Consider the following 72,089-nt stretch of genomic DNA (forward strand, 5'->3'; position numbering starts at 1 on the left):
GATGTATTGTAGTCTACGCAATACAAGCAACTTGCCTGAGAAGTTGAAGACTTATCAGCCTTTGACATGGTTTCACTGGACTTATTTGACTCTGAGAGGCTACTTGCAAAGCTTACTTTAGGAGAAGATTGCTTCTGTTTCAAGGTAAGTTTCTTTCCAACTGTTACTTTCTGGTCAAGTGTCTTGAGGGCATCTTTTCCATAGGTTGGATCACATGCTTTCTTGGCCTCCATCTTCACAAAATACACGAAGTCACTAAACTGCACAGTTCCAGATGCTTCCTTGATATGCAAAACACGATTTCGCCATTTATCATGATAATTGTAGGGCAGCTTACTTACTAACCTCTTCATGTTTTCAGCATACTGAAGTACTTTTACAGCTTCTAAGCTTGTTAGGGCGTAGTCGCATTCACTCAGGAATATGGAAAATTCATCAAGGGCAGTTGGGTTGTCTTGCTTGATCGCTGGCCAATCCAATGCTTTCTTCACAAAGGCTTCAGCAAGAACATCATCTTGCCCATAGCGTTGATGCAGCTCCTTGAGTGCTGCAGGATAACCAACCTTTGCATCCAGGTAAGAAAAACCATTGACAATCTCATGTGGTTTCTTCTCTGTGAACTGAAGGAGATAATTAAGTCTCTCATCATCATCTTCTGTATTCTGTTCAATTGTAGACCTGAATTGACGAATGAACTTACAGTACTCTATCGGATTACCATCAAACTTTTTCATATCAACCAATGGCTTCCTCAAATGACGCACCACATCAGTTATGAGATCTCTTCCGGTAGAAATGTCTGCTGTCATAGATGGTCTACAATCATATGGAGTGCTAACAGGTATTCTGGAAGGAAGAGATACATGTTGATTATCAACACTAACACCTGTGTTACCATGTTGTTCATCATATGACCTGAACAAACAATAGCCATAACCAACACAATCATCATGACAGTAAACATTGCCATTATGCACAGACTTAGGCACAAACTCATTTGATGATGCGCTAAGTCTGAAGTCATTATCTCTAGCAATGTGAGAGACATTAGGATACAAACTGACTAAGTTACTATCAGTCTGTACACATTTCACCTCAGTCTGTACATCATCAGATTTACCAGTGTCATTAGAGGGTTGTCTGTCTGGAATTGAGTCTCTCTGTACACACTTGGTCCCTGTATTTACATTACCATGATCACCATGATGCTTGTCATCACCGCGAGACATTCTTGAATCGCTTCTATGTTCAAAGTCATCAAGCACCCTTGATCTGGCATCCACAACATCCATTTCAGTCTTTAATTCAAGTTCCTCTTGCTCAAGTTTCAGCTGGGCCTGGGCAAGTTCAAGTTTCTTCTTCTGTTGAAACGCGTGCATCCTGGCATCCAACTCTGCTTTCTTCTGTTCCGCTTTCAGTCTTGCAGATGACAATGAAGATGACCGTGACACAGCCGCACTAGACATACTGTGATGCCGTGAGACCTGACTGTTACTATGTCTAGAGGAGACAGTTGAGGTGATCCATCCTTCCATCTTCTCCTTGTACATCTTCATTAAACCATATGCATCTTCAAACATATTTTCGCATGAACTATCATGAGCTAGGTCACAGAAGGAGGTATAGGTTTGAAGATAATCTTCATATACAGTTAGCCATGCTTTGTGGTCTTCTACGAGCTCACGACTATCACAAACATCTGTAACTAACTGCTCTATGTGAGTGTACTTAGTCCTTAGCTTCTTAATCAAAGTTTTTCATCTCTTTGACTTCAATTCAATTTCAAATAATCTACCCTTTTCAGTCCTAGGTCTCTCGCGTCTAATCGGTGAGTCTTCACCTGTCTCACTGACAGTTACTAGGTCATCTACAGGTTCATCTGTCACAGGTTCATCTGTCACATGATCTTCTATATCTATCTCTCTATTCATAATGGTCAACTAGTCAATGCATGTGGACTTCAAATCGCACTGATACTTTTCAAGTGAAAACAATTCAATCTTTGGATTTCTGTTTATTTTATTCTGTTTCATGAGTGTTGCATGAGTATTTCATGTCAATTCATGTCATTTCATCTCATTTCATGTCATTTCACTTCATGTCAATTCATTTCTATTCATGTCATGTCATGTCATTTCATTTCACTTCATTTCAATTCATGTCATGTCATGTCATTTCATTTCACTTCATTACAATTCACTTCATTTCAATTCATGTCATGTCATTTCATGATTGACTGCAAATAAAGCAAAAATACCATTACTCTAGATTGTAAATACAAATAAACTATACTCAAAAACATTTCTTTGCAAAAGAACATTGATTTTAGGACACATTAGGAAATTTATGGTAATTACAAAATGTTATTTACTAGAAGCAATGTAATTAATTCAGATACATAATATCACAATTATACATCTAAAACTAAAGATATTAGTAAAACTGCTGTTGTATTTACCTAGTTGTTGACCACTTTTATCAACTCATGTGGCTACCTAGCCAGCTGCCATGTGGTTCTGTGCATGCCTTACATGCCTTGATTAAATGCATCTATAAATAGACTAGTGTACAGCGCACCCTATTGGGCTTAAGAAAATGAAAATGGTCTACCTTGATACCCAACTGAAGCATCATAAAATGAAAACATCTTTTAAGTGTATGACCATTACAATACTTTCAATATACCTGGTACGTAAAGCGGCCACTCCTGATTCATGAGACCCGTGAAGATCCGGGGTAGAATGAACTTCAGCAACCCATGCTTGCCGTGAAAGGCGACTATGCTTGTCGTAAAAGGCGACTAACGGGATCGGGTGGTCAGGCTCGCTGACTTGGTTGATGCATGTCATCGATCCCAATTGCATGGATCGATGCTCATGATATTAATCACTGGATTGTCTGGTCCAGACTCGATTATTTACAGACCGCCGTCATAAAGCTGGAATATTGGTGAGTGCGGCGTTAAACAACAAACAAACCAAACAACCTGATTCATGAACAACACACACTGGTGAGTTTACGTTTATTATCCAAAAAATTAAAGCAATGTTCATATTTCATATTTCCAGAATGTTCAGAGAGGAAGGATAACATCTGCAGTAATAACACGCATTACCATATACCTATCACTGATATGAAGCATCTCGCACGTGCGATAAAATCAACATAGAGGCGGTCATATAACGGGGTGTCATAACCAGACCCTTAAAACAACACCCTGCAGAGCTGATATGGCTTGTCAATGCATTTTAAATGGGCGATAGCATTCGTCACCACTCGCTCCTTTCCGTAACCTGCAAGAAGACTCGTCCCCTTATCTATACGTTATGTGCCAAAATACGAATCAGACCGTGTGAGTATAAAACTGGTGTTGCGTTTCTTTATTATGCGTGTGTGAATGCTGATAGAGACAACTTGGAGTAAGGGTCGTTAGACCAATCACTCCTTGACGGAGCCGAGCCGCGGCGGACAAGGCGAGTGACAATGTCAGGGCGTAATTGACCACAAAGACCAGGAACGGCAATAATTTAGTAACTGTATTAGGGGCGCACTGGACGCCCGAAAGCAGTTACGACAATATGAACAAGTGAGTGGACAGCTGATATACATCACACAATGGCCTCTATATTCAAACCAGACTATATACAACAGACGGTGCTCAGGGGATTATTCCACATTGAGTAAATGGGATAACCCCAATTTCAACAGTATATCTTGCGATTTATGCCCCCGTCACACATATTCGGAATCAAGCAGAACCAGCCGGAATGAAGCATTTCAAAATTCGTGCCACATTCGGGAGGGAATTTCAAATAGACCAAGTTTTGTAAGAACGCCGTTCGAAGACATAGAATGCGTTTCGAACCCGCCTCAAATGATTCTTGCACATTCCGGGTGTATTGGCTCTCGAATGCAGTTGGAACACAGTAGGAATATTAGAATGATGTTAGAATGCAGTCAGAATATTAGGAATGTGCTTCGTATGCCATACGATTGCTGCCCGAATACCGCCCGATGTCTGGTTGAAAGGTGCCTCGAATGCTGTACGATTTCACCTCGAATACAGTCAGAACGCTCCCGGGGTGGCCGCCGAATATGTTTCGAACCTCCAAGAATTCAAACAGAATGCAGTTCGAATACTTAGAATGTATTTCGAATGTATTTCGAATAAACTCATAATTTCGGCTGTTTTGCCAAAACACATTGTCTTGAATGTGTTTCTAAGGTTAAAAGTGAGTGAGTGAGTATGGTTTTACGCCGCTTTAAGCAATATTCCAGCAATATCACGGCGGGGGACACCAGAAATGGGCTTCACACATTGTACCCATGTCGGGAATCGAACCCGGGTCTTCGGTGTGACGAGCGAACGCTTTAACCACTAGGCTACCCGACCGCCCCTCTAAGGTTAAGAAATATAAGACGTCTTTGTTACTTGTTTCAAGAATAATTTCACCTCCTATATTAAACTGGATGGCCAATGAAAGGAATAATATAAAACGCAAGAGAATAACCGGTCAAAATTATTCGACAAAACAAATTCCATTGGACGTGAAAGGCAACTTCCGGTAATAATTATATGAATGGATCACTGAAAATCATTGATGACACCAGTCGTTCGTGGAAAGGGAAGGCGTGCCTGCCCAACCGGTAACTAACGTTATAAATATACAGTAAACTACGGTTATAACGAACTCAAAGGGACCACTAATTTTGGTTCGTTATAACCGTAGTTCGTTATCAGCATATATACAGCATATATACAACAAATGGCCGGGACAAAAGAATAAGTTCGTTATATCGGCCAGTTCGTTATAAACGTGTTCGTTATAACCGTAGTTTACTGTATTTCACAGGTTATGAGTGATCTCTTTCAGAACACCATGGTGAGGCTTTCAGGGCAGAGTTTATTATTGGAAGCCCACGAAATATTTCAGTTTAAAAGATAAATACAATGTGCAGAGAGAAAACGTGTATAAACCTTGCCAATCGTCCTACTAGTCATTAGTATATACAGTAAACAACGGTTATAACGAACTCAAAGGGACTGCTAACTTTAGTTCGTTATGACCATTGTTCGTTATAAGCATATATGCAACGTGTACACAGCAACTGGCCGGGGCCAAAAAGGCCAGTTTGTTGTATCCGTCAGTTCGTTATAAGCGTGTTCGTTATAAACGAAGTTTACTTTATTTATGGTGTTGTAGATACAACGTCAGCTAACATCGAAATCTACTAAGGTTCCTAGAGTTTATATTGCTGTGCATTATTGTATTTTTAACATATAGTAAACTACGGTTATAACGAACTCAAAGGAACCACAAAATTTGGTTCGTTATAACCGTAGTTCGTTATAAGCATATATACACCATATATACAACAAATGGCCGGGACTAAAAAATAAGTTCGTTATATCGGTCAGTTCGTTATAAACGTGTTCCTTATAACCGTAGTTTACTGTATCACTGTGCAGTGATGGAGAGAGGACAATCAGTTCAGCAGAGAGATCCAGTAGATCTGATAGCGGTTTAGGATTTACCCTGGTAGGGTGGAGGGTAGGAGCTGTATCCCGGGGGTGGGGCCGCAGCCCCTGGAGGATAGTAGACGGGGGGAGAGAGGGTTGGGTCGTACCCAGGGGCTCCTACTGGAGGGGGGTAGACAGACGAGCTACTCTGAACTTGTCCCATGTTGTCTGAAAAAAGAACATAGGTGTTATAGTGATCATATTTTATTTGAAGTTTTGAACAGTGATTGTTTGTAATATTTTTATTATTTATTTATATATTATTATCCCAAAACATATACCTTATGAAATATAAAAGTATGATGATTTAAGAATTGACACATTGATTAAAATGGAAACCGTATGCAAGTAAACATTTCCAAAAATGTTTTTCCCAAGGTACGTCATAGAACCATTTCAATAAATTAAGCGACAAAACTCGTTCCATATCCGATAGAAATCTCTGCATAAAGCAGAGTCGATTGTACAATACCGACTATATCGTGAGCATGTGTTTGTGTATAAATATCAAATAGTAATGATACCAGGTGTTCGCGAAAAGGTGAGCGTATCCTGCCCCCCTCCCGATGACACCCATCACAAACACATGCAAAGGCAAATTCGTGATCAAAACCGAGCTTAAAGTTTCAATACTACTTTTAAAAAGAGTTTACACATCTGTCATTGGATAATGGTAATGATACCAGGTGTTCGCAAAAAACTGAGTGTATCCTGTCCCCCTCCCGATGGCACCCGTCACAAACACATGCAAAGGCAAAACCGTGATCAAAACCGGGCCTTAAGTTTAAATACTGCTTTTAAAAAGCGTTTACACATCTGTCATAAGATAATGGTAATGATACCAGGTGTTCGCGAAAAGGTGAGCGTATCCTGCCCCCCTCCCGATGACACCCATCACAAACACATGCAAAGGCAAATACGTGATCAAAACCGAGCTTAAAGTTTCAATACTAATTTAAAAAGAGTTTACACATCTGTCATTGGATAATGGTAATGATACCAGGTGTTCGCGAAAAGCTGAGCGTATCCTGCCCCACCGATGACACCCGTCACAAACACATGCAAAGGCAAAACCGTGATAAAAACCGGGCTTAATGTTTCAATACTGCTTTTTATTAGCGTTTACACATCTGTCATTGTCAGTCATTATAGCTGGTTAGACTCAGACTTACTTGTTGTCGTGACGCTAGAGTGGGCTACGACACTGGGGCCTGGTTGATGTGCGGTGATCACCCGACCGGGTCGGGTCTTCCTCTTCAACAAGTATATGATGACGGCGATGGCCCCGATGGTGGTAACTATGGCAACCGTCACGCCGACGCCCACATACACATTATAGCTGCAAAAAAACAAGTGGGCAAGTATCCAGATGAAGTGTGGATACAGCGTTTGTATATCGCTTGTGATCAACTTATGGCGTTATATGCATCCCTGGTTCCCTAAAAGCTATAGCTATATTCCACCTAACTAACATATATACACACAGGGGGCGGTCGGGTAGTTTAGTGGTTAAAGCGTTCGCTCGTCACGCCAAAGACCCGGGTTCGATTCCCGACATGGGTACAATGTGTGAAGCCCATTTCTGGTGTCCCCCGCCGTGATATTGCTGGAATTTTGCTAAAAGCGGCGTAAAATCATACTCATTCACTCACACATCACACGGACACACACACACGCTGTATATTGCCCAAGATCCAAGGATACATCGCCACATTACCAATCTCCTGGTCCTGCAACGTGACTGTGGAATATATTTATTTTATGAAAACAAACCAATCTAGATATATAGAAAAGCAAATCTAGCCAGCTCTTGTCAGCTCTAAATGAAATCAGCATCAGGCATGTTATTTGTTTTAATTTTAGAGGAGAGTGAGTGAGTGTGAGTTGGATTTAACGCCGCTTTTAACAATATTCCAGTTACATCACGGCGTGTCAGCTTAATGTGGGAGGAAAGCCCGAAGTGGTGCAGGTCACAGACGTTAACCACTTCGGTGAAACCCAAGAGAACGGGTATGGTGCTGACAAACCTAGAAACATAATCGGGGCGACCCGGAATTCGAACCCACAATCATAGATTTCTGGCGTGCCCAAGGGACGCAACTCTGCACAGCGAATCGCGTCGCCTCAGATGACTGGGCCGCCCGTGCCACCTTCTGGAAGACAGACTAAGAAGCTTTTTTTAAGGAGTTTGTAATATATATCTTGCCAGGATTCAATGTCTGGTGACGTTGATTATAACCGCATGTTACTCGACAGGGGCGGTGGTGTAGCCATGTGGTTGAAGCGTTTTCTCGTTAGGCCGAATGCCCGGGTTCGATTCCATATTTGCGTACAATGTGTTAAGACAATTTCTTTGATGTTGCCGGAATATCGCTCAAAGCGGCGTGAATCCTAATCACAAACTTCACCACCACCCACCAACAACAGCAGCAGCAGCAACAACGACAACAACAAAATCAACGACAGTAATAAGGGCAGAAATAGAATGTCCCCTGTTAACTCACTATTGCCACATGAATGTAACTAATTCATCAGCTAGGAACAGGAAATACTAACTACAAGTAATGTAGCTTAGAACAACGCTCCTGTCGCCACCTCATAATGTAGAGAATATATGAATTTGCGTAAAAACCTTTAAGCAAATATTTAATAACCTAAATGAAAATATCTCTGGCTATTACCATATTTGATATTATTATACATCGTTTAACCAGAAAGATGAACTTTTTTTCTGAATACTCACTTAAAACTGATGTATCGAGAACAGCATTGGGTGCCATGGTCGCAGCATCCATATTTACAATTGTAGTAGAACCCACACATTTCGCAGGTACCTACAATATGTTATTAAACCCACATTAATAAAACTCACTAACAGTTCACACATGTCATATGCATGACAGAGAGGCAAAAGTAACGATGATTATGTTCCAAATCATCACGGGGTCACGAGTGGCCCAGTCGTCTAAGGCGCCGCGATTCGCTGTGCAGAGTTGCGTCCCTTGGGCAACAATGATTGTGGGTTCGAATCCCGGTTCACCCCGATTATGTTTCTAGGTTTTGATATAAGTCCAATGAATTCAATTTCTATGTAATGATGTAAGTCCAATGAATTCAAAATTTGAAATGAAAAAAGAGAAGAAAAGAGTTAAGTTCTCATTCATATGAATACATCTTTCATAACAATTTCTGTAATTATGCGGGGCGGTGAGGTAGCTTAGTGGTTAAAGTGTTCGTTCGTCACGCCGAAGACGCGGGTTGGATTCCCCACATATGAGTACAATATGTGAAGGACAATTGGGGACCATTTCTGGTGTCCCCCTCCGTGATATTGCTGGAATATTGCTAAAAAAAGAGGCGTAAAATCATACGCATTATATTTTGCAGATCCAAAGGCCTCATCCTACTTAATTGCTGGGGCGGTCGGGTAGCCTAGTGGTAAAAGCGTTAACTCGTCACGCCGAAGACCCGGGTTCGATTCCCGACATGGGTACAATGTGTGAAGCCCATTTCTGGTGTCCCCGCCGCGATATTGCTGGAATATAGCTAAAAGCGGCGTAAAACCGAACTCACTCACTTAATTGCCTGATTGTTGAAACAAATACATTTAAACATAGACGTTTCTCTTGCACAACAAGCCGGACTTACATACACACAACGTTAACTGATACAGTACAAGATATAAACCTACCATAGCCGAATGTAGTCCCCAGGACGATAGCACAGAGAAGGGCCTTCATTTCTCCGAAATTGTAGATCTGTTCTGATCTGGTCAGTTGTTGTTACTTCTGTTGTGAAGGACGCTAGCGGTATCTAGGAAGTGACATAAGCATGACTAGACAGTGGGTGGATACTGTATTGTAATATGAGAGTCTGTTTATGTGGAATCGGAGTGCGTGTAATGTCCTTACAGATCTACCAAGACAAAACACCCAGCCGACAGCCCATCCTTTCAGTATAATCATCACACAGAAGCCATAGACACCGTATGCATACAGTATAACGTGCGGTCTTACCGCGTTTGGCCAAAAGCTACGTTCCGCTCTATGCGACCCTTTGTGTAAAAGCAAAAAAACATTCCCAACTGTTTTAATGGGTCTCACTGAAAAGACTTCGCAAATATCAGGTTTTTACAGCTGTTGGTTGTTACTGTTTAAGCTCTCTCTCTCTCTCTCTCTCTCTCTCTCTCTCTCTCTCTCTCTCTCTCTCTCTCTCTCTCTCTCTCTCTCTCTCTCTCTCTCTCTCTCTCTCTCTCTCTGTGTGTGTGTGTGTGTGTTTCTCTCTCTGTAAAGATTCTTTTACATGTAAAGGACGCAAGTATTCACATAGAATTGGCCACTGGCCAAACATATACCCCACACAAAGCTTTAATGATCAAATGGACTTACATCTTACACGCAGATGTTGATGGGTTCACGTCACATGGACAGTGACGTTTTGTTAATAAAACGTAAATAGCAATTTCGTGTGCACGTAAAACCTTGTCCTGTACATCGCCTTTACTTGTACGCTCGACAGCAAAACAGGTTCAAATATGACTCATACTTATTCGAAGTCTTGACAATGTGAAATATATATACCGTTATTCAAAATGACACTATTTCAATCTTTGTTGTCTAATTCGATCAGTTGTAAAGTGAGTTAGTCTACAAGGTGATTGGGGATCGTTAACACGAGCTGTGTTTTAAACTTAATCGTTACACACGCAAGTGGATGCCACTGACTCGTTACACATACAGGTGGATGCAACTGAATCGTTACACACACAAGTGGATGCCACTGAATCGTTACACACACAAGTGGATGCCACTGAATCGTTACACACACAATAGGATGCAACTGAATCGTTACACACACAAATGGATTCCACTGAATCGTTACAGACACAAGTGGATGCCACTGAATCGTTACACACACAAGTGGATGCCACTGAATCGTTACACACACAAGTGGATGCAACTGAATCGTTACACACACAAATGGATGCAACTGAATCGTAACAGACACAGATGGATGCCACTGAATCGTTACACACGCAAGTGGATGCCACTTAATCGTTACACACACAAGTGGATGCCACTGACTCGTTACACACGCAAGTGGATGCCACTGAATCGTTACTCACGCAAGTGGATGCCACTGAATCGTTACACATACAAGTGAATGCTACTGATTCGTTACACACACAAGTGGATGCCACTGAATCGTTACACACACAAGTGGATGCCACTGATTCGTTACACACACAAGTGGATGCCACTGAATCGTTACACACACAAGCGGATTCCACTGAATCGTTACACACGCAAGCGGATGCCACTGATTCGTTACACACGCAAGTGGATGCCACTGAATCGTTACACACACAAGTGGATGCCACTGAATCGTTACACACACAAGCGGATTCCACTGAATCGTTACACACGCAAGCGGATGCCACTGAATCGTTACACACGCAAGTGGATGCCACTGAATCGTTACACACACAAGTGGATGCCACTGAATCGTTTCACACACAAGCGGATTCCACTGAATCGTTACACACACAAGCGGATGCCACTGATTCGTTACACACGCAAGTGGATGCCACTGAATCGTTACACACACAAGTGGATGCCACTGAATCGTTACACACACAAGCGGATTCCACTGATTCGTTACACACGCAAGCGGATGCCACTGAATCGTTACACACGCAAGTGGATGCCACTGAATCGTTAAACACACAAGTGGATGCCACTGAATCGTTACATACACAAGCGGATTCCACTGAATCGTTACACACGCAAGCGGATGCCACTGATTCGTTACACACACAAGTGGATGCCACTGATTCGTTACACACACAAGTGGATGCCACTGAATCGTTACACACACAAGTGGATGCCACTGAATCGTTACACACACAAGTGGCTGCCACTGAATCGTTACACACACAAGCGGATTCCACTGAATCGTTACACACGCAAGCGGATGCCACTGATTCGTTACACACACAAGTGGATGCCACTGATTAGTTACACACACAAGTGGATGCCACTGAATCGTTACACACGCAAGTGGATGCCACTGAATCGTTACACACACAAGTGGATGCCACTGAATCGTTACTCACGCAAGTGGATGCCACTGATTCGTTACACACACAAGTGGATGCCACTGAATCGTTACATACACAAGCGAAATTCCACTGAATCGTTACACACGCAAGCGGATGCCACTGATTCGTTACACACGCAAGTGGATGCCACTGAATCGTTACACACACAAGTGGATGCCACTGAATCGTTACACACACAAGCGGATTCCACTGAATCGTTACACACGCAAGTAGATGCCACTGAATCGTTACACACGCAAGTGGATGCAACTGAATCGTTAAACACGCAAGTGGATGCCACTGATTCGTTACATACACAAGTGGATGCCACTGAATCGTTACACACACAAGCGGATTCCACTGAATCGTTACACACGCAAGCGGATGCCACTGATTCGTTACACACACAAGTGGATGCCACTGATTCGTTACACACACAAGTGGATGCCACTGATTCGTTACACACGCAAGTGGATGCCACTGAATCGTTACACACACAAGTGGATGCCACTGAATCGTTACACACGCAAGTGGATGCCACTGAATCGTTAAACACACAAGTGGATGCCACTGAATCGTTACATACACAAGCGGATTCCACTGAATCGTTACACACGCAAGCGGATGCCACTGATTCGTTACACACACAAGTGGATGCCACTGATTCGTTACACACACAAGTGGATGCCACTGAATCGTTACAAACACAAGTGGATGCCACTGAATCGTTACACACACAAGTGGATGCCACTGAATCATTACACACACAAGCGGATTCCACTGAATCGTTACACACGCAAGCGGATGCCACTGATTCGTTACACACACAAGTGGATGCCACTGATTCGTTACACACACAAGTGGATGCCACTGAATCGTTACACACGCAAGTGGATGCCACTGAATCGTTACACACACAAGTGGATGCCACTGAATCGTTACTCACGCAAGTGGATGCCACTGATTCGTTACACACACAAGTGGATGCCACTGAATCGTTACATACACAAGCGAAATTCCACTGAATCGTTACACACGCAAGCGGATGCCACTGATTCGTTACACACACAAGTGGATGCCACTGAATCGTTACACACACAAGTGGATGCCACTGAATCGTTACACACACAAGCGGATTCCACTGAATCGTTACACACGCAAGTGGATGCCACTGAATCGTTACGCACGCAAGTGGATGCAACTGAATCGTTAAACACACAAGTGGATGCCACTGATTCGTTACATACACAAGTGGATGCAACTGAATCGTTACACACACAAGCGGATTCCACTGAATCGTTACACACGCAAGCGGATGCCACTGATTCGTTACACACACAAGTGGATGCCACTGAATCGTTACACACACAAGTGGATGCCACTGAATCGTTACACACACAAGTGGATGCAACTGAATCGTTACACACACAAGCGGACTCCACTGAATCGTTACACACGCAAGCGGATGCCACTGATTCGTAACACACGCAAGTGGATGCCACTGAATCGTTACACACACAAGTGGATGCCACTGAATCGTTACACACACAAGCGGATTCCACTGAATCGTTACACACGCAAGCGGATGCCACTGATTCGTTACACATACAAGTGGATTCTACTGAATCGTTACACACGCAAGTGGATGCCACTGAATCGTTACACACACAAGTGGATGCCACTGAATCGTTACACACACAATAGGATGCAACTGAATCGTTACACACACAAATGGATTCCACTGAATCGTTACAGACACAAGTGGATGCCACTGAATCGTTACACACACAAGTGGATGCCACTGAATCGTTACACACACAAGTGGATGCAACTGAATCGTTACACACACAAATGGATGCAACTGAATCGTTACAGACACAGATGGATGCCACTGAATCGTTACACACGCAAGTGGATGCCACTGAATCGTTACACACACAAGTGGATGCCACTGAATCGTAACACACACAAGTGGATGCCACTGAATCGTTACACACACAAGCGGATTCCACTGAATCGTTACACACGCAAGCGGATGCCACTGATTCGTTACACACACAAGTGGATGCCACTGATTCGTTACACACACAAGTGGATGCCACTGAATCGTTACACACGCAAGTGGATGCCACTGAATCATTACACACACAAGCGGATGCCACTGAATCATTACACACACAAGTGGATGCCACTAAATCGTTACACACACAAGTGGATGTCATTGAATCTTACTGTGGGTCTGCGACACTCCTTCAGACTTTATGGTTGAATGGGATTTCTATTTTAGATTCTTGATACGGGATACTGTAATTATTTCAGACCCCTGAGGATTCCGGGGTAGATTAGGCCCAAGCAACACATGCCTGTCCAATGAGGCGAGGTGACATTGTTGATGTGTGTTCTAGTACCGTGAGGGCATGGGACGTTTGGCATAGTATAAATAATTGGTTTGTCGATGGTTTAGAGGGCGCCGTTATATACAGTAAACTGCGGTTATAACGAACTCAAAAGGGCCATTAACTTTAGTTTGTAATAACCGTATTTCGTTATAAGCATATATACAGGATATACACAGCAAATGCCCGGGACCATAAAATAATACGTTTTATCCGTCAGTTCGTTATGAGCGTGTTCGTTATAAAAATAGTTTACTGTAGTTGGAATATTGCTAATTGTGGCGTTAAACAAGACAAGGATAATTTCAGATAAGGGAGGTGAAATGGGGTTTAACGTCGCGTTCAAGATTATTGCACTTATGTAGGGACCTCTGTGTGTGTGTGTGTGTGTGTGTGTGTGTGTGTGTGTGTGTGTGTGCGTGCGCGCGTGCGTGTGTGTGTGTGCGTGTGTGTGTGTGTGCGTTTGTTCTAGCCCACTGAGGTACCATGCCGCAGTATAACACTCCGAGCTGACCAGTCCTTGTTTTTATCCCTGAATGTCGAGCGCCGTGTAGGCTAACAAGTACATGTAGCTTCATTTTGGTATTACGCGGCCTGGCATCGAATCACCGACCTTCTTCTCTCCAGCAAAACCGCGGAGTCGTCTATATTTCAGATTAACCACACGGTGAATCACTGCCTGAGTCAGCTGGAGGATGAGTGGTTTTGTAAGTGTGATCGGTAACTTGAGTTTTAAAAGAAAGACTTAATTGTTTGTTTTATGGCAGTGCGTGTGTGCATGAGTGCATGTTATGCTCTTTGTTAAATCGCTTAAGAGTGAGTTAGTTTGGTTAAACGCCGCTTTCAACAGTATTCCAGTTATATCACGGCGGGTCATCTTAATGTGGGAGGAAGGCCCGAAGTGATGCAGGTTTCAGACGTTTACCACTTCGGTGAAACCCACGAGCACGGGTATGGTGCTGACAAATTTAGAAACATAATTTGGGTGAACCGGGATTCGAACCCATGATCATAGTATATTTCTGGCGTGCCCAAGGGACGTAACTCTGCACAGCGAAGCGCACCCGTGACCCCGAAAGCTCATAAGAAAATGTAAGAAAATTTAAACTGTTACTTAATCAGTCAAACAAGTAATGGATATACCAACAGCATACAACGATACAAATACACTGTTAACATTGAACTAAGAGAGAGTATGTTTTACCATAAAACATAATTGCTTCTTAAACTCACCACCAACACGACAGGGGCGGTCGGGTAGCCTTGTGGTTAAAGCGTTCGCTCGTCACGCCTAAGACCCGGGTTCGATTCCCGACATGGGTACAATGTGTGAAGCCAAATTCTGGTGTCCCCCGCCGTGATATTGCTGGAATATTGCTAAAGGCGGCGTAAAACCATACTCACTCACTCACCGACACGGCATATGTGGTGATTATACGGCCACTTCATAGTCTATTGTAAACATAACACGTGTCTTACTTAGAGCATAGGGGCGCCAACACAGTACACGCGGCTGTCAGCGGCTTCAACGAGTTGGCTGTGACGTGAGAGCCACCACAAAACAACAGGACCGAACGGTAGAACTCACAGTTTAATGTTTAACATTTAAAGGGCATATGGAGAGTGTTCAACTACAAAGCAAAGTTTTGAACCGAGACAAATCTGTTCCGTTGTCACGCTATTGTGCCTTTTACGCCTAATGGAATCTGGTCAGATAATCAAGACTGGTTATTCCCTGGCGTTGACGTTTTGTTTTCAGCAATGGAACAATAGGTGACCAGTGGTCAGTGGTTTTTCTTTAACATGAATGAAATGTTGCCATTGTGAAGGTAGCAGTGAAGCGCTGAAATACACAGAGTGAGTCATGATTATAAACATTGTGGTTTGGTTTGGTTTGTTGTTTAACGCCGCACTCAGCAATGTTCCAGCCATATGACGGCGGTCTGTAAATAATTGAGTCTGGGCCAGATAATCCAGTGATTGATATCATGAGCATCGATCCACGCAATTGGGATCGATGACATGCATCAACCAAGTCAGCGAGCTTGACCACCCGATCCCGTTAGTCGCCTCTTACGACAAGCATAGTCGCCTTTTACGGCAAGCATGGGTTGCTGAAGGCCTATTCTACCCCGGATCTTCACGGGCCTATAAACATTGTGAACCAGGAACACACTAGAATCCCCATGCAAGTCGTTTGTGTGGTTACAATGTGAGACTTGACTGATTGTGTGTCGTGGATCGCGTCTCATTATCATCATCTCATCTTGTGTGCGGGGGCACGGGGGCTGTGCAGAGTTGCGTCCCTTGGGCACTCCAGAAACCTATGATTGTGGGTTCGAATCCCGGTTCGCCCCGATTATGTTTCTAGGTCTGTCAGCACCATACCCATGCTCGTGGGTTTCACCGAAGCGGTAAACGTCTGAGACCTGCATCACTTCGGGCTTTCCTCCCACATTAAGCTGACACGCCGTGATATAGCTGGAATACTGTTAAAAGCGGCGTTAAACCCAACTCACTCACTCTTCTGGTGTGCCTTTTCGAGAGTCGATTACTTACAGACCGCCTTCACATTACTTGAATATTGCTGAGTGCGGTTTTTACAACATTCACTAGTCACTAACTCTACACACAGCCTTCCACTGTTTGTGGATTATTTGTAACATTTGGAAACAAATCAATGACATTATTTATCTTCGCTCACAGTTGTTCCTGCCCTGGTATTTGAAATAAATCACACAATGCACTCATGATGTCAAATCAAGATTATAATATGTGAATGGCAAAACTAAAGTTATATTGCAAACGGTATCACAATCACTGGATTGTATGGTCCAGACTCGACTATTTACAGACCGCCGTCATATAGCTGAAATATTGCTGAGTGCGGCGTTAAACAACAAACCAACCAACCAACCAACAAATACAAACGGATAACAGTATATATACGGCACAACGCTTACTTGTTTGTTTTTTCGTTGTGGGGTTGTGCCTTGTGAGCATGTAGCATGTTAAGATCATATTTAAATCCTATGCTTTGTACAAGCGTGGATGTGTATTGTTGATGCTATAAATAAAACCAAAAACATAATGTACACTTTTTCACATTTATTGCATTATTCGATCATAGAGGCATTTAAATAGGCATTTTGTGGATAGGATGTGTTCCTGGATATCAGTGTTCATTAAGAACAGTGTTCTCGAGATTAGCATTCCTTGATCTCAGTGTTCCTGGACATCACGATACGTGTTCCTGGAGCTCAAGGGGTGGTCGGGTAGCCTAGATTTAAAGCGTTCGCTCGTCACGAAGACCCGGGTTCGATTCCCGACATGGGTACAATTTGTGAAGCACATTTCTGGTGTCCCCCCTGCCGTGATATTGCTGGAATATTGCTAAAAGCAGCGTAAAGCCATACTCACTCACTCATTCACTGGATTTCGATGTTCCTGGATGTCGAGTTTCCTGGGTATCAGTGCACCTGGATATCAGTGTTCTCGAGCAAGGATTTTATGGAAGCCAATGTTCTCGATCAAGGATTTTATGGATGCCAATGTTCTCGATCATGGATTTTATGGAAGCCAATGTTTTCGATCAAGAATTTTATGGATGCCAATGTTCTCGATCAAGGATATTATGGATGCCAATGTTCTCGATCATGGATTTTATGGATGCCAATGTTCTCGATCAAGGATTTTATGGATGCCAATGTTCTCGATCATGGATTTCATGGAAGCCAATGTTCTCGATCAAGAATTTTATGGATGCCAACGTTCTCGATCAAGGATATTATGGATGCCAATGTTCTCGATCATGGATTTTATGGATGCCAATGTTCTCGATCAAGGATTTTATGGATGCCAATGTTTTCGATCATGGATTTTATGGAAGCCAATGTTCTCGATCAAGAATTTTATGGATGCCAATGTTCTCGATCATGGATTTCATGGAAGCCAATGTTCTCGATCAAGAATTTTATGGATGCCAACGTTCTCGATCAAGGATTTTATGGATGCCAATGTTCTCGATCATGGATTTCATGGAAGCCAATGTTCTCGATCAAGAATTTTATGGATGCCAACGTTCTCGATCAAGCATATTATGGATGCCAAAGTTCTCGATCAAGGAACTCTTGATATCAATGTTCTTGGACGTCACTATTCTTGGATATCAGTGTTCGTGATAAAGGATTTCTGGCTGTCAGTGTTCATGGATGTGTGTTTTCATGGATGTCAGTGTTTCGTCGATACCACGGTCCCTGACCGCAGTGTTCATTCAACGAAACAGGCAATGCTTCCTTTCGTGGAGTCTGTATGTACACGAATATTCTAATTAATGTTTGTATGCTAGGTCACCCATGGAGAAGTGCCGCTGGATAACCGATAACCGCCGAAAGGGCCATCTTTCATACTGCAAAAGAACACGTTGTTTAGTCTAGAAGCAAAAGTAACAGCTCAACTTACAATTACTGTGGATGGTACACATTCACATACATTTCGTCAAAAGGCATAATTAATAATGCCGACATGAAGACACCATTAGTCACTCGAGTGTGCTTAGAATCGAAAGAAAACTTGACCCTTAATCTGGTGATAGTGTAAATAATGCACACACTCACTCACTCACTCACTCACTCACTCACTCACTCACTCACTCACTCACTCACTCACTCACTCACTCACTCACTCACTCACCTGCTTCTGTTTGAGTCATGACGGGGACGCCTTCGGGTTCGACCCTTGACCTGTCTTTGGATTTACTGACATTCCAGATTATAGCGACAACAATGGCAATCCCCACTCCGCCACCGAGTAGACTCAACACAATTGTCAGCGTCTGACTGCAAGAAAGGAAGAAAACATACATTCTACCTGTAGAGTGTCATATATATTCACATCAGTCAGTGAATGAGTTGTGTTTATCGCCGCTTTGAACAGTATTCGAGTTATATCACGGCGTGTCAGCTTAATGTGGGAGGAAAGCCCGAAGTGATGCAGGCCTCACGTCTTGATGTACCCACGAGCACGGGTATTGTGCTGACAAACCTAGAAACATAATCGGATTCGAACCCACGACCATAGGTTTCTAGCATGCAACTACAGTACAATGTACAGTCAAATGTGGCGCCTTAGACAACTGGGCCATTTAACTACGAGAAAGTATGGTTTTACGACGCTTTTAGCAAAATACCTCCAACAACAAGGCGAGAGACACCAAAAATACGTTTCACACATTGTACCGACGTCGGAAATCGACCCCGGGTCTTCGGCGTGACGAGCGAACGCTTTAACCACCAGGCTATCTGACCACCCCCTTAGGGTAGAAAGATCAAGTGTACATGTTTGTTTTGTTTGTTTGTTGTTTAACGCCGCACTCAGCAGTATTCCAGCTTTATGACGGCGGTCTGTAAATAACCGAATCTGGACAAGACAATCCAGTGATTGACATCATGAACATCGATCCAAGTCATTGGGATCGATGACATGTATCAACCAAGTCAGCGAGCCTGACCACCCGATCCCGTTAGTAAGTGAACATGTAATAATGGCATGAAAGTTCATTTCACTCTCAATGCTTATTTTGTCAGTTGAAGAGATATGACGTCATATATATATATATATATATATATATATATATATATATATATATATATATATATACTTCGTTATAACGCAACATTGTGTGCTAAATCGCCATATCCGACTTCGTTATAACATATCACTGAGCATTCAATCGCCATTTCCGACTTCGTTATAACACATCACTGGGTATTCAATCGCCATTTCCGACTTCGTTATAACGCATCACTGTGTATTCAATCGTCATTTCCGACTTCGCTATAACACATCACTGGGTATTCAATCACCACATCCGACTTCGTTATAACACAAAACTGGGTCCTCAATGTATCCGACATTCGATAAACAGACTAGGTGTCAAATCCAACCCATACCAGGAGTTAAATGTCTCATATTTCCTACCTGTCTGCACAGCAATGCCTGTCGTTCATTGTGCCACAACACCCATGGTCACAACGCTGGTAGGTGGCGCCCCATGGTGGGTTGTGCTTCATGCATACCTCACTTGAGCCACATTCTGTGGACGTGAAACACGCATACCATATTATTCACAAAACAATCGTTTTCGTTCGGCACACGCTTGTTCATATACAACACTATGAAACCGAATATAGATAAGGCTTTAGTGTTTACAAGCATACGGGTGTCAAAGACAGCGTTTATCACTGATGTTTATGAGATAATCACATCAACTCCCAGGATGTAGGTAGAGCCTAAAGACAATCACATCTTTACACAACAATAATCCAAACTACCAAACAGGCCATGTTATCGATGTATCAAGTGATTTTACACTCAAGATTAAGCTACCCATGATGTATGTTCATAAACTACACCAATAACTTCTTCAGAACACAAATGGAAGCTTACCTAATATAGATTTATTATAAACGAAGTTTGGTTAACATGTTTTATGAAACAAAGATTAATAGTCAATTAATAACAAAAAAAGGGCAATTATGAATAATTTAATATATTAACGCAGATCTTACCTTGTATAAAAGGAAGCAGAATTGGGAGAAGGACAATCCAGGACTTGGAAGACATTTGTAACACACACAAACCTTCGCGATCTGGACGTCAGAGAGAGAAGTTAATCGCCATGTTACAAGAAAGCCCTCGTGATGGACATGGCTTGATGTAAACACTGACGTCACGATGCCCAGACGTAAGTAGAACAGACGTTTCCTGTGGTAAATCTGTCGTATGTTGTTCGGTGGGAGAGCTGTGACCTAACTGAAAATCTTCGCCTGACTCCCCTCTATAAAGACTGTTGACCTAGCCCCGGGTACATGGATGTGGTTAGATTAGGTATTGACACGCTGGTTATAAACGTGTTGACATGGCCGATCAAAGAAATCTGGTGTTTACAGTTGGAAATTGACATAAACGACCATTGGGCGTGAGAGCTGATATATAACTCCCTAGACAGGGGATTACAGTCGGTCTCCTTGTGTCATAAGAAAGTTCTGTAATATATATTCAAGTAATGGGTTTGATTTTGCAGGGATTGAAGGTCTGTATTAAATACAAATAGGCCCTTGAACAAGTTCGAATTCAGACACAGATCCAGACAGCCAGACACTGATAAAAATACAAATACTTTATACAATTTATGGGCATAATTACCTAGATTAAAAAACATATGGCATATATTTGTCTGATAACTTCAAATAAATCCTGATTCTTATCGGGCGAATGTAAATTTCAAACCCACAGTCAGCGGATAAATTTTGGTAAGGGGCGTAACTCTGCACAGCGAAACTACGGCATGGTATCTGACAACTATGAAACGTGTAATGTATGTGTTTCATTTATTGAACCTTTAAAATATGTCCATGTTATATGTTTATCAAAGATGAAAGTATTAATCAGCGTTATTTATGTAACAGGGTTCACAACTTTAATGATACATTTGACTGTTACTGGTATTCCTCTAACTGTGCGACCGCCTCCGTGGTCTAATGGTAGAGCGTCTGCCTGAAGAGCGTCATACCTTAACGTATAAAACATTAAAACATGACGTTAAAATATTATACTTGTTGTCACCCTGCCTAAAACATGGCATTAAGGGGCTAAAACAAGGACTGGTCTGCTCGGAGTCAGAATACTGTGTCTGAGTGGGGTATTCAGTGTAAACTGTGGTATGGTATCTCACTGTCCTAGCACTACAAAATTGGTATTAATCCGGACTCGTACAAACAGTACGGAGGCTGTCAGCTCCTAAGGAAGCCGCAACATAAAATTGTTTGTTTGTTTGTTGTTTAACACCGCTCTCAGCAATGTTGCAGCTATATGATGGCGGTCTGTAAATAATCGAGTCTGGACTAGACAATCCAGTGATTGACATCATGAGCATCGATCCACGCAATTGTGACACAATGACATGCATCAACCAAGTCAGCGAGCCTGACCATACGATTCCGTTAGTCGCCTCCTACTACAAGCATAGTCGCCTATTAATAAGCATGGGTTGCTGAAGACCTATTCTACACCGGATCTTCACGGGTTCGCAACATAAAACAAAATATAAAAATAAACGAAAATATTTAATATCTCTATTGGTCCCAGATTCCATTTTACATTTACATTATACACATCCAATTACAGCGAACAGCAAGAGTAACTGAGTTCGGTTAAGGCCACTTTGAACAGTATTTCAGTTATTTCACGGCGTGTCAGCTTGATGTGTGAGGAATGCCGAAGTTATGGATTCGAACCCATGCTGGTCGGATTCTGGCACGGCAAAGGGGCGCAACTGTGCATTTCAGCGTCAAACCTCTAGGCCAACAATAAATGAGGAAAAAATTGAAATGCATATTTACAGTCAACTTTGGAACACATATTTACAGTCAACGGATATAAGTTGCAGTTAGAAAAGAACATTAAAGATGAAAAAAGTGTTGATAAAACATATATCAAAGGGAAGCAACAGCTCATCTAGATCGCACAGTGTTCACCGGTAACAATCAGAGTACGCAACAACAACCACGTTTTTCTCGAGTTACCGTGGCCAAGCCACGACCAATTCCCAATTTCTTGAGTGAGTGAGTGAGATAGGTTTAACGCCGCTTTTAACATTATTCCAGTTATATCACGGCGTGTCAGCTTAAAATGGGAGGAAAACCCGAAGTGATGCAGGTCTCAGACGTTTACCACTTTGGTGAAACCCACGAGCACTGGCATGGTGCTGGCAAACCTAGAAACATAATCTGGGCGACCCGGGATTCGAACCTACAATCATAGGTTTCTGGCGAGCCAAAGGGACGCAACTCTGCACAGCGAATCGCGGCGCCTCAGACGACTGGGACTCCCTCCTAATATAATGATAATTCTATACTATCGTCAAAATATGTCTTACTTTTGAACTGATTTGTTTCATCATGAACAGCGTGAAATATTTCCAACATTTTTCTCTTACGTTGTCGACAACTGTTTAATGTTATAAAACATGTTCCCATTGCTGTGAAGACCGCCTACTTGGTCTAGCGGTAGAGCGTCCGCCCGGAGAGCGGAAGGTCCGGGGTTCGATCCCCGGCCGCGTCATACCAAAAGACGTTAATAGATGGTGCTTGTTATTACCCTGTCTGGCGCTATGCATTAAGGGGCTAAAACAAGGACTGGTCGGCTCGGAGTCAGTATACTGTGTCTGAGTGGGGTATTCATGTTAAACTGCGGAATGGTATCTCAGTGAGGTTGCACTATAAATCGGCATCAGTCCGGACTAGTACAAGCAGTCACACACACACGTACATGCACGTCGCTATATAAGTGCAATAATCTTGGACGCGACGTTAAACCCAATTTCCCCTCACCTCACCATTGCTGTGAAGCTGAAATACTCACTCAGGTTATATATCCGGAATGGACTTTACATCGTCGAATGAGATATTAAAATGTTAAAGTATTGCCAAATATATCACATATAAATAAATTGGATATTTCTTTACAATATACGGGTATTTATATTCTAGCTGATGAGGTGTTGGAACTTAAACATGCCAACAGGACATTGTGAGGGTGATTAAAAATCGCCGTTCTGCGTGATTCTATTATTATTCTTACTACATGTAGGTCGACAGATTGCTACACTATTGGGAGGGTCTATCAGTGTTTGGACTTACTAAATACATGTGAAATATTGTAACAATGGCTTGAGTTCGCTCTACAAATATGAACCGATAACAGGTAAATATAATGGTCACTAGATACAGAATCACACTTAGGTCTGAGGAAGAGATTAACAATATGAATGGTTTCCAAACATGTCATGTAAATGTATTCATATCATGAAATGAACAGGAAGTGATAACACTAACACGACTTAAAACAGAGGTTTTTATAGTTACATACCGTATTCGACATAATAAGCGCTCAGGGCGCTCTCAAAATTAGAAATAGGGGGCTCATAATAGCATATTAATTTGGTGAAAAAAAGTTGAAAGATCGGAAATTTCGTGGTTTATGATGAGAGCCTGAAATGTTTATATGCGACAGATATATTTTCAAGAATTTAATTGCCCGTAATTAAGGGTGCATATAACACACGAGTGCGTATTATACGCGAATAAATACGTCTTGTGTACATTGATCAATCGAAAGGAGTGCTAATTTGGATTGTTCACAGCCAATATATTAGCAAATATCACTGTGGGCGCTTGTTAGAGCGGGGCGCTTATTACGTCGAATACGGTTATACAAAAACACCGGCGCATACAGCACACACCATCAGTGAAGAGCACAGCATTCTTTGTTATATATATAAACTGAATTTGAACGGACAAGCTCAAGCAATGATTATTGTGTACCAGTGCATGTTAATATGAAATTTTACTTGATCAAAGTTTCTGTAGATTCATACATTTAGATGGAATTGTATATGTCTCTGAGGACTTTAAATACTGGTTAACACTGAGATATCTACCTATACTGAAAGTTTGATAAAACATAAAAAGACATCAAGCGAACATATATTGAGATATCTGATATGTTGAAACATAATTCCAAGCTAAAAGATATACTGAACAAAAAGTTAGGGATCAAGAATATTTTTTCATTTTTTTGTAGTGAAGACACACAGTCATAAAATATTCCCCAAATCATCTTCCCGAGGCAGGGGAAATACCTCGAAACTGGACTTTTATAGTCAGTTAACTCCCTTGTCTCTGGAAGACATTCATGATCCCTACCTTTTTTGTTTAGAATATATTGCGATAGCTGGTGGCCACGACTTAAATTCTGGATACAACTTAACATCTGGAGATATCGATGTAATATCGTAATGATGTAGGCCACGACTTAACGCTTCAATGTAGGGAATTAGTGTTCCATAATCATATTGTCATACAATTCACTTCCATTATCTAAAAGTATGTAAATTTTGACTTTCATTAAGCCTTTTATTACCATTGATGTTAAAAAGTGAATATGATTGTGACATCTGTCTTCGATGATCGGTGGCATATTTTCCGGCTTGATCAAGATTAAGTGGCTATGTCAGGATATATGTATCAATTCTGTTCCTGGTGGGGCCATGAACAAAAGGAAAACGGAACTTTCAGTGAACGACAATAACTAAATCGATGTAATTGTAAAGACAGATATTTACCTTGAGATATCTGGTCAGAGTGGTAACTTATATTTAGAAAGTTTCCGAAAAACAATAGTTTTGTCCTAACGGTGGCTTAAACATTACCATTGTTTTGCCATTACTTCATAACGAAAGCAGCGCGTGGTTATTTACACTATGTATTATCGTTAGAGTTTAGGAGACACCAAGTCATTATGTAGTTTCATTTTTTTCTCTTGACTGTCATTCCTATAGCTTCAAAATAATATCTTATGGCCTCCAGATATTATTGCATGACCTTCAGATGTCATCTCGGAGCTTTCATATATTATCTCATGGCTTCCGGACATTATCTCACGGTTCCCAGAAATTATCTCCTTGTCTCCATATGTCATCTCGGAGCTTTCATATATTATCTCATGGCTTCCAGATATTATCTCATGGCTACCAGACATTATCTCATGGCTTTCGGACATTATCTCATGGTTTCAAGAAATTATATCATGGCCTCCATATGTCATCTTGGAGCCTTCATATATTATCTCATGGCTACCAGACATTATCTCATGGCTTCCAGATATTATCTCCTTGCTTCCAGATATTATCTCATGGTTTCCAGAAATAATCTCATGGTCTCCAGATATTAGCGCATAGTCTTCAAATGTCATCTCGGAGCTTCCCTATAATCACATTTGGGCTGCCTTACATTATCATACGGTTTCCCATATTATTTCATGGCCTCTAGATACTATGTCGTTGCCTCATGCCATAACGCCGTGGCCATAATATATCATTACCTGAATTTCACCGTGTCCATGTCACTGTTTATGGTGAGCACAACAATTTCTGCATCATTTTCGATACAATTATTATTGACGGTACATCAAAACAAATACCATGCAAGGTTGCTCCAGTTTGTCTTCCGCCACTGAGCCATGTAAATATCAGTATCAACTCAAAATATAATGATTCATACATACATCATTACCATAGAAGTTCTGTTTTTGAATGGTAGGTTTGAGTCACACACATTGTTTATTTTACACACGTCACTGCATTAAAAGATTGATATCTACATGTTTTTAGGTCCTGATATATGTCCCTGCGCGTGTTCTATGGTTTCAAATACTGTGAGATAGCACACTTCACTAGCCTGCTATCCGGTGTAGAATGGGTCTTCAAGAACCCATGCTTGCCGTAAAAGACGACTATGCTTGTCATAAGAGGCGACTAACGGGATCGGGTGGTCAGGCTCGCTGATTTGGTTGATGCATGTCATCGATCCCAATTGCGTGGATCGATGCTCATGATATTAATCACTGGTTGGCTGGTCCAGACTCGATTATTTACAGACCGCCGTCGTATAGCTGGAATATTGCTGAGTGCGGCGTTAAACAACAAACAAACAAACAAACAAAACACTTGCTTGCTGGGGCAACATGTGATCACTGACTGTTCAAAATGAATTGAACGCCACAAAGAGGTATTGATGGAGGAAGTGTAATCGTAAACGCAGGCATGGCGACTATATGTTAGGAAAATAGGACAGTGTCACTATGGTGCTTTATGGAGATCACCAGATAACTGAACATCAAGGATATACAGGTCTACAAACAGGACAAATATAAAAATATCGGACGTTTAAAAATATATCGCGGGTCGTATTAATGACTGTTAACAAGAAGACAAAACGATAACCAACAATAGTGAGTGAATGAGTTGGGTTCAACGCCGCTTTTAACATTATTCCCGTTATATCACGGCGTGTCAGCTTAATGTGGGAGGAAAGCCCGAAGTGATGCAGGTCTCAGACGTTTACCACTTCGGTGAAACCCACGAGCACGGGTATGGTGCTGGCAAACCTAGAAACATAATCTGGGCGAACCGGGATTCGAACCCACAATCATAGGTTTCAGGCGTGCCCCAGGGACGCAACTCTGCACAGCGAATCGCGGCGCCTTTGACGACTGGGCCACCCGTGCCCCTAAATAACAATAGCTAATGTTCATGATTAACAGCCTTCATTAACATTGCAGCCACAATTTATGTTACTTTAACTTGAAAGACAGATTAATACAAACTTGTTTCCTAACAATGGTTTGAACAAGGTTGTCAAATATTAGTCCTATAATATCGATAGATTAACATGTAGGACATTGACTGCTGGCCATTAAAATCAAAACCTGTAACCTAACACCATATCAGAAGGCTGGATTAATGCTAAAAGGATTTGAGGTTCAGCCATGTTTTGTTAACCCGGTTATACGACTATACCTTGTGTGGTTCTATTTATACCACATGACAACATTATAATCACCAAAGAATAAAGTCTCGGTTATCCGCCGAAACAGTTTCAGTTGGGTGTGACAGGGAAATAGCGGTGACAATTATATAAATGGATCACTGAATATATGTGACGACTCAGATAACAAGGTGATATTCAACAGGATTTTTATTGCATGCAGTGACATTCCTCGAATTGTCTATGAATCATGTTTACATAAAAGCGACTACACCCTGTCTATAGTCATGAGTCCATTGTAGTCATTCAAAATATATAATATCAGGTCATGAGATATTCCGCATCAAGTGCATAACAAATTTGGGTGAAAATTACCCAAGGAAACAAATACAACCGAACAACCTGGTAGCTGATGTTACAAATCTGTAACTGACCAACATATTTTTTCGGATTGACACCCCGAAATCTGAATGTAGGTACATGCGTTTGTACATGCTGTACATGCTGCAATACCACCCAAAAAAATTAAAAAAATAAAAAATAAAAAAAAATGTAAAAAATAAGATTAAAAAAAATAAAATAAAATAAATAACAAATAAAATAATAACAGCAACAATAATAATGATAATAATAAAATGGCGACCTCGTGGTGCTCGTACAGAACTCGTATGAGGATCGTCTGCAAAATTTATTGCCGAGTTGACCGAGTCTAATACGAGCTATACGAGCCTCCATGTTAAATCATGTGACAAATTCCCGCCGAATTATTTAGCAGCTCGTAGCCACCTCGCACCAAAGTCGTACCAAACTCGTACAGCTCGTATCGAGATCGTTGTGCTCGTATGCAACTCTTAATAGACTCCTATTAGACTCCTATTAGACTCATGTTGGACTCCTATTGGACTCCTGTATATGGGGCTCGTAACACACGCGTATTATACTCGAATATTTGTAGTCTCTTCCGGAGTCCTAACCTAGTTAGTTCGGGAGAGCTCGGCAACCACCTCGGCAAAGTGTGAGAGCTGCTAAAGCATTTCATAATCTGTTCCTATAACTCGTAACTTATACATGGGTAACCTTTATGTAAGGAAAAATGTGACTTAGTGCAATGTTTTAGGCCGACCATGTAATTTTCTGATTTAAGATATTTATGCTCATGAAGCTCGATAAAAACACTTGTTTGACAAAAAATGCAGTACTCAGTATTAGCATTATCGCGGAGGTGGCGGCGGCGGTGGTGGCGGCGGCGGCGGTGGAGGTGGTGGGACGTTCCAGGATGCCGATGAACTTGTGGGGTGCGTTACGTTTTTGGTTGGATCAGAACCAAATCCATCTGAAATGGTAAAACAGTTAGTTGCACACTCTACTCTCCTCATATATGAAAGTCATAATAAAACGTTCAATTAAGTAAACTCTGTTTGTGGGTTTCACCAAAAGGGTCAAAGTCTAAGGGCTTTCTTCCCACATTATGTTGACACGCCGTGGTGTAAAAGAAAAAGCGGCGATAAACCAAATTATCATATTTTGCATTTGCGATAGAGTCAACATAGAGACGTTCATATCACAGGGGTGGGGGTGGGGGTGGGGGTGGGGGGGATGGGGTAGGGTGGGTGGGGGGGATGTGTGTGTGTAATAACCAGTCTGTTCTACATCCCACCTCGGGTAGGACACGGCATGTTAATGCATTTCGAATGAGCGATCGATATCAGCCCGGGTGGTAAAAAATAGAGTTACGTCCCTTGGTGTGTCGTCTGCTCGTCTGCTCGGCTGGCTTTCCAGTGACAATGACTTCCAAACAATGTGAAAATGTTTCGCATTCACTTTGAAAAGATACATTTTACAGTTTTATGTAAGGGTATATGATAAAAAAGTTATTGTATCGCTGTTTTCATATCATATCCCTTATCAACCCTCTGGCCTTCGGGGGGCACGGGTGGCCCAGTCGTCTAAGGCGCCGCGATTCGCTGTGCAGAGTTGCGTCCCTTGGGCACTCCAGAAACCTATTGTGGGTTCGAATCCCGGTTCGCCCAGATCATGTTTCCAGGTTTGTCAGCACCATACCCGTGCTCGTGAGTTTCACCGAAGTAGAACACGGCTGAGGCCTGCATCACTTCGGGCTTTCCTCCCACATTAAGCTGACACGCCGAGATATAACTGGAATACTGTTAAAAGCGGCGTTAAACCCAACTCACTCACTCACTCACTCTGGTCTTCTACGGGTGATGGGGGTCTCGTGTTGATGTGGGGTATGATATGAAAACTGCCATGTAATAAACTCTCATTACTTAAAGGTCTTACTTGTTTTTGTGGAGACAACGGAGGTGAGGGGCACCGACGTTGATACCACGGCCTCAGCGTCAGTCTTTCGGCTGCAGCACCGACACACGCAGAAAATACATGCAACAACAAAAACTACCATGGACAGTCCGCCAATGATGCCTCCATATATGACAAACGCCGGCCTGGAAATAAATATAAGCATACAGCAAACCGTACTACAGATGAACATTCACCTGATTCAGAGACATTAATATTGGCAATATTATCATTCACTAATGACAAGATTCTGTGGTCTAGTGGTAGAGCGTCCGCCCGGTGACCGGAAGGTCGGGGATCGATTCCCGTTAGAGGCATACTAAGAGACGTTGAAAGATGGTACTTGTTGTTACCCTGCCTTGCGCTCGGCTAAAAATGGCCAAAACAAGGACTGGTCGGCTCGGAATGAGTATACTGTGTCCGAGTGAGGTATTCGTGTTTAACTGCAGAATGGTATCTCAGTGGGCTAGCGCTATAAAATTTGAAATAATCGAAGCAGCCAAACACACACGTACATGCACGTCGCTAAATAAGTGCAATAATCTTGAAGGCGACGTTAAACCCCATTTCACCTCACCGGTGACAACACATGAGACTGCAATACAGTGAAATAAAAAGGATATCTTCTGTTCTATATCAAAACACACACCAGGTTGAGGATTAAAAAAAATGCATGCCTTTTGTCGTATAATGATGAGCAGAATACAATCATTATGTGGAATAAATGTTTGTAGTCGATTTCCATGTTTATGTTGATAAGAATAATTATCTGTGAATTTAAATATTATTCATTCCAAGGTTTGTCAATGAATGATTTATCATTTACTTCACTAAATGATTCATTCTCTCTGAGGGGCACGGGTGGCCCAGTCGTCTAAGGCGCCGCGATTCGCTGTGCAGAGTTGCGGCCCTTGGGCACGCCAGAAACCTATGATTGTGCGTTCGAATCCCGGTTCGCCCAGATTATGTTTCCAGGTTTGTCAGCACCATACCCGTGCTCGTGGGTTTCACCGAAGTGGTAAACGTCTGAGACCTGCATCACTTCGGGCTTTCCTCCCACATTAAGCTGACACGCCGTGATATAACTGGAATACTGTTCAAAGCGGCGTAAAATCCAACTCACTCACTCACTCACTCATTCTCTGTGTCAACTAGATAACATGATTGATTGTGTACCACAGAGGTGTTGCGAGGCCTGTGTCAGACACCAAGGGTCTGTTATCTGGCGTTGTCAAGACGTTTTGTGTTGAGGTGTTGAAGTCCGTTGTGGAGGTGTCTGATGTTGAGGAGATGATGTCAGGCGTTGAAGTGTTGACGTCAAATGTGGAGGCGTTAAAGTCAGCCGTCGAGGTGTAGTTTGTGCAGTCTGCTGGAGTTGATCCGTTAACGGCTGTCTCATTGTAGCAGGGCTCTGCGACAGCCACTGAAAAACACGGTCATCTTGCGATAATAACGTCAGTAGAAACCGAAGTTTGTTGATATACTTACTGTCAACGCCATGATCTAATTGGAACATATATATGTTTAACAATAAATAAAGCGACAAAACCCTTTCCATATCCAATAGAAATCTCTGCATAAATCAGAGTCGATCGTACAATTCTGACTGTATCACAAGCATGTGTTTATGAATCACTATCAAATAGTAATGATACAGGTGTTCGCGAAAAGGTGAGCGCATCCTGCCCCACCGGTGGCACCGTCACAAACACATGCAAAGGCAAGTCAAATATTTATGCATGTCACAGAGCTGTGCTCCAGAGAACAAGGGTGTCATTAAACAAGAATAAGGTTATACAGAAAACGTGGTAATAGGTTCACAGGTTCATTACTGACAGCTAATTGTATCAATGATCGCTGATTAAATAATAGATCGGAGCAAATACACAAGCGGCTTAGCTAAGCAACTGTATTACAGAAATAAATTGAGAGCAGCTAAAACAACACTTTCACAAGATGCATAGACAGCAAAGGTATGCCAATGAATCAATGAAATTCTAAATTTCCCCAAAAGCTTGACAATCATGGGAAGGTTGGTTATCCAAGGATTACGAGAAAAACCGAGTATTGAAAACCGGCTGCTACCAATTAACACCTGAGTTAATTAACTCAAAGCTCCGAGTGAAATACCTCGGCTGCGTTAAATAACGGGAAAAAAACAAGAGCCTACCCCTACAATAAGTCACTTGGACAATCAAAATAGACGAGAACTTCCGAATATCAATTAGACTAATAGGCTAAAGATTTAGTCAAATTGACTGAGCAAGGAAATTCTAAAATTCCCCAAAAGCTTGACAATCATGGGAAGGCTGGTTATCCACGGATTACTAGAAAACGGATTATTGAAAACCCACGGATTACTAGAAAACGGATTATTGAAAACCCTATTGAAACCTGTGTTTCGAATGACCAACCAGAAGCCCGTCGACTCGTAAACTATCTATTGAGGCCATGGGGGTAAAGACACATAATCTTGACAATGGTATACACTCTTCAAAAAAAGGAAACGCATAGGTATTATGTAAACTGACGGCCAAAAGAAACGTTACCAACGATATTTCTAGGATAAAATATGACCAACACATTTTGAAGCAGCAATAACAATTGTATTGTAGAAATTCATCATTCAGAACAGTAAAATACGAATTTACTAATTCAACAACAAAGTCCTTGACCTAGACATTTCTTGACAAGGGGTCATTCGTCCAGTATTCGATCAACAACATTGGTTACAACTTAAAGGTGACGACGACCCAGACCGTTCCATACGGGATATGACCTCCATGAGCGGCAATGCATCTTCGAATGCGGCATCGAACTGAGTAGACAAGCGTCCTCACATCGACTGCAGGTATCCGATTCCATTCCTCACAGAGGGCAACGATCAACGCTTGTCTCGTGAAGGGAGGATGTAGACGTTTCCGAAGACGACGCCCCAGCTGGTCCCAGAGATGTTCTCTGGGTGACAGATCTGGTGATCGAGCTGGCCACGGCAGGACAGTCACGTTGTTGGCGTTGAGGAAGTCTCTAGTAATACGGGCTTTATGGGGTGTGGCGTTATCTTGTTGGAACACCGTCCGTTGTTGACGCTGGATGAAAGGAAGAACCACTGGCCGTAAGATATTGTCAAAATAGAGTTGTGCTGTCAGATTGCCTTCGATGATGACAAGTTCCGTCTTCTCGTCCCAGCAAATGCCGCCCCAGACCATCACACTTCCGCCCCCGTAAGGTACCACCCCGTGGACACAACAAGGAGCCGTACGTTCACCACGTCGTCGATAAACTCGCGTCCGCCTATCATGTTTGAAGAGTTGGAACTAAACAGCACTCGCCGCCATTCCCTTTGTTGCCATGGCTGGGTTTGCCTGCACCACGTCAATCTAGCACGTCGATGTTGACGGGTCAAGGTCATGCCCTTGAAAGGGCGATAAGCCCGGAGACCATAATGTCGTAGTCGTCTGGTCACTGTTTGTCTGCTGACCGGATGTCCAAAGCTGCTGGCAGCTGAAGACGTCACAGTAAGAAATCTGTTCCTCAGATGAAGTACCCGTAAAAAGCGGTCATCCTGCGGGGTCGTGACCTTTGGTCTGCCACTCCGTGGTCTGTCTGCGGTTCTGCCAGTCTGTCGGAGACGTGCGACCAGTCTGGTAATGGTCATCTTGGAGCAGTTCGGCAACCGCTCTCTCTGTCGCTCCCATCTGCAGCATACCTATGGCTCTCTCCCTCTGGACAGCGGTCAGTCATGTTCGTTGGTGTTACTCATCGCAACCAATGATAGGGAACAGATCCGTGCGTAATTTATACCCGGAAATTGCACGATAATTTGGGGAAAGAATGTTTTAGAAAATTGCTGACAAACACCAATATCTCCCCAAATCCGCAAAGCACGTGCAAAGAACGACAGAGAACATGAAGGCTGTATTCGTGAGATGTGTTCTTTACTGTTTTTGAACAGGTTGGCATCTTTGTTTCAAAGTGGCAAATCAGTTAATGTTGGTAACGTTTCTTTTTGCCCTCAGTTTACTTCATTGAACCCGACTACATAAAAAATTCGGTATATAAATTGGATATATGTTATTGGAAAATGTCGGCGGCCTGATATTCGACAAACAGTGCGTCAAAACGCAATTATTGGCAATTTACAATGTCTTGAACGGCATTGTTTTCAAACTTGTTAAATAATGTCATGGATGAAAACAGTAAAACAAAATGCACGTGCCAATTATGGCATTCGTATTTCGTAGTAGTGGCTATAAAAAGGCAAGTATAAGCCAATAATTTGTCATTCAAATGCCGAGACTCAGCGCTGCCGATCGGAACATCGCCATAGGACGTATCCAAAGAGGGGAATCGCTTCATGAATCAAATTCTTCAACCTCGCTCGTTGAACCTTAGTTCTCGCTACCGTTAAACAAAGATCTGAAGACATCCCATAGGGGTCACGTCAGAACGACCTTTCATCCGACCAATCAGAGCGTCGCTTACCAGATCATTAAAGTGACAGTCGGAATGTGATTTCTAATCATACAACCTTGAAAACTTTAACACGGGGTATTCCGAACGATAGTTACGGGTTTAACGACTGAATCCATACAATCTAGACCATCTATTAGCCATTCCAGAATGTTCTTTTGTTTAGGTTTCAAATTTGTTATCGAGAATTTGTCAAAATGTGTTGCGAAGCGTAGACGCCAATTTGAAATTAGTGCCGTAAAGCACGAGAAAGCTGCCTTCTGATTGGTCATTCCATTGGTCAGTCAAAGTTCGCGCAAGGTCGGTCTGACGTGACCCGTATAGGATGTCCTCAGATCTTTTTAAGCGGCAGCGAGAACTAAGATCTGATTTTAATGAGATTGTTGCTATCACGACTGTCATTCTGTATTTGATACTGACCACTGCCATAATATCATTTATTACCATTGAATATTGTATTTCAACTCTATTGTTTACTGCCTTTGTAATTGCTGTGCAGTAAATTGATTTGATTTCTTGATACATTTCTTGATTGTTTACCATTTGTTGGTTGTTTGTTGGCTTCACACTAAGTTCTTTTACGAACAGATTTCTGGATGAACATATTGTTTCAATTTGGGAATCGACACGCAACAAAGATAATTTTAGAAGTCAACATCGCCGAGTGCGGGAATGTCGAGCGAAGTTGGTCACACTTTTTGACGTAACGTTACAGCAGCTCATGAGACATATTGCTAAAAGCGGCGTAAAACCATACTCACTCACTCACTCAATCCCTTACATGACATACACGTTCATGGTATACATGTGAAGGGCACTTCCACGTCTGACGCAGCAGTGACAAGAATGATGTTCGATGCAGTTCCCTTTTTTGACTTATACCATACGATGTTCCCATGTTATTTTTAGGCTAACAATTGACTTGCCTTTGCACGTGTTTGTGACGGGTACCACCTATTAGCAAATACCTGGTATCATCACTAGTTGAGTGAGTGAGTGAGTGAGTATGGTTTAACGCTGCTTTTAGCAATATTCCAGCAATATCACGGCGGGGGACGCCATAAACATGATAAATAGGCTTCACACATTGTACCCATGTCGGCAATCGAACCCGGGTCTTCGGCGTGATGAGCAAACACTTTAACCACTAGGCTACCCGACCCAATCACTAGTGATTAATAAACACACGCTCATGATATAGTCCGAATCGTCACAGATGTCTTTTGAATATTGAGATGGTTTTATCGCTTTAATTTTATATACATCTTCATATAACTCACATCGACAATAAGGGGCGGTCGGGTAGCCTGTTCGTTAAAGCGTTCGCTCGTCACGCCGAAGACCCGGGTTCGATTCCCGACATGGGTACAATATGTGAAGCCCATTTCTGGTGTCCCCCGCCGTGATATTGCTGGAATATTGCTAAAAGCGGTGTAAAAACAAACTCACTCACTCACACCGACAATAAAGTGGCCGATCATGCCATAAAGAACATGTTAAAGGCAGATATCGACGCCAATATAACACCATATGTATCGATACTATTCAGACACATATTTCCTAATTTTTTCAAAACAGGAAGATTGATCGGTACAAAAATGGTAACAAAACACTCCATTTTTCATGTCCACGAAAGTCATGTAAATACTTATATACACGTATTAAAAAAATTGATTCTTTCCTTTGAAATTTTTGATTTATGAAGGGTATGTTGAATAACTCGATATGAAATATTTAACTCACCGGGGACCAAGACGATGACATTGAGGAAACACAGAAACAACATCGTACCATCCGTATGCATTAGTTTGGTCAAGTTTGTCGGCACACAGTTTCACGTAGATGAGGAAAATACACCCATATACTGTAGCCGCAACATCATCCTGCCTGACACATAATGTGAACCTCAGTTGTTGTTTGTATTGGCTTCAATAAACATGTTTTCACTTCCTTCATTCTTCTATCGACAGCGTTGGTGATAATGTGTTATTCAGTACAGGGCAGGGCGTATATGTTTGTTAACCTACGATATCGACTCAATAAGCCTTACGTTCACATTTACGCTTGACATGTTAACAGGAAAAGTGTGTAGGTTTTAATGCGGCAGATCGTGTCACAGGGAAGTGTTGAGATTCATACAAACAGGCACAACGTTAAAGGTCACGCTGCTTTCAGTTATCAGATACAGGAAAATACGTTTAAAACGAACACGCTTGTAACGAAGTGACGGATGTAACGAACTGTTGTTTTGTCCCGACAATTTGCTGTATACATGCTGTAAATATGCTTATAACGAACTATGGTTATAACGAACTAGAATCAATGCTCCCTTTGAGTTCGTTATAACCGTAGTTAACTGTATACGTATTATAAAAGCAAATTGGTTTGTTTCTCTGTTTCGTCATGATCGCGAAGTATATTTTAGATAACTTCGAGGCACTGATTTGTTTATACACGTCAGAAGGTTGTTGTGAGTGAGGGCAATACGTTGTACAGAGTTGCGCCCCTTAGTCGTGTTTGGATCCGCAGTCCAGGTTTCGAGACCAGATTCGCTCCTATTATGATCCTGGATTTGTGAACACCGTATTTCTGATACGGGTGGCCCAGTCGCCCAGCACCATACCCGTGATCGTGGGTTTCACCGAAGTTGTAAACGTCTGACACCTGACACCTGGTCGGCATTGGACTCGAGTCACGGATATTCAATGCTCATTCTATAGTTCGATTCAACGACCCAGGTTGGAAGTTTGTTTACATCCGTCTATCTAAAATCACACAATGGCGTAATTTTAAAAAGTTTTGCACTACTATTGACACAGCGGTATAGAAACGCAGATCGATACTTTATCGGAATGAAGAGTTCATTCATGTGTACAAGGTGAAATTGTACGACATGCCACTCATGCATTCTCCAAAATACAGTATGTTCAGGCATTAAATTTGGTATTTAGATCCTTCCGCTGAACGTAGCATGAAGGTGAGGTGAGGTGAGATGGGGTTTAACGTCGCGTCCAAGATTATTGCACTTATATGGCGACGTGCATGTACGTGTGCGTGTTTGTGTGGCTGCTTGTACTAGTCCGGTGCTGATGCCGATTTATAGTGCTAGCACACTGAGATACCATGCCGCAGTTTAACATGAATACCCCACTCAGACACAGTATACTGACTCCGAGCCGACCAGTCCTTGTTTAGCCCCTTAATGCCGAGCGCCAGACAGGGTGACAACAAGTACCATCTTTTAACGTCTTTTGGTATGACGCGGCCGGGGATCGAACTCCGGACCTTCCGCTCTCCGGGCGGACGCTCTACCACTAGACCACGGAGGCGGTCCGTAGAATGAAGGAGGATATCAGACGCAGGAATGACAGTAAGTGGAATGCATTCCTAGGGTTGTTCTACAAACTTATCAGGCTGTCCGGGCTACTATTACAGAGTAATCAACCGATTGGTCAGAAAACACGGTCAAACCAATGCTGTGAAGGGCATTTCACGGCCAAGACGACCTCCTGTCACGTCACCACCTGAAGACTGCACTGCTTCGTTTTCTGGCGTGCCCAAGGCACAGCGAATCGCGGCGCCTTAGACGACTGGGCCACCGAAGCGACAATGACTACCCAATCGACGTCAGTCCAAAAGATACATTGGAACCGATCGAGAGCAGCAGGAATGACTTCCAGAAGAGTCATTAAGATTCCGTTTGGCATGAGACCCGTGAAGATTCCGGGGTAGAATAGGTCTTCAGCAACCCATGCTTGCCGTAAAAGGTGACTATGCTTGTCGTAAAAGGTGGTCAGGCTCGCTTACTTGGTTGATGCATGTCATCGATCCAAATTGCGTTGATTGATGCCCATATCAATCACTGGATTGTCTGGTACAGACTCGATTATTTACAGACCGCCGTCATATAGCTGGAATATTGCTGAGTGCGGCGTTAAACAACAAATCAACCAACAGAACATCACCCAGTCTACTGTTGTCTGGCAAGGGAAGGTATGTCATCGTCCTGCACCCTGGCACTGATGCTAAGAGGGAGTCCTAACTTGTTCTCTACGTATCTGTATCACAAATGTTATCATGTTTCAATGCAATTGCATGTTTATATGCATGCATTTGTTCATGTAATTTACAATGAGCAATGTTCAAATGCTTAAAAATTTTGTAAATAAAGGCGACACAATCTTCTCAATAATCATATTAAAATTTGATTTGAGAAATCTCTGCTAAAAGCAGAGTCGATTGACTATATCAAGAGCATATGTACATGAATCACTTTGAAAAGTTATGACACCATGTGTAGGCGAAAGGGTGGGCGTATCCTGTCCTACCGGTTGCACCCGTCATAAACACATGCAAAGGCTAATGAATTGTTTACCTAAAACACTGGAACGTATGGTCCAAGTCAAAATAGGGAATTGCATGGGACACCATTTTTGTAACTGATGCGTCACATTTGTGTCTCTCACGTTCAACCCTATCATACATTCAGACACATGTTTCAATAATTTGCACAACCCTGTGCATGATTAGTGAGACAAAAGCGATGTCCGATTTAATACCCTATTGTGACTTGTACACGTACCATATGTTGAAGTGAATAATTGACTTGCCTTTGCATGTGTTTTTGACGGGTACCGACGGTGGGGCAGGATACGCTTACCTTTTCGCGAACACCTGGTTTCATCACTAAAGCTATTTCATACTGATTTACAAACACATATGATTTAGTCGGAATCGTACAATCGCATGAATATTACCAATATATATAATAGTTATCATATTATTATTAATTCTATAAGTTTAGGTGAAATACGAAATGTGGGGGTGTTACTCGACAATATGTATGAACGTGTCCTCTTTTTAACCTCTATGATGCTGACGATGATGTAGTTTAACTGTCTATGCAATTTGTTTGAAAATAAAGTAATATTTCCGATTTTCGTTCGAGCAAAGTGTTTTGCCATGCATACACCGTTAAACATGAGCTGTATTACCAAGTATGCCTGTAGATTTACAATCAGCCATCACCTGTCTATTTCAACAGATTCCAGTCGGACTTCTGGATTAGAATTGATCACAGCAACTTAAGAGGCGACTGAATGGATCAGGTGGTCAGGCTTGGTGATTTCGTTGCTTGTGTGTCATGGTACCACTGGCAAACTGCGTGATCTGATAATCTGCTTTCAAGCCCAGTGGATTGCTCATCTCACCTTCTCTCCCAGATCCTGGTCTGTGTTCAACATAGCTGTCAGGACGAATAACTTCGTGGAAGGTAATAATAATACAAAAATAGTTCAAATACAAATATACACAATAAAAATGAACTATATTAACCAATATAAATGTTTTTATTATACATTAAAATTTCTCTTTTCTCACGTTTTAGGTTGGCACAGACGTATCAACAATAAGGTGGGTGAGCAGTCCCTGGGTATCTACAGATTGATCCCAGAGCTGTTCCGAGAGGCCAGTCTGTTGCCTCTACAGTCAAGACTCATTCAGGAGTGAGGTGAGGTGAGGTGTAATGGGGTTTAACGTCGCGTCCAAGATTATTGCACTTATATAGCGACGTGCATGCACGTGTATGTGTGTGTGTGGCTGCTTGTACTAGTCCGGACTGATGCCGATTTATAGTGCTAGTACTCTGAGATACCATGCCGCAGTTTAACATGAATACCACACTCAGACACAGTATACTGACTCCGAGCCGACCAGTCCTTGTTTTAGCCACTTAATGCCGAACGCCAGACAGGGTTACAACAAGTATCATCTTTTAACGTCTTTTGGTATGACGCGGCTGGGGATCGAACCCCGGACCTTCCGCTCTCCGGGCGGACGCTCTACCTTTAGACCACGGAGGCGGTCCATTCAGGAGTGACGACTCAGGGCGTATGTGCGCAAATCTTCAACATCTCGTCTTCGACATATGGCGACGATACAAGGATGGAGACCTCTCCCTGACCCAAGTACTGTCACAATGTTCGGTTGTACATGGACCAATATTGTGAACAGGATGATGATGACGATGGACATGTCACAAAACTGTATATATGAACATATGTACTTATCTGTGAAAACAGGAAATACCATGTAAATACATCACATACATCAAATGACATGTAAGTACTTCAAAATCCATGTAAATAAACCATATATATTACTACAAAAATCGTTGTTATCGTTATTAAAAATAGAGGTGCCGTTTTCGCCTGACACATTGTAGCCGTTTTCGACAAATGCGGTGCCGTTTTCGCCAGATACATCGGTGACGTTTTGCTGAGGTGCCGTTTTAGACTGCACCCAAAAGGATCAGGTGGTCAGGCTGGGTGATTTGGTTGCTGGTGTGTCATCGTCCCCGACGCCGTGGGTCGTAGCTCATAACACTGTCACGGAGCTGTGCTCCAGAGACCAGGATGTCATTTAACAAGAACAAAGTAATCATGAAAACGTGGTAATGGTTTCACAGGTTTATTATTTTTAGCTAATTTTATCAATCAACGGCAATATAAAAAATATAAAACCCAAGTTACACTGACAATGATCACTGATTAATTAACTCAGAGCAAATATACAAGCTGATCAGTTAATAACAGTAACCAAAAAAGACTGTAGATAAATCAACACATTTACGAGATGAGTAAGTCAGCACCAGACAGAAACCTGCTCATAAACATTTTCTAACGAAACCTAAGTTTCGACCTGACCAAGACAGTCGCACGACGACCCGTAAACAATCTAGCGATGCCTGAAGGTAAAGACACATAATTTCGTCAAGGGGTTTTATAGGAGTGCGCGGACGTCGTAGAGGACAACCTGCCCAGGTCGGAATGCCACAGCCTGGGAAGGTAACCAAAGTGTGTTTCCTAACATGGGGAAACCCGAATAACAAACTATACATATACCTATATCTATAAGAACAAGAACAAGAACTGCGTGAATATTAAATTTAAACATTTTCCATACATGAATAAGGTAGCAAACATATATGAGATAACAAATATCAAATCGATACATGATAAAAGTATGCGATTACACAGCTAGAGAATAAAATATACTGGTCACCAATTGCAAAGCAATGAACGTTAAGGCACTGGACAATGACGATCTCCGGACTTTGACGAATGGTGACAGAAGCCGGACAATTAAGGGAGAGGGTCACCAGACCGTGATAGACTGGTTTTACGACTTGGTGACAATATCAATCATTGGATTGTCTAGTCTAGTCCAGACTCGACTATGTAAATTTACTGGACGCCATAATATTGCTGGAAAACTGTTGAGTGCGGCGTTAGTCAACAATAAATTAACCATCGAAACTATCATAATTTCGCAGAATTGGTGTCAGATCCAATACTCCGTGCATACACAAGCAACAAGGATTTTATTTCTACGAAGGCATTTTCTGTTTGTTCATGGTGTAAGGGACATAACTCTTTCTTAAATATAATTGCATATTGCAACAGTTTTACCAGTCAATGAGTTTAAATCTATAGTCACGTCGGCAGTATTTCAGCCATATTATGTCTAAAACATTTAATATCTTCATATTGTTAGGAATAAATGAGAAATGTATCAGAATATCAATCATCACTAAGATATGAAGGGGACACGGTTGGAGAACGCAGCATATTTATCAACAATCGGCAGGTGATGTGTGGAGCTTTCAAATAGTAGTCTTCTTAAGTCGTAAGTCATGGACCACGTGAAATCATGAATTATATTCATCAGTTAGACATGCTGCTTAGGAAACAGAATGCATAGTGAACAAGGCTTGATTGTATCTGTACAGGGGGCACGGGTGGCCCAGTCGCGATCGTCTAAGAAGCCGCGATTCGCTGTGCAGAGTTGCGTCCCTTGGGCACGCCAGAAACACAATGAAATTGCATTCGGTTGAACAGAGTGAATTAGACTGAAATTGATTTCTCTTGAAGGTAAAGCCAGATATAAAGGGAGGTTATTCCCGGTAGAGGGCGCAACCGTGAGGGGTATATATAGGAATTGTAAAGCCCGGGTAGTTCAATCTCTCCTGTGGTGTCGCCGTTACAGTGCGGTCTGTTTATATCGTTATTAACTTTGCCACGTGTTCTATCGCCATTTTGTTATGGAGCTATCTGAAGATATTAACAAGAAACTTGATAATATTCTACAGCAGTTATCTACATGTCGAGAAGAAGTTGACAGGTCTGTTGAAGACAAACTTGTTAATTTACAAGATAACGTGGCTCGAACAGCGGCTGATATTCAGAAACTCAAAACTGAAAAATATTTCGTATGGAAACGGGAAGGGCACCGCCTTCAGTATAATTTCAATTCAGAGACCCTTGAAAATCTGAAACAAATGAAATTTGCTATTTCTTACTCAAAATTGGACTATTTGCAAGATCTACTTTGCGCGGAGGTTTCGCGCATTGAGCGTAGGAATAAGCTGATTAAGCTTGCCGACTCATCAGATGGAGGTTGGGAGACTGTTCGCCAATATGACTGTAATGATCTTGCTGATGATTCTGGCGATGATCGGCGTATTTCCAGAGCGGAATCCAGAGCTATCAAGAAAATTGACAAAAAGAAATCAAAATCGTCAAGATATGCCCCATTTAAGTTTTCTAGACCGACAGCGACTGTCACGAGGCTACAGTTGGGGGCGGGGCTTATCCAGTGGGACCATCTCAAGGTCGTTCATTTCGCCCGAGACTTAGAAACGGCACGTGTTTTGCGTGCGGAGAACTCAGCCACTGGAGACGAGACTGTCCGTATGTCAACTCTAACACAGTCACGCCGACACGTCGACCGGGAAGCAAGACCTCAGTCTCAGAGTAAACAAGGTAAAGTTGAACTTACAAACGATTATTATGAATATGAGCGTGGAAATGCTGAAATCTTAGTGAGGGGTCGTCTAAGACGCTGCATACAGTTTGTGCGTGACATTGGTTCTACTCAATTTTTGATTGATGTAATTGTAAGTGGATACAAGATACCATTTTATTCTACTCCGACACCTATGGAATTAAAAAACAACATGTCGGCTATGCGGCATTCTGATTTTGTTTGTGAAGCTATTACAGATCTTGTGCGGAAAAATTTAGTGGAGGAATGTGAGGAGAGGCATCGTGTTGTAAATCCGTTGTCTGTGTCTATTGCTTCTTCTGGAAAGAAAAGATTAATTCTTGATTTGTTTGATTTGTTTGGTGAACAAGCATGTGTTTAAACTTTCAGTCAAATACGAAGACTGGAAAACCGCTCTTATGTAAATCAATGCTGGTGATTGGTTAGTTAAATACGATATACATTCCGCGTACCATCATATTGAAATGCATACTCCTCATACAACTTTTCTCGGCTTTTCATGGATTTGGCCATGGGGCAGGAGGTATTACAAGTTTGTGGTTTTACCATTTGGTTTGTCATCTGCGCCCTATGTCCTTACAAAGGTAACTCGACAATTGGTAAAATGGTGGCGTTACCTTGGGTACAAAACGTTATGTTTCTTGATGATGGAATTATTGTTGAAAATTCTATGTCAACTTGTGCTGTTGTATCAGATAGGGTTAAGGATGACCTCATCAGTTCTGGATTTGTACCTAAAGTTGAAAAGTCTTTATGGACGTCTTCACAAAGTTTGGAATGGCTAGGATTTCACGTGAACACTTGACATTTTACTTTAGCTGTACCGGAAAGGAAGTTGGAGAAGCTTTTCATTTGCATCACATCTCTCTTAGTCCCTAACACTAGGTCTGTGTATGTTCGTGATGTATCTTCACTAGTTGGTCAAATTATTGCTATGTCACCAGTTGTTGGTTCACTTAGTCAACTTATGACGAGGTCACTCAGTATAGATTGTCTGACGGCTAACTCAAGGAATGACTGGATTGTTTTGTCAGGTCAAAGTAAGGAACAGTTAGTGTTCTGGCGGGACAATATTCAACATTTCAAGTCAAGATCGCTGTGTTCAGACAGTTCCCCTACCAGGGTTGTTTATAGCGATGCAAGTGGTGTAGGTTACGGTGGCTATTGTGTTCAGTTTGGTGGAAGGTTTGCACATGGTCAGTGGTCCGAAAGCGAAATGAATCAAAGTTCAACATGGCGGGAGTTGAAAGCTGTATCTATGGTACAGACAAGTTTTCTGTCTTTTCTTGGTTCTCACGCAGTCAAGTGGTTTACGGATAATACCAATGTATGTGCTATTATTAAAAAGGGTAGCATGAAGACACATTTACAAAATCTTGCATTGGTTATCTGGCAGTTGTGTTTGAGATCCTGTATACGTTTGGAAGTAGACTGGGTTCCCCGAGAACAAAATGATCAAGCCGATTTTCTGAGCAAGCTCACTGATAGAGATGACTGGGCAGTTGCAGACTATGTTTTTCATGTACTCGATGAAACATGGGGACCACATTCAATAGATCGTTTTGCTTCTTACTACAACAAGAAGATAAACCGTTTCGATTCTAGGTACTGGAACCCTAATTCTGAGAATGTGGATACTTTTACTTCAGATTGGAGTAATGAGGTGAACTGGATAGTACCACCAGTGTATCTGGTCTCGCGTGTGTTGTGCCATATGCGCAAATACAGAGCAAAGGGTACGTTGGTTGTACCTCAGTGGTACTCGGCAAGTTTCTGGCCTTTGCTATACAAACAAGGTACATTTTTCAAAGAAGTAAGAGACTTTGTTTATTTGCCGTCTTGCAAAGAAGCTTATGTTCCCAGTCGTATTGGGGGAGGTTTATTTGGTGAAACAGATTTAAACTTTTCAATGTTAGCGTTGAAAATCGATTTCGGTTATTGAAATGCTTTCTTCTGTTTCAGATGTGTTAGACAGTGTATATCATGATGTTATATCTACCCTCCCAGAAAGTTTAAAACCGAACGTACAAGGTTTGAGCATATTATTAAATGAGGCTAGATCTGCCTCTACAGTGAGATCATACAACTTGGGATTCAAGAGATTTTCTGATTGGGCAGATTCTCATGGTTTGCCGACTTTATTGCCAATTGCTCCTATGCACTGCGCACTTTATTTGTTATCTTTAATACAAAGTTGTGAAAGTATTTCTCCTGTCAATACAGCTTTTTACAGCATTCGATATGCTCATGTTCTTGTTGGGTTATGCAGTCCCACAGATAATACACTGGTACGAAATGTATTGGAGGCTCGTAAGCGGAGATTGGCTAAACCAGTACACAAAAAGGAACCGATAACAATATCGCAACTTAGTTGTATGGTATCGTCTCTGGAATGTGAGAAATGTTTAAAAGACAGCAGAGTTGCTGCAATGATTTTAGTTGCTTTTGCAGGTTTTCTCCGATCAGTTGAATTATTGCACATTGCACGTTCAGATATCATGTTTGTTTAACATTATATGTCTATATTTACTGAACAGTCCAAGACGGACGTGTACCGAGATGGTGCATGGGTAGTCATAGGTGTATCCGATTCACTGCTATGTCCTGTTATGCACTTACAACGTCATTTAACGATGGCAGAGATTGCCGAGGATTCTCAGGAATATGTGTTCAGAGCACTTAGTCCTGTTAATGGTAAATATGTGCTGAGGAAAGATAACAAGCCACTGACTTATACAAGACTCCGTGAAATATTTCGTCTAACTTTGTCCCCTTTTGTCAGTGATGTGTCAAGATATGGCCTCCACAGTTTGAGGTCGGGTGGTGCTACAGCGGCAGCAAACAATGGTGTACCTGACCGTCTTTTTAAGAGACACGGGCGCTGTAAGAGCGAGAATGCCAAAGATGGGTATATCAAAGACAGTGTTAAAGCCAGATTAAGTGTGACCAAATCATTGGGTTTGTAATATAAGATGTTTTCCTGTATTCCCTTTCTTTCTTTCTCATGCAGAGTAAATGCCTCGGCGTGTGCCACAGGGGAAGCCAGATTGTGTGTTTGTTGTTTATATCTGGCTTGACGAGGTTTTGGAAGAGAAATGAAATTTCATTCGGTTGAACAGAGTGAATTAGACTGAAATTGATTTCTCTTGAAGGTAAAGCCAGATATAAAGGGAGGTTATTCCCGGTAGAGGGCGCAACCGTGAGGGGTATATATAGGAATTGTAAAGCCCGGGTAGTTCAATCTCTCCTGTGGTGTCGCCGTTACAGTGCGGTCTGTTTATTTTATGTTTGTCCTGTGCGTTATGGTTATGAACATTTTCTGTTGTCAGGTGTTGGCAGTCTTGCTGCAAGACAAATGTTGTCACAGTGACGAGTATGGTTCTGAACCGCAAAGCATGGATGGTACCTGGTACATGCATGTATCTTACAGTAAGATGTTACAGTGTCGGTGACTGGCGTGGTTCTGAGATCATATGGATCAAGGCTAGTGACGCCACTGGTGTTTGTAAAAGGAAATTTCATGCAGAGTAAATGCCTCGGCGTGTGCCACAGGGGAAGCCACATTGTGTGTTTGTTGTTTATATCTGGCTTGACGAGGTTTTGGAAGAGAATGACTGTGGGTTTGAATCCCGGTTCGCCCCAATTATGTTTCTAGGTTTGTCAGCACCATACCCGTGCTCGTGGGTTTCACTGAAGTGGTAAACGTCTGAGACCTGCATCACTTCGGGCTTTCCTCCCACATTAAGCTGACACGCCGTGATATAACTTGAATACTGTTAAAAGCGGTGTTAAACCCAACTCACTCACTCACTGTATCTGTACATGTATCTCGCGATGAATGAATTAGGAATATAATCTGCAATATAATCAAAATAGAAGCTGTTTCTAGATAATGCTCACTGACGTATTGCCATCCAAAGGTCATCTCACACAAGGATCCTATCCTATATCATGGTTACTTAACGTCAGGCTTTCCACGCGCATGAAGCTGACAGGCCGAGTTATAACTGAATTACTGACCCGTGGAAATAGGTCGGGTAGAATAGGTCTTAAGAAGCCATTGCTTGCCGTAAAAGGCGACTATGCTTGTCGTAAGAGGCGACTAACGGGATCGGGTGGTTAAGTTCGCTGACTTAGTTGATGCATGTCACTGTGTCCCAATTGGGTGGATCGATGCTCATGATATCAATCACTGGATTGCCTGGTCCAGACTCGATTCTGTACAGACCGCGGTCATATAGCTGGAATATTGCTGGAGTGCGGCGTCAAATGACAAACAAACAAAACAGTTCTAGCTGCGTTAAACGTTAAACATATCCATCTGAACCCCACTACATGAAAGTCAATTTCAAAGTTGATACATTGTTATTATGTCTTCAATGGCACGTACTTCATTCTAATCTGTTCTAATTTTTTCTAATCTGTTTATTCAGTACATGAGTGGGCCAGCGGCCCATAGTACAATTCGGTTCACCAGACATGTATAAAAATACAACTGTGTACACCTAAATACACAACAGCAAGGCATTCATAGATAAAGAATATTACTTCTGCAAAAATGAATTCCTTAACTTAAAAGCGTGGTAAATATAACAAGCCAGACTTCTAATTGTTGACTGATGCAGAGACGACATAAGTATGTAAAATTGTTCTATTGATGGATTTACATAATATTTTTGAGGAATATATGTCACTCGGAGAGCATAATATTTTTCACAAACCAATACAAAATGGTATTCAGACTCAACATAGCCTGTTTTACAAACCATACATAACCTTCGCTGTCTTGGGATACCAAAATATCTCCCGGTTTCTATGTGGAGCGAGTGGGAGCTAGCTCTAAAACGTGCCAGTGCAACGCGAAACTTATTGATTGTAATAGCCGATAAATAAAATTCCCTGCTAAACCTAAATTTATAACAAAGATATGATGAATACTTGGGGCTATTTGTCAAAGCAAAATGCCAATCTTGTTCATAAGAGCATTTTAATCTTTGTATGAACTCGTCAATAAATGAAATAGAAATAACAAGATGCTGATTTTCCCATACATAGCCAAAGCCATAGGCGTACAAAAGTAATTTAACTCTAGAGGCCCAATTAGTCTTACCTGCTATGGCCTGCTGCACAAGCATATTGTAACTTTTTCGTGGATAACGCGAATCGGGCATCTTTAAAATCTTACACCAATAATTCAAGCATCTTTTGAAAGCGTAGATATACAAAGGGTATCTCCCACACTCTCCACGCACAACATGATTGGAAGTTGCTGACTTAACTCCTAAAATACGTTTACAAGCAAGTGTATGAACAACTTCAATCTCCTCGCAAAACGATAAAGATAAACCCCAAACTTCTGCATCGTAAAGAAGTACTGGCACAACTTTAGCATCACAAATTTTAAAGAAAATATTCATAGGAGTAGGTTTAATTAGCTGTAGGGACTTCAAAAGCTTAAACAAAACCTTTTTAGCTTGTTTAACAACATTAGATATATGTGCACTCCAAGATAGATTTCGAAAAAATAATACACCAAGGTATTTATATGTAGTTACACATTCCAACAATTTTCCATCATAAACCCATTTTTCATATTTTGAAAGAACACTCCCATTTTTAAAAACTACTACTTTAGTTTTATCAATATTGACTGTTAATGAATTATCTTTACAATAACATTCTAACACATTGATTCTTTTCTGGAGACCATAAACAGTATCTGCTATGAGAATGACATCATCTGCGAAAAGTAATAAAAACAATTGAACTACATCTGGATGAAATTGGATACCATGTGCGCAACTGGATTCAATATCTATGGCAAGATCATTTATGAACAAGGCAAACAAAATGGGACTAAGGACACATCCTTGACGAACTCCCTTACTGCAGCTAAACATATCAGAAAATGAGTTATTGTATTTGACCAATGCCAAAACTTGTTTATAAATTGACTGTATACAACAGAACATTTTCGGAGAAATACCATTTTTGTATAGTACCATACGCAATTTAGATCTATCTATGGAATCAAAGGCTTTGGCAAAATCAACAAACAAGGCATAAATCACACCTCGTTTCTTAGCCAAATATTTCTCTATTACTGAATATAAAACAAAAATATTATCAGTTGTGGAATATCCACTCCTAAAACCAGCCTGAGACTCTACTAGTCTATCATAGGATTCCGACCAAAACTGAAGTCTTCTGTTTAAAATAGAAATATAAAGTTTACTGAATACACTTAAAATAGTGATACCCCTATAATTAGTGGGAGAATTGGCATCGCCTTTCTTATATATGGGAACAATGTGGCCAACAGCCCAAGATGAGGGAAAATATGCAGAATCAAATATAGCATTAAAGAAGAATGTGGTTGTCGTGGTCTTGTACGTGTGAAGGCTACAGCTTACTAAGATCAGAAGAAGATGGTGCACGGTTACGCATGCTGCAGCAGTCAGTTATCCTTGTGGTAAGTTGACGACGTTTCTGTTTACACTTGGCACCGCGGCAGCAGCAGATAACTATTCCAATGCCCACCACAAGCAGCACTACCATAAATGCAACAACCCCAAACCTGCAAAATAATTGGTATACATATGGGTAGAATAACTAAATATACAATAGTGTTATTTTACAGAAAAAAGCAAACCAAATGAAATATTAACATTGTCTTATCTTTATTGTATTGTCATTACACAATGATGTATATGGTACTTTTTTTTATAAAAAAAAGGAAATGTGAGAAGTTATTGCAAGATTTGCTGTGGCCGAGGTTAATTCGATGAAGTAATATTTTCCTTTGCATATGTGTTGACATTAAACGAGTAGATATATTTGTAATGTCGAATACTATGTTAACTCATGGGTATTGTAGTTTGTTTGTTTGTTGTTTAGCGAGGCACACAGCAATATTCCAGATATATGACAGCGGTCTGTAAATAATCGAGTCCTGACCAGACAGTCCAGTGATTGATATCATGAGCATCGATCCACGCAGTTGGGATACGATGACATTCATCAACCAAGTCAGCGAGCCTGACCATCCGATCTCGCTAGTCAGCTCTTACGACAAGCGGGGTCGCGGGAGCCCCAGTCGTCTGTTGTGCAGAGTTGCGTCCCTTGGGCACGTCAGAAACCTTTGATTGTGTGTTCGAATCTCGTTTTGTTTCTAGGATAGTACCATACCCGTGCTCGTGGGTTTCACCAAAGTGGTAAACGTCTGAGACCTGCATCACTTCGGGCCTTCCTCCCACATTTAGCTGACACGCCGTGATATAACTGGAATACTGTTGAAAGCGGCGTTAAACCCTCTCACTCACTCACTTACGGCAAGCATAGTCACCTTTTATGGCAAGCACTCTCATGGTAATACATGTCCGGTGGAATCAATTTGAAGAATTATGACAAAAAGGATCTCTGAATTGATCTGGTTTTATATGTTGATTAATTGCATAAAACAATACGCGCTTGCATCCTCAAGAACATCGATTGGTAGCAAAAAGTCATAAAGAAGTGATCGTAATATTGTTCTTACAATTCAGGACTAAACGAATTCTTCTCGCCGCTGTAAGATGTGCAGTTGTTTGGCCCATCAGGGAAGTTACACGTGACTGCTTCTGCAAAAGAGAGATATTTGTAACTCGACACATGTGCTTGATGGTGCCCGTGCCCTGGTGCCCCTTCGAATTGTGTTTCAGGATTTGTCAGGACCTAAACGTCAAAGACATACTTCACTTCGGGTTTCCAATATAAAACTGTCGTGACATGATGTCGCTGTTCAAAGGTCACTCACTCAAAAGTGTATTATCTTTATCTGTAACAAACGTGGTGGTGTGAATGAGATAGCCCATACGCCACTTTAAACAGTATACCAGCAATATCACGACAGGGGGACACCAGAAATGGACGTCACACATTGTAACCATGTCGGGGATCGAACCCAGCTCTTCGGCGTGACGAAAGAACGCTTAACCCCTAGGCTACTCCCTGTAACAAACATCTTACAAGTAGCACCCATTAGGATTCTATATATGGCCTTAATGACACAGAAAGTAGAATCATTGTTTAAAAATATCGTAACTGTCGAGAATAGTAAACTCTGTAGTTCAATCGGCATGATATATTTGGTATGTCTTAAAGTAGAAAGAACATATCTATGGACGAAAATAGTGATTATGTAAAGAAGCTTACCTGTCCCTATTCCCATCTGAATCAGGAGAAGGCATTGGGCATAGTTCATGAAGAAAGCCATGTCTTAGACGGTACAAGATCAACCTGGAAAACATCGAAATCAGACATCAGGGCAACGGACATTTGCCTTTACCGTACAGAAACCGCACCCTACACAACGAGGGGTGAAAATAGATTCCAGTATACTTGCAAGGGTACGTCGTTTTACATACATACAAACAATCTCTAAATTGCCAAAACAACTAGATAATGGAATATGTACTGCATATATGTGTTTGTTTATTTGTTGTTTAACGTCACACTCATACATTGTTCAGTAAAATGACGGTGGTCTGTAAATAATCCAGTCTGGATCAGATAATCCAGTGATGGACATCATGAGCATCGATCTACACAATTGGGATACCAAGGCACCAAGCCTGACCGCCCGACGAGATCCTTAATGCGAAAGCAACGTATTATGGCCGAAAGCTTGACTGTGTGTGTTTATGTATTTATCTGAATACTCCTATTGGAATGAACACAAAAGAGAGATTTACTGTAACACACAAAACACGTGAAATAAACTGATTTGTTTACAGTGTACGCTCATGTAAAGCAAACATATCGCAAACATATTGTTGGTACTAGGGCGATCTTGCATATTTCCCGTTACCATTTGCTTCATATACACAGTGACAATCGTTGTTCTGAAAATAACATTGTGCTGGTAATCATGAAGACCAAGTATTGATTTCTACTTGGATCTCGCTAGCGAGTCCCGTGTCAGGTCTAGAGATATGTAAGATTCATTTACATGTTATGTGATCAGTTATTGATCTGACACGCAAGCAAACTACGCAGTTAGCAGAATGAATCTTACGTCAGGAAACATTTCTGAAATGGACTGAATGGATCATTCTTAAAACCGAAGGACGTTTTCGGAAAAGAATAATTCAGCCTGTCAAGGTTAAATAAAAGGGAATATAATTCATGTTTAAGCACATTTGACTATTCTTAACATCTGTTTCAGAACTCAGACTAGACGTCCAAGGAAGCGTTGTGATTTGTGAATCTGATAAGGTGACCATGTGTACGTGATCTATAATCTATTTCTTAAGAAGACAATTGCTTACCTGCAAACGGGTATACTGTGTCTGCTCTTCCTGGTGTATTGCTTGTGGAGTATTGAGATTGCCACGTCATTGCTAATTAAAGTATCCAATGAATGTTATTGATTACCACCAGTTGCTAATTACCCTCGGCCATCGTCAGCTTTTTACCCACTAAATGAAGGTATTCACCACCCATATTATTTCCGCCTTTTACTGCAAGCATGCGTTGCTCAAGACCTACTCTACTCCGGATCTCACGGGTTCATCACTCAAAGACCAACACAGAAGGGTTAAGGTGACACAGATTGAATTCAATACAGTCATCGCTTACCTCGGCTACCGCTTAAGTCACAGGCGGAAATGTTTGTTTGATTGTTGTTCAAGATATCCATGTATGAAGACGTCCTGTAAATAATCCTGTCTAAATCAGTCAATCTCGTGATCAGTGTCCATAAATATTCAACTGGGTCTGTATTGTTGACTCGCGTTGGAATACGTCCAACATATCTGTGTCACAATGCTAGTAAAATAAGCAGCGTTCCTTTGCACGCACGATTGTCACAGTGGGTTGTTCCGCACGTATGCTTGCATTTTCAACATTAAAAGCTAACAGGTGATTGTAAATGTTTACATTACAACAAGGTGCTATTGAAACACTGGAAGTGTGACAAGATAATAAGTCTGTCACATCTAGGGTGGTGAACATGTGTGTTAATATTTGAGATGATGTGTGTATTATTAATATCAAACATTCACAGAGTTCTGCCAACGCAGCGGCCTCGCGGGATCCCCGCTTACAAAAATATGAAAAAAAAATGACGCATATCTTTTGCTATCGGGGGAACACCAGGCGCAGCCAATTTCTGTGGTGAAGTTATTTTCTCACAAAATATGATAAATTAAACTTAAAGATTTGTCGCCAAGATCGTCTGTCTAAGTATGCCTACTGAATACTTCCTGGTTTTGTTAATATACGGGTCCTCTGATTGGCTGAAATAATTTTTCTGAATGCAGTAAGTTATGTCGGCCTTTTTCATTGGCTGTTGAAATCGAAAGTACATTGAGTGATAGACTGGCTTTTTCTGCCCCAGTTCGTTGGCTCTGCTGGCTACATCATATGCGCAAAAGGACAGGAAACAGTCTACATTAAGAATGTCGGTCCATTAAGCAGACGGCCGGAAGCGGCAGAGTAAGCTTTTGATTTATTTTACTGCCAAATAGGCAAAAGTTGACAGAGAACAATACTTTTCACTGTCTTCAGCAACACACGGGTCAAGTGAATCAACTGGTAACAGAATTTCAGAAACTAAATCGAACTGTACTGCTAAAACTCGGGATGAAAATCGGGACGAAAATCGGGTTAAGAATCGGGACGAAATTCGGCATGAAAATCGGGACGAAATTCGGCATGAAAATCGGGACGAAACTCACTCGCCCCCTGACTGTTCAACATGGACTCTGGCTTCGTGATTTCACTTGGTGCAGTTTAATTCGGAGACAAAAGCTATGCGCTGCAGTTTATGTTATAAACATAAGAAGACGAATTTCTTGACAGAACTGAACTTCAATTAGCGAACAAGCACCCTAAAAGGACAAACACTTACAGCGGACCATTACCGTTGAGGCGGAAAATTGGCATTTAGGTAAATCAAACATAATGCATGCAGTGCACAAAGTTTCCAGTGACAAGGATTCTGGGATAATTGTAGCACTACAGGTCGAGAACTGAATGGCAAGAGAGGACATGGCTATTACCAAATATCAAAGTTTGATGGATCTACTTTCATATCTGAACTATCCTAGTGTGGGTGAATTAAAGAGTGGAAAGACTTTAACATACCATTCGGACAAAGATGCTGTTGATACGTTTCAGTCATTGGCTCATGTTATACCCAGGCAACTGGATAATAAACTGTTGAGGTCATCCTTTGTCAGTCTGTAAGCTACTGAGAGCACATAGGTTGGCATTGAGAAGACGTTAGTTGTGTAAGCTAGGGTAAGAGATACAGAGACTTTTGTAGCATCCACACATTAAGTCGAAATCAAGTCTGCAAGTGGTAAAGGAATTGCTCAAGCACTTACTACTGGTTTGGAAGAGAAAAGTGTTCCAATAGAGAGAGTCATGGGTGTGGGCTGTGACGGGGCCAAGGTGATGACAGGTTCTGGTGAAAGTGTGACTGTCCGCCTCTCAAGAGTCAGTCTGATGCTAATTAACTTTCACTGTATAGCTCATCGTTTGGCTTTGGTCACCTCTCAAGTGGCGAATGAGAGACTTCCAGGATACCTTAACAGGATTACTTTACTACTTAAGCTTCTGCAAACAGAACAACAACGTTGGATGATGTTTAAAAGTTTAAGATGAGGTTCACTGGATGCTCTTATATCCGTCTTTGCCACAGAGAAAGACAGCAAAGCTGAGGCCTATGCCAGTTTCCCTATATGACTTCTTAGAAACCACTTAAAGGCTATTTTGTCTGTTGTGTCTCAGCTATGTCTGACTTTTCAGAAGTCTGACTTAGATGTGTTTGGTTCAGGTGTCAATATTCATGTTTACTCTAGGAGTCCACCAGTGGTGGTACATGAGTAAGACAATTCATTAAAATTATATATATATGACACAGCAGGATGGCAAGTACATAAACACAATGATTGAGTTACTTCTAAATTCGTCGATTAACTGTAACTTTGTGGAGAATAATTTTTGAAAAAAACATTAAACTCTACAGATGATACAAAATGTGTTACATTTTCTTAGAAAATATGATATGCAATAACAGTAAGTGACACTGTAGGTCATCATTTCACATTTTAAAGAAAAATAAGGACCAGTGTATTTTTTTGTATTGTTTTCGCGGGCAAGTATTATCTAGCAATTACTAAAGTAAATCAACACAATCGATTTCCACTAAAATGAATTCAGGAATACTATGAACTTCAATAATTTCTTGATGATATATATGCGTTTGGTGGTCAGTAGTGTAACAAGCTTAAATAAAGTTATTTAGCCAATTGTAATAATATTTAATAAACAAAGGGTTCGTTTATTGGACAGTGCATTTGTATCACAGAGTGTGCATAAGCGATCTTCATGAGGTATACCTGCCCATCTACCCGCCTCTATTGTAACATGTACGGAAGGAAAGTAAAGGTTGAAAAATAGTTTGAAGCAGTAGCATAGTGAGTAATTGTGGGTAGATCGAAGCAGTAGTATAGTAAGAAATTGTGGGTAGATCATTGCAAATCTGCATTTGAGGGTCTGAAGAAGGGTGAAACCTTACACAGTGTCTTCAAGGGCAACCATTGTATCAAGGGGAAACAAGACATCGATTCCATAAAGGAAAAAATCATTGATACAATTATCAAGAAACTTGATGAGAGATTCCCTGATAACGACAGGAACATCATCTATGCACTTGGTGTGCGTGGTCTGAGGCCAATATCTTTCTTCAACAAGGACGATCTCCAGTCATGGGGAAATCATCAGATTGACGTATTGATCAGTCATTTTGGGGAGGAAGAGGTGTCCGCAGTTACAGGCAAATGATTTGCACCAATTATTACTCCTGTGGCAACAAGGCAAGAGTTGAGTATTACCAAAACACTTGTCCTAAATAGAGGCTACCCAAGATGTCCTGGCTCTGGTCTCTTATCAATGAGCACCACAGGGATGATTTACCAAACCTTCTGAAAATAGTTGATCTGGCACGGACAGCCTCAGTTTACACTGAATAAATGTCAGAAACATACTTTGCGCAGTGAGCTGATGCACGAAATGTTTATGCACAATATTCACATACTCTTTTTATCACCTACGCACCAAGCTTACAAAATGCACATTCTTGCATTGCTATGTTTCATTTACAGTTTATAGAAGTACATTTTGGTCAATTTGTCATGCTTTACTCTTTATAGCTTCTGCATGTTATGAATAATACTTAAATGCTCCATCTAGCGGTGAAATCATGTTGGTTACCCTTAATCTTTGATAAGAAATGATGAAAATATTGACGATCCATTGAACCAGCACATGAAATTGTTTTACTGAGGTATGTGCTCACGAACAGTCGCATGGTACTGATCAATGAACATATGTCTTCGTGTAATCCTAATCGCATCTCTTGTCACAAGAAAGGAAAGAGCCATATAAAAACAAAGACATCAAATCCAAAACTACACGCACGAATTTCTGTAGAATTACACTGATTAAACAATGAGGTCTTGCCATACCGTCAGCACTTGTGATGCGTGAAGGTCAAGCTTGCGGTGTTTCTGTCCCAGAAGTTCTTAGCGGTGATCTCTTTGTGTATACAATGTTGCTACCATTGAACATGTTTGACAATGACCATTTAAGTAAGACGAGGGAGACTCCTTCTCAAATATATGCTTGATGGGCTATACTACAGTGAAATGTTTACTATCATGTTCAAAATTATTTGTCTAAAGTGTAGATTATTTTTGGTTTATTGGTCGAATTTCAAAAGATCTTCTATTTAATGAATACAGATGTTTATGGTTTGTTATTGCCACCAATAATATTCATGGATGTATGATAATTATTATTACAGATATGTACTCCAAGAGAAAGTCTTGTATCAGGTTGAACAATAGTTCTGTATCACAATATTTTGACTGATTCAGTGGAGTGCTCACTGATCCATTGACCGGGGTAATAAAGTGTAGTGCTATGAGCATCCACTTGGTGAATGGAATCTGGCGCATTATAAATGCACTTATTATTATCAGTAAGACAAGGCTGTGTTTTAAGTCCATCACTACTTACCATGTTTATAAATCAGTTACAATCTGAAGAATAAGGTGGACGGGGTATCTTTGTTTGCCGTGAATGTTTTTGAACGTATGGTGCTATGATATGCAAATTATCTGTATTTAATTGCTGATAGTGTTTATAAAGTGCTGCAAAAAATAAATATATTGAATCCGTTTTGACAAAAGTGGGGTTCAACTGTAAATTTTGAAAACTGATATATTATAATATTCCCTTTTAACTTTGCTTTGGCATACGGTTTGGTGCACCAATAATTATGTTACAGCTGTGATACCATTTAGTAGCAGGCTGTAAGTATCGTTACACACTATCTCTATTGTTTGTCAAGTGTGTTCATATCTGTGAATTACCCGTTTTACGAAAGACGTTGCATGTGCTTCTGGCATTTATTTGTACATGCAGTGGTAGTGGTAGAGTATCTGCCCGGAGAGCGGAAGGTCGTTGGTTCGATGCTCGGTCGCGTAATACCAATGAACGTAAAAATATGTTACTTGTTGTTACCCTGCCTGGCGCTCGGCATTAAGGGGCCAAGACAAGGACTGGTCGGCTCGAAGTCAGTATACTGTGTCGTTGTTTGGTACTCATGTTAAAATTGCGGCATGGTATCTCAGTGTAATGTAATCGATATTCGTCAGGACTAGTACAAGCAGCCAGACACAAACACGTGCATGTTTGTCGCCGTATAAGTGCAATAATCTTGGATGCGACATTAAGCCCCATTTCACCTCACCTCACCCACCAGTTGTACTTGGATATGTGTTAAGAGGAGATGTGAAAGTGTATTCTTCTCTGCCAGTGTGTAAAATTGGTACTTACCTTGACGTGAAAGTTTGACAAATGCTCGAATACGTTCAATGCACTCGGGTGTTCATCTCAAGTTCAAGTTGAGTAATTATTACATGTTGAAGTTTACCGAGGTCTGTGAATACGTAGCTAAGGGTCTATGCGTGTTAATATGTAACAACTGCAGCATTAAATGAGGAATCAAGAAACTGGATCAGGTGATGAATATTTCCATTGCTGACCTCAGTCGAGGCGTTTTGGTGTATATAATCCACCGACCAGCTTCTTGAACGACGATAATGCAGACAGCACATGGGATAGAATAATCTCTTAATGAAGCAAGAAATGTTAACCACTCATTTAATGCGTTTACAAGTCTTTTGTTTGAAGAAATGCAACGATGGACAATATGTACAAACAACATAAAACTCGATATGAACCCAACTAATGACGATCTACAATCGGAATGGAATAAAGCTGATTTCGAGAAATGTTGGCTTTGCATAAAAATTGATAGGGAGGGAAAAGCAACATTTCGCAGTGAGTACATATGTCAGAGAATGATATGTGACACATCTCTAAGTAACTAAAAACGACAGTATCAACATGAACAACATAGGTGTACTGCGACCACAGTTAAAGTGCATATATCAGCATTTGCATGTTACTCTATAACCGGTCTTTGATTTTCATAAACTGGATTAGCCCATTACCATCCTGAGGTAACAGTGAGTTGAGGCGCTGTTCACTCAACTATATACTGTGATGTTCTAAGCTGTCTAACTAATGGGAGGTTACCTTCACAAAACTAAGGTTATCCTTTTCCGTTCTGACTTTATCAATAGGTTAACCAATCACTGCACTTGCTGTGATACGCAATGTCAAAAATGATGTCCGATGCAATTCCTTATTTTGACTTTTACCATATGTACATAGGTGAATAATTGACTTGCCTTTCATGTGTTTGTGACGGGTGCCACCCGTGGGGAAGGATACGCTCACCTTTAAGCGAACACCAATTACCAATATCTTGTCATAAACACGTGCTCGTGATTTAGTCCGAATCATACAGTCGAGTCTGCTTATAGTGGAGTTTGTTTATGACTATGGAAATGGTTTGGTCTCTTTTATTGAAATGGTGTGACATCTTTTTTATTATTAACGTGCAGAAAACTAATCAGATTGTAATATACTTTTGAATTCCCAAATAACACCTGTGGCTATTAACAGGGATACGGTGGAGTTTGCAAAAGAGCAAGGATATTTGAAAGAACTGAGAACTGTTAATGTTGACTCATCTACAAAAGTTGCAATCACTTTTTTTTGTAGTCAGTGCTTGTATGCACCCCCTTTCACTACAGAACAAAATCAAACTCGAGATAATGATTTATTTGGAAGGGAAAATTTCAGGGTGTCAATACGAATCCATTGATGAACTGTACCATAACCAAGTTTCTAGCTCAGCTGGTAGAAATTTAGATGATCCTTCTCACTTCTTATATTCTTGTTATACGCTTTCACCATCCGACCGTTGTTTACTTTTTCCCAGTCTTTCCCTGTCTTCAAATTCAAAAGATCTAAACTGTCATATTCATGTAAACATTTACCTTTAAGGTAAGCGTTAAGCGTTGTACATCAGCAGCTTGAAATTCCCCCTTCTACTTCACTTAGTTTTATCCCTCACCTTGTCTTGTTATTGTTCTTATTTATAATCTATTTGTTCACGTATGCATATCACTGTAGACCCAAGAAGATCCGGGTTAGAATAGGTCTTCATCAACCCATGCCTGCTGTAAAAGGCGATTATGCTTGTCGTAAGATGCAACTAACGGGATCGGGTGGCCAGGCTTGCTCACTCGGCTGATGCATGTCATCGTATCCTAATTGCGTAGATCGGTGCTCACGACATCAACCACTGGATTGTCTTGCCCAGACTTAATTATTTACAGACCGCCGTCTTATAGCTGGAATATTGTTGAATGCGTCGTTAAACAAAAGACCCCAAACCATCACACTTCCACCTCCAAACTGACGACGCGGCGGTGAAGGTGCATCCCCTTTCTTTCCATCAAGGGGGCGGTCTTGTGGCCTTGTTAAAGTGTTGGCTCGTCACGCCGAAGATCGGGGTTCGATTCCCGACATGGGTACAATGTGTGAAGCCCATTTCTGGTGTCCCCCGCCGTGATATTGCTGGAATTTTGCTAAATGCGGCGTCAAATCAAACTCACTCACTCGCTCACAATCCATCAAGCTGACACGCCGTCATGTAACTGAATACCTGTTCACAGCAGTGTGAAACGGAACTCAATTAACCTTCAACAACTTGCGAGGAGATAACTGCTTCATCATATCAATGCGGATGATGAAATGATTAGATACTTCCTTACTGAAACTAAACCAACAAACTTCCTTAACTAGCATCTGACTCCAATACATGCGTCCAATGGCTGAGTTATTGTTTCCGTGTGCAATATATGTCCTGATAAGAAGGGAAAGGGTTAGTGGTTGGTTGATTTGCTCAAATTGAATGTAACCTGACCTACATGAACATGTCTGGTATTTGTCGTTACATTCACATGTAGAAGTATCGCGACTACCAATCGTATGTAGGTGAGTAATACCAACTTTTTCCAAATTTTCATTCGCAGCTGCTTTGACTGAAGACCCATAAAGATCTCCTTGTATGGCATACGCCGTTATAATGATTGAAGTTCATAGATAATTCTTTAATACTGACCCGTGAAGATCAGGGGTAGAATAGGTCTTCAGCAACCCATGCTTGCTGTAAAAGGCGACTATGCTTGTCGTAAGAGGCAACTAACGGGATCGGGTGGTCAGGCTTGCTGACTTAGTTGATGCATGTCATCGTATTCATATTGCGTTGATCGGTGCTCGTTATGTCAAACACTGGATTATCTGGTCCAGACTTGATTATTTACAGACCGCCGTCATACAGCTGGAATATTGCTGAGTGCGGCGTTAAACAACACCCCAACCAACCAAGTGTGGCACTGTCTCTACGTGGACTCTCTTAGTTGTGAGATAAATATGACTTCTTTTTTGAGCTATGACGTCAGTCTGGAATGCGTTGACGTCATGCTCTGAAAAGAAACGGTGCCCGAGAATTGCGGTCCCGTGGCTCTAGGTCTACCTTAAACTATTAAATTGATGTAGACGCTAAAATTCGCTTCTGAGGGTTTAATATTGACAGTTAATAAACGACTTGTTTGAACAAAACGCACTACTTCGTGTTGTTCGATATTTTGTACTGCATAAATTGCAAATTGGGCCACTTTTAAGTACCGATAAAAGTACCATGTGACGACATTCTGTATGTGTCAGCTTAAAGTAAACTGTGAGCAACACAATACTGCCTAAAATCCGCATGAGTGAGTGAGTTTGGTTTTACGCCGCTTTGAGCAATATTCCAGCAATATCACGGCGGGGGACACCAGAAATGGGCTTCACACATTGTACCCATGTCACTGGATTGTGTGAGGTTGTTCCCGGAACTGGACAGCTTCGCCCGAACGCAACGGTCCCCAACAGAACTCTGTGTTGCTGCACGTGGAATCATAGACTATGACGCGTGATCCGATTTCGATTGTAACGAGTCTCGTTATTGTCCTTGTCAAGTAAATGTCTTGTGTTCGTACCTCTGTGTTGTATGTTATGTGGGTCAGAAGACCTTACAATGGTGGCAGCGGTGTTGAAGCGTGAATTCATGAAAGAATTTTGAAGAAAGTGCTACTTTAAGGAGAAATTCAAGGAATGTGCTCTTCATCGAACTGTAACGTGAGTTTGTTCCATTTTGCCATTTTGACCTTGTGGTAGAACGTTTTCGTCTACTTTGTGATTGACTTTGAACATTTGAGCAAGAATACTAATCCATTCATCATGGCCGAAGGTGGTACACATCAAGAACATTCTGGTGATATCAAGCACTTCCGAATTCCTTTGTTTGATCCAAAACAGTCAACTTTTGCGAACTTTATTGAAAATGTGTATGAAGTAAAAGCTTGGGGTCTTAATTGGAACTCTGAGAAGAAGTTACGTGGTTTAGCTTTAGTACTTCCTGCAGGGTTTTGCTCACGGGTATTTAACGATATCCCTGACGATAACAAAGCTGATTATGCAACTCTGTAAAATGCTTTGATTAAAGAACTTGATAAGGCCCAAGAGCGTACTCAAACTGCTGCTAGGGAGTTCAGAGACATGTGTCAAAAACCCCATGAATCTATTGATGATTTTGCCCACCGTCTTCAGATCAAGGTTGATGAAGCATACCCCTCATTCGCAAAATCAAACAAAAGTGAACTTTGTGCTCAAAGAATGTTTGATGGCTTGTCTAATAAGAAATTGAGAGAACAACTGAACATTGCTATTTGTCAGCAATCTAAATCTCCAAAATTTGATGCTCTAGTAGATATAGCTAGACCTCTTGCGGGTGCTCTGTGTGAGGACAATGATAAGTCTGTGTTTCTTATCAAGTGTAATCATCGCAAGAAGCCAGGTCATAAAGAGCGACAGTGTTACAAAAAGAAACGAGATTTAGGTTCATCAAATAGTCACAGCAGATATTGTTTTTTCAAAATCAGCGGTAGCTGATGGTCGTGATTCAGGGTCAAGTGATAAGTCAAGGTACAGAAACTTTCGGTGTTATAACTCTCGAAAATATGGATATATTGCGACTAATTGTCCAGATAAATCACCGGTACACTGTGTTTCTTCAGATACCAATAGTAACTTTTCCCCAAATCCTCAAAATTCACCAACCAACAAAATCCGTCTTGGTAGCGAGTCTTTCACTGCAGTCATAGATAGGGGAGCGAGCGTCTCGTGCATAAGTGTGTCTTTGCTTAAGAGAGCTTTTCCAAATGGTGTTTGTCTAGAAGAGACAAAATCTAAATTGACTGATCTGTTTGGTTCTTTGTGCGTTATCGGTGTGTTCGATACAACTATACAGATTAGTGGTGATCTCTATGATTGTAGATTCCATGTGTTGGATGTTCGTGATGACCATTTGTTGCTAGGATGGGTCTTTATGTGTAGGTTTGAGGAGATAGTGTTGAAGCCGAAGGAAAAGTCAACCGACTTTAAAAATCTGGTTACTGATTGCAGTGTACACAAAGCTTATAGATGCATGTAGTACTAGGTGGCTTAACTCGTGATCATGTATTGGTGTATTTGGACGATGTGTTGGTCCATTCCCCTACAGCTGATGAGCATTTGAATACTTTGCGACAGGTATTTGAAAAAATTGCATCCACTGGTGTTACTTTGAAGGCAGACAAATGTTTCTTCTTCATGGAAAGTGTCCAATATCTTGGTTATGAGATTTCTGCTTCAGGTGTTAGTCCGGGTAAGAAAGGTTTAGAAGCAATCATGCAGTTTCCGGTTCCGACTTCGTGGGAAGAGGTTCGTTCGTTGGTAGGTCTTGCAACGTACTTTCAGAGGTTTATTCCAAATTTTTCAGATCTTATTATGCCTCTCAGTCGTATTGTTGAAAAGCGTGTCTACTGTTGGCAGTCGCCACATCAGGAATCTTTTGAAAGGCTCAAGTTGATCTTGACGTCTAACCCTGTTTTGCAACATCCTGATTTCAGGCGTCGCAATTCGTTATACAAACTGATGCAAGTAAGACAGGTTTAGCGGGAGTACTTTTGCAAGATGGCCATCCCATCAGTTATGCTTCAAAGAAACTTTCAAAAACAGAACGAAATTATTCCACTATCCACCGAGAAGCACTGGCGATAATTTGGGCTGTTAGAAAATTTCGACCCTATGTGTTGAGAACTGATCATAAGCCACTGACATACATTTTGACATCAAAATCTGAGAAATTCGCCAGATGGAGTTTAGAACTTTCTGAATACTCATTTGACATAGATCATATTCCAGGGAATGAAAACATTCAAAGTGATGTTTTGAGTCGTATGCCTGTTGAAGATGGAAGTGAATTGCCTGTATTGCTGTGACTAGAGGTCAAGATAAACAGGTCGGGGATAACCACCAATCGGCGTATAATAAGCCAATCGACGTATTATACGTCAATTGGCGTATATAACATACGCCGATCGACGTATGTGAAGACAATCACAGCGCAGGCCATGCAAGAACCAATATCCGACTGTGCGCTAGAGCGCCAATTGAAAGTGGCCAAATGCCCGCTTGCGACAGAAATGACAATTCACCCATTAAAACTAGAATTTGACCACACATGGCACACAAATACACCCCCCGTCAACTTACTTGCACACATATCAGGCTCAACGACAGTGTTATACTTCTGTTTGCTCAGTTTAATGCACATACACCGCTCAGTCGGACATCTGCAACGCCATGTTGCTCTGTACCGGAAGCAGTACTAAACGATAAAAGGAGATGTTGACTGGGAAATGAATGCACAAGCCCAAACAAACAATTTCTATGGAGGCCCAGTGGCTGGTCATAATTGAAGAAATCCGAATTACAAAATGAAATGGAAAATAAAACCGTTAAACAAATAAAAATTGAGGGGAAAATGGCATGGCAACAGTGTACACGAATATTACATGTTGACAACCATTGGTACAGAAAAAGAACGAGCAATCCGAGTGGTTAAGAATCGTTAGTAAAGGTGTATATAAAGCCATGTCATGATAGGAAGTGTGTCTGACTGCAACTAACCAGAGAGGAAATCATGGAACACCAGGAGGAGGCTAGTGGACAAGACAAAGATACCATAGAGGTGAGAGAAGACAGTAAAGTGCAAAGAAATAATGCATTAAACAGCACCTGATAATGGAAGCATAAATACACTTTTATAAACAAGACGTAGGAAGTATTGTCCAACCCTCACCCTTTCACATCCGGGCTTGGGACCGGCAAAGGCGGGTTTAAAGTTATTGCACATCACACAACACAATGAAGTATATCACAGTAGATTGCCACGAAAATATATCACAGATGACTCAGGGTACGCTAGTGTCACTGTCACTCCATATACACTGAGGAAGTAATATCACAGATGACTCAGGGTACGCTAGTGTCACTGTCACTCCATATACACTGAGGAAGTAATATCACAGATGAATCATGAAGGTACTGCATGTCAGTGGCGTGCAGGTCAAGCAGTTGAGGAACCTGTAAATACAGAAAATACATTTTAACAGATGCCGGAAACCTACAGACACAAAAAACGTCGACTAACACAGGCCAAAAAACCGACAGTGGTGAAACATCATCACACGGGACCAATGCCTACAACATTCGTGAGTGACGCCAAAAAGAAATCAAACACCCTCTGCTCCAGAAAGCGGACACTGATGAAGAAGGTATGATAACACAATGTAAAACATTACATATGTAAAGAAACACACATCAATATTAATGGCCATGTAAAAGCATACATTACCTGAAGTCTCAATCCATCACCTCCAGAAGGCCTGCCAGAATGTCGCTGGCATTACGGAGGAATGTGAGCAGCACAGACTTAGTGCCAGTCCTGCCATGGCGGTGAAAGTCCTTACGCAGAGATGCTGCCACATCCTTCGATCCAAGGTCCTCAATCTGATTGATTTCCGCTGTGACCATATCGACCAGTTCGGCGTTTGTCTTCTTGGTGATATCTTGCGACTTCTCACGGTCCCCTGCCAAAATGAAAACCCGTGGTAGCTTAACCACGCATCCCAGTTTCTGGCCTGACACAATGGCATTAACATACACAGATTTGTTGTTAACACACATTCCTGCAAACATACAGAGTTCAGAGTCCAGGGGCTGTCCTGAGAGGGACGTGTGCGGAACTGCACTTGCAGGCTTGGCCAGATACCCAGACTGTCGCACACGATGACGCCAGTGACGGATCTCGGTGTCCAGATTCGGATGATAGACATCATCGGTGTCGTCTGGGGCACCACCAGACATCTTAGACAGATGTGATCGGATCTGTAAATACAGAATTGATGTAATGCTGATGTGTGACAGTAAGAGTAAACATGAATACTACAAATTGAAATGTTTCAGGTAGACGAATTAGTGAGCCGGACGCATTCGGAGGCCTACCTACACATTGTGACGCCATCGAAACAAAATTGGTCTTATGGATCACATGAACTGAAAGCGAAGTACGACAAATTGCTCGTAAGTAAAGCAAATCAACCAGTAAACAGATGTATTATTTCCAGTCAACGTCAATCAAGTCATTGTGACATGTGACATATGCATATTAATATATTTTACAGATGAAACAACATGGACCCATGGAAACACAAGGGATTCCAGCACAAGCAACACCCGATGATGTGGTTACCGTCCCCTTCCCTTCCCCCACTAACAGGAAAACTACCACATCAGTTCATGCACAAACAACAGTGTCCATGTTTAGGCAATCGAGTGCCAATAAATGTGCCATTTGCCATATTGAAAGAGATGGTGATGGCGACACAGAAAAGGGACCATGGGGAGGATGTGATGCCCCAAATTGTGATTATTGGGTGCATTTCCTCTGTCAAGGTTACAGTGTATCAAAAAAACACCTCAGCATTATGAGAAAAATTCCATTCTACTGTGATAAGCACAGACACACAACACTCTAATAAAATTGCTACGAAACTGTTGTTATTGTTACTATTATTTTTATACATTTTCAAAGCCTGTGGTTTACTCATGAAGGGCCATTATTCAGGTGAATACAACTCTTGAAAATCCATGACAATATGCGCACAAACTGAAAACCGAGTGTCGGGAAATACGGAGTTCATTATTCAATGCCAATTAAACAGCAGTAACCTCCCCTTACATGGGGAATGTTGAACCTCAGCACAACAACACCACGCAGCTGTATAAGTATTGATCCTTAAACAGCAGTTATTCCCCCTACCTGTATATGTTAAAGCGGCAAGGAAATGAAAATTGATACTGTGGCTGTATAAATGTATTTCTACTGTTGTAAGGACAGTATGTACATATTCAGACGAAACCTTAACAATATATTGCAGTGTGTACCAACGAAATGACAACAAATGAATGGTGTGCGTAGTTTGTCATGATACATTACAAAAGTTTCATAATATGAATAATACATTCAATTGTAAAATTGCCATATCTGTCATCTAGTTAAACGTTGAGAGTTTTTCAAGTACCTTGGTTTGTGCGTTTTACTGTTTTGTCAGTATGAATTTCATTTTGTTCCATAGTTGCATAAAATCGATTAAGTGTTTCATAACGGGTTACTCGTCACGATATGGCTGAAATATTGCCGATGTGACGTAAAGCATTACCTCACTCACTCATAAAGGGTTATTACCTGGTCTAAGGTATCTATGTTGCGGCATATTCTCTGCCAGTGCTGTTCTGTGGGAAGTCCCGGAGGCATCCACATCTGTATGCGTCTGTTCTTGGCCTCTAAAACGAAATCTCCCCCTTCACCCCTGAAATCCTTCCCTGACGCAGACATAGACATATGCGATTCGATGAAGTCCTTCACCTCTGGTGGACAAGAGTACCTGACATGATGCTCCCGAAGTGTGAGTTCCTGGTACTGCGTCATGTGTAGGCCATAGAACAGGTCAGAGAAACGTGCATAGGATTCTGTAATCAATCTCTCATTTCCTCTTCTCATGCCACACCGGAAGAGAAAAAGTGCCATGATATATGTAAAGGTGACATCGGCCATGAAAAGGTAGTTCCTGTTCTTAGCACATGATAGCCATGAATGTAACAGAGTCACACTTGCCTGCCTGCCATGTTGCTTACACTCTCTGATAAATGGAACGAGAAGTTCAGCTCCCGTCCCCCACAGAAATATCTCCAGCATCTGCCATGCCTTATGATGATCCGTGGCATGTCGGCACGCGTCTTGGGCTCGAATTGTCCTGAAACCCAGCATGATGGCAAGATCTTTAAGGATGACATCCCACAATAACTTAAAACTTGCCTTTGCCATGTTGATTTCCATGTATCGGGGTCCTGGGAGCAATAAGATATTTCCGAACGTCCGGTGTTCCTGTGGATTGTGACATGGTTGGTTGTGGTCATCATCCAGATGCTTCTGTAAGTCAGACATGCCATGAATATCGGTGGCATTACAGATGGAACATGTGTAATGGTTGTCAATCACACGCGAAGCAAGGTTATACGGAAGGCCATCACATCCAATGACACACCATGATCTCGAAATTCCTACACCAACATCTTCCAAAATCCTGCGGAGCACAACCTCCATTGACATGTATGAACATGGATTTATAATGACGGGCTCACCTACCACTAGATCTGGGTGGAACAGTTCACCAGCCTCAACAATGTCATACTTGTTTGGTGTCCTATTTGATCTCACAATCCTGATCTTTGAAGTATCGTCATCCCGACTCACCGTGTAATGGGTGTCATCCATAGCTGTGGGTGGATCAGGCAGCACGGCACAATCAAAACTGTCACTCACGCCATCCGCACCTTGTTCTGCAAGGACTTTGTCCAACATTAAAGTTAGTACTTGTGTTCGGTAATGACGAAAGACATCCATAGACGGAGATATGAAAGAGGGTAGTGTGTTCTGTAGTGATATGACGTCATACGTCAACCAGTTGCATGGACTGAGATGGGGTGTTGTCTGCAACGTAGTGTCAGGTGGGAATATGTGTAGCAATGTCGTCACAACACTCACCATGGCTTTGGCGTCGTATCGGACTCTCCAATTCCTCGCCAGCACCTGATTATTGTCAAAAAATGTAATGATATCTCCTGCTGTGGGACATTTTACAGGCACTGCAGCTTGTTCGTTGATCCACTTTAGTATGGTTTGGTAAGAGCCAGATGGACTTGTCTTGGCCGACAGATTGCAGGCCACTTTACTGCCTGTCACATAATATAGTAACAGGTTCATGGCGAACGATAGCGGGCATATCACATTACTGTTCCTTGCACCATATATGAGTTCATAGGCACGAGCCAAATATGCATGTTTAGTGGCAGTACTATCACTATTCACATTCGTAAGTGATTGCAACAGAGCTACAACAACAGGGTTCTGTTGTGTCAACCACTCCTTGGCATCATACTTGCTCAGGTTATCGGGTTCCCTGTACTGGGATGACACAATCTGGCCGTCATGGTACAATTGTTGCTGTTGGGTGTTACCAAGTGCGACAGCAATTCACCGCAAATCGTCACTGGTGTAGACACCGGATTTAATACAACGTGCAACGTCGACAGCTGTGGGAAAGGTCTTATCAGATACATTTGGCAGATGGTTCAGTTCCACATAGTTAGCACATTCAGTGCACAAATTATTGTTTGTGGTTGACAGCCACCCATTTGTTCTCAAGAAAGTTATCACAGGTTGGCGGATTTTGCGCCATTTCAGTTTGTACACTTTAAAGGTTTTTTCTCCGACGAAATTGTCATGTTGTGTACACCCACATTCCATTATACATTCAATATGGCGTACTATTTATCTATATATATCAAGTGGATATCACAAATGTTATATCACAATGTACGTGAATTATCACAGTCAGTATTCACATAATTTCTATCACAGATGTTGAGTTTATCACAGTTTGACGGTGGTTTCAATCACAGATAATATTAGGCGTTCAGTATCACAGTTCAAAATACAATATATCACAATGTCAATCAGTACAATGATTATGTTCCTCCATACCCTTTCCTGTGCAGGAATTTGTAGTCAGACACACTTCCTATCATGACATGGCTTTATATACACCTTTACTAACGATTCTTAACCACTCGGATTGCTCGTTCTTTTTCTGTACCAATGGTTGTCAACATGTGTTATTCGTGTACACTGTTGCCATGCCATTTTCCCCTCAATTTTTATTTGTTTAACGGTTTTATTTTCCATTTCATTTTGTAATTCGGATTTCTTCAATTATGACCAGCCACTGGGCCTCCATAGAAATTGTTTGTTTGGGCTTGTGCATTCATTTCCCAGTCAACATCTCCTTTTATCGTTTAGTACTGCTTCCGGTACAGAGCAACATGGCGTTGCAGATGTCCGACTGAGCGGTGTATGTGCATTAAACTGAGCAAACAGAAGTATAACACTGTCGTTGAGCCTGATATGTGTGCAAGTAAGTTGACGGGGGGTGTATTTGTGTGCCATGTGTGGTCAAATTCTAGTTTTAATGGGTGAATTGTCATTTCTGTCGCAAGCGGGCATTTGGCCACTTTCAATTGGCGCTCTAGCGCACAGTCGGATATTGGTTCTTGCATGGCCTGCGCTGTGATTGTCTTCACATACGTCGATCGGCGTATGTTATATACGCCAATTGACGTATAATACGTCGATTGGCTTATTATACGCCGATTGGTGGTTATCCCCGACCTGATAAACGACGTGCTATTATTCGGAAAGCTCATGAATTGGGTTACTTTGGTGTAAAAAGAACATGGCAATTAGCACAGAAAGTTAATTCTTCAATTACTCAACGCGAGGTAGCTGAAATAGTGGAGAAATGTACTGTGTGTATAGAGGGTCAACATGCTATACCTAGATCTCCTTTAGGTGTTACGGTTACTGCTTCGCGTCCTTGGGAGGTTCTTCATTGCGATTTTGTTGGCCCACTTCCACGTTCGTCTTGTGGTTATGTGTATGTGTTTACATGTTTAGATGATCTGAGTAGGATGTTTTTCGCCTTTCCAGTTCGTACGGCGACGTCATCTAGTGCTGCAACAGTGTTGGAACGTCTGTTTTCCATATTTGGTCCGCCAAGGGTTTTACATATGGATAATGGCACTGTCTTTACATCCAAAGAGTTCAGTATGTTTACTTCCATTTGGGGAATTAGATGTAGTTATACTCCAGTTGCTAGACCACAAGCTAAACCAGTCGAAAGAGCTCACAGAACATTAAAAACTTCGTTAGTGAAAACAGCAGAGTGTGAGAAAACATGGGACAGAGTTTTGCCAGAAATTGTATTAGCACATAATGCGTTGATAAATCGCACCACTGGTTTTGCTCCGTTTTTTGTTATGTTTGGTCGTAACAGTTTGATTCACCAGTTAGTGTCAGACGATTTTTCTTCTGTGGGGGAGGAAATGGATTGCTGTGTAGAGTTATGGGATAAGTGTGTCGAATCTCATACATTAGCTAAATTACATCGTCAAGAACAGACATCTGAAAGAGTTTCATGGATGTTTAATGTTGGTGATCGTGTTGCTGTGAAAATATTAGGACATAAGTTCAAAAAACAGCATTTCAAGTCTGGATTTGTGATATCCAAGTGTTATGGTGAGTCCCTGCAAGTCAAGTCATCAGATCGTTCATCGAGAGAAACAGTCGTCGTAAGTGTTGATCAAGTCGTGCCAGACCTTTCTTGAGAGGGGAGGGATGTGAGGTTGTTCCCGGAACTGGACAGCTTCGCCCGAACGCAACGGTCCCCAACAGAAGTGTGTGGCTGCACGTGGAATCATAGACTATGACGCGTGATCCGATTTCGATTGTAACGAGTCTCGTTATTGTCCTTGTCAAGTAAACGTCTTGTGTTCGTACCTCTGTGTTGTATGTTATGTGGGCCAGAAGACCTTACAATTGTCAGGTCTAGACCTGATTATTTACAGACCGCCGTCATATAGCTGGACTATTGCTTAATGCGGCGTTAAACAACAAACAAACAAACAAACAGACAAACATAACAGGAATTTGAAGGCCCCAGGATCTGGGTGACAGACATTTGTCAGTATCTGAAAGATTACGTATTGTGAAAATATCTTTGCAATTGCTTTGAGCATTGTTTAAAACATATATTTGAGTGATATTTCTTTGACAGCACACCAGGATGCTTGAATTAAAGTATCATTTGGTTCTTCGTTTTTGTAGGCTCTACACGGACCATAAAGCAATGTGGCTGCTCGTTGTGTCTGAGCTGTATATGCTGTTTTCAGCAGCACTTGGTGAGATATAATATTTCATTTTGAACATGCATTTGATTCCACTGAAACAATTAAGCGGTCAAATGAAACAAAACATATTGTGTCAGGGTGTAACAATCTCATCACCAATGTTTCACGCGACAACGCGTATTTTCCGTTGGCGCCTCTTTCAATAAAGGGGGCTGTCAAGCCCAAGACCCGGGTTCGATTCCCGACATTGGTACAATGTGTGAAGCCCATTTCGGGTGTCCCCCGCCGTGATATTGCTAAAAGAGGCGTAAAAAATATACTCGCTCACTTTTTCAATATGATTGTAT

The 72,089-nt window shown here is 41.5% G+C and overlaps 5 protein-coding genes across 10 annotated transcripts in view; 1 reads left to right on the forward strand and 4 right to left on the reverse strand.

Moving 5' to 3' along the window:
* Positions 1-3,008: 3,008 nt before the first annotated feature.
* On the reverse strand, positions 3,009-9,358 carry LOC124133775 (protein Wiz-like). Of its 2 annotated transcripts, none has more exons than XM_046498304.2 (4): positions 9,213-9,358; positions 8,265-8,355; positions 6,697-6,860; positions 3,009-5,689 (listed from the first exon to the last, which is right to left on the reverse strand). In XM_046498304.2, the coding sequence occupies exons 1-4, from the start codon at positions 9,259-9,261 to the stop codon at positions 5,526-5,528; spliced, it is 468 nt and encodes a 155-aa protein (XP_046354260.2). In that variant the 5' UTR covers positions 9,262-9,358; the 3' UTR covers positions 3,009-5,525. The 2 variants fall into 2 exon arrangements, with proteins under 2 accessions (XP_046354260.2, XP_046354259.2); XM_046498303.2 differs by having other exon boundaries at positions 6,694-6,860.
* Positions 9,359-17,110: 7,752 nt separating this feature from the next.
* On the reverse strand, positions 17,111-20,900 carry LOC124133887. The gene is made up of 4 exons (XM_046498473.2): positions 20,587-20,900; positions 19,997-20,111; positions 18,710-18,855; positions 17,111-18,425 (listed from the first exon to the last, which is right to left on the reverse strand). Exons 1-4 carry the CDS (start codon positions 20,639-20,641, stop codon positions 18,421-18,423), a joined length of 321 nt encoding a protein of 106 aa, XP_046354429.1. The 5' UTR covers positions 20,642-20,900; the 3' UTR covers positions 17,111-18,420.
* A 6,700-nt stretch (positions 20,901-27,600) lies between these two features.
* LOC124133773 (proline-rich receptor-like protein kinase PERK1) lies at positions 27,601-36,322 on the reverse strand. The gene is made up of 4 exons (XM_046498302.2): positions 35,938-36,322; positions 30,898-31,144; positions 29,704-29,867; positions 27,601-28,738 (listed from the first exon to the last, which is right to left on the reverse strand). Exons 1-4 carry the CDS (start codon positions 35,996-35,998, stop codon positions 28,617-28,619), a joined length of 594 nt encoding a protein of 197 aa, XP_046354258.2. The 5' UTR covers positions 35,999-36,322; the 3' UTR covers positions 27,601-28,616.
* An 11,136-nt stretch (positions 36,323-47,458) lies between these two features.
* LOC124133886 lies at positions 47,459-52,739 on the reverse strand. 3 transcript variants are annotated; one of them, XM_048397042.1, is made up of 4 exons: positions 52,657-52,739; positions 51,232-51,315; positions 50,576-50,657; positions 47,459-49,615 (listed from the first exon to the last, which is right to left on the reverse strand). In XM_048397042.1, exon 4 carries the CDS (start codon positions 49,041-49,043, stop codon positions 47,583-47,585), a length of 1,461 nt encoding a protein of 486 aa, XP_048252999.1. In that variant the 5' UTR covers positions 49,044-49,615; positions 50,576-50,657; positions 51,232-51,315; positions 52,657-52,739; the 3' UTR covers positions 47,459-47,582. The 3 variants fall into 3 exon arrangements, with proteins under 3 accessions (XP_048252999.1, XP_046354428.2, XP_046354427.2); XM_046498472.2 differs by lacking the exon at positions 52,657-52,739 and adding an exon at positions 52,347-52,601; XM_046498471.2 differs by lacking the exon at positions 52,657-52,739 and having other exon boundaries at positions 51,232-51,534.
* A 7,662-nt stretch (positions 52,740-60,401) lies between these two features.
* LOC124117688 (multiple epidermal growth factor-like domains protein 6) overlaps positions 60,402-72,089 on the forward strand; it is a 20,574-nt gene continuing 8,886 nt past the window's right edge. For 2 of the 3 annotated variants that reach the window (XM_048397045.1, XM_048397043.1), the window contains exons 1-2: positions 69,859-69,971; positions 71,720-71,793. In XM_048397045.1, coding sequence (XP_048253002.1) covers positions 71,742-71,793 — 52 coding nt within the window. In that variant the 5' untranslated portion in view covers positions 69,859-69,971; positions 71,720-71,741. Of the gene's footprint in view, positions 60,505-69,858; positions 69,972-71,719; positions 71,794-72,089 lie in introns of those variants that run through there. The other variant, XM_048397044.1, reaches the window with a different exon arrangement.

This window comes from Haliotis rufescens, unplaced genomic scaffold (assembly GCF_023055435.1).
Source record: "Haliotis rufescens isolate VD_foot unplaced genomic scaffold, xgHalRufe1.0.p SCAF_16, whole genome shotgun sequence".
NCBI classification, from domain to species: Eukaryota; Metazoa; Mollusca; class Gastropoda; order Lepetellida; family Haliotidae; genus Haliotis; species Haliotis rufescens.

Excerpts from the sequence above, each read along its gene's own strand:
- LOC124133775 (XM_046498303.2), bottom strand. The coding sequence starts at position 9,261 with ATGAAGGCCCTTCTCTGTGCTATCGTCCTGGGGACTACATTCGGCTAT. Across the intron at positions 6,861-8,264 it reads TCTCGATACATCAGTTTTAA|CTATAATGTGTATGTGGGCG; the intron begins GTGAGTATTCAG and ends GTTTTTTTGCAG. Across the intron at positions 5,690-6,693 it reads CTCTAGCGTCACGACAACAA|ACAACATGGGACAAGTTCAG; the intron begins GTAAGTCTGAGT and ends TTCTTTTTTCAG.
- LOC124133887 (XM_046498473.2), bottom strand. The coding sequence starts at position 20,641 with ATGTCTTCCAAGTCCTGGATTGTCCTTCTCCCAATTCTGCTTCCTTTT. Across the intron at positions 20,112-20,586 it reads TCTGCTTCCTTTTATACAAG|AATGTGGCTCAAGTGAGGTA; the intron begins GTAAGATCTGCG and ends TCACGTCCACAG. Across the intron at positions 18,856-19,996 it reads AGGCATTGCTGTGCAGACAG|TCAGACGCTGACAATTGTGT; the intron begins GTAGGAAATATG and ends CCTTTCTTGCAG.
- LOC124133773 (XM_046498302.2), bottom strand. The coding sequence starts at position 35,998 with ATGCATACGGATGGTACGATGTTGTTTCTGTGTTTCCTCAATGTCATC. Across the intron at positions 31,145-35,937 it reads TGTCATCGTCTTGGTCCCCG|TGGCTGTCGCAGAGCCCTGC; the intron begins GTGAGTTAAATA and ends CGTGTTTTTCAG. Across the intron at positions 28,739-29,703 it reads CGTTGTCTCCACAAAAACAA|ATGGATTTGGTTCTGATCCA; the intron begins GTAAGACCTTTA and ends TTACCATTTCAG.
- LOC124133886 (XM_048397042.1), bottom strand. The coding sequence starts at position 49,043 with ATGGTACTATACAAAAATGGTATTTCTCCGAAAATGTTCTGTTGTATA.